This window comes from Dendropsophus ebraccatus, chromosome 3, assembly GCF_027789765.1.
Source record: "Dendropsophus ebraccatus isolate aDenEbr1 chromosome 3, aDenEbr1.pat, whole genome shotgun sequence".
Classification (NCBI taxonomy): Eukaryota; Metazoa; Chordata; class Amphibia; order Anura; family Hylidae; genus Dendropsophus; species Dendropsophus ebraccatus.
In genome coordinates this window covers 127,850,945-127,923,033 of record NC_091456.1, presented here as the reverse complement: position 1 = coordinate 127,923,033, position 72,089 = coordinate 127,850,945, and positions in this window count along the sequence as shown.

Sequence of the window (72,089 nt, the reverse complement as noted above, 5' to 3'; positions counted from 1 at the left end):
ATAAAAGTAAAATGTCCACTCATCACTGTAATAAAACAGAAACTTTATCAACATTGTCATTTTCAAAACTGGAGAATCTGGAATGTGAACCCAGGACCCAGTGCTGTCAGGCTACAGTGCTAACCACTGAGCCACCGTGCTACTAATAGCAACTCACATGCCACACAGATACTCATGACATTCCTGGATAAAGGACTGAGGTCACTTCCTGTTTTATGTCTTTTTTTTATTTTTTATTTTTAAGAAGAGAGACATGGAGAAAGCATGGACGGCAGATTGAAAAAAAGGGAGACACCTAGTGGCAGCATGTTTAAGGTTGATTTTAACATAGAAAACGTAAAAAAAAAAAAATTAAACATGTATATTACAAAGTTACTTGCAATCATAACCCATATAAATATAAATATATTGGTGCCCCTTTATATATATACTGTATGGTATTCTGCATGTGGTACATACAGTAGTATTTTTTATTATTACTAGAAACATGCAGCCTCTATTTACATTTTTCAGCTTTACACTAAGGCATTATTAATTTTTGAATGCTTGCAAACATCCTCCTAAATGGTGTGTCATATAAAGTACTTAAAACTGGCAAAAATGTATGTGATCCAGACAATAAAAGTCAGTAAAGCAGATAATTGGAACTAAGGGAGAACATTGCACTACTGTAAGGCATTGATACTATTTATTTGAAATGTAAGTACTAGAACTGCTCCAATAATTTATTGTGGTGCATACCTTGATATAGGCAATCTCATAATATTTATTTTATGGAGACTTCATGCAGAAACAGAGATCAATGCAAAATATTAAACAAAATTTAAGATTTTGAGATTTTTTCTCTCCAGTCTTAATGTAGAGTATAACATCTCATAAATGCATAATGTGTTTTTTAATGGGAATGTTAAAAAGGGAAATATCTTTAACCCCTTCATGACTGAGCCCATTGATACCAATATCCAGGGGCGGATTAACTTTACCATAGGCCCCCGGCTGTTCATCAAGCCTGGGCCCCCCCAACCCACTGTAACTATGGCAGCACTAGCATGGTGTTAATAGTACAGGATAGATAATGTCATAATGCCTTGATTTGTGTAAAATTGTGGTAAAAAAGCTGAGATTTTTTTGCAAATCATGGCAGAACTATAGCCCGGAGACAATACATCACTGAAAGTATAAGTCTTTTTGGGTGGCCATGGACCCCCCAGGAGCTCAGGGCCCCGGGCTGCCGCCCAAAAAGAACCTATTATAATCCGCTACTGCCGGTATCAATACCCATTGATACCTTCTAAGAGCCATAGCGCTTTTATTTTTCCAGCTACAGGGCTGGTTGAGTTGTCATTTTTTGCACCATGATCTCTAGTTATTTTTAGTATCATATTGGTTTAAAAAAAAATTAGGATTGCTTTTTATTAGGGATGAGCGAACTTTTGAAAAGTTTGGTTCGGTTCGATCCGGCGAACTTTCGTGAAGTTCGGATTTGTACAAACCGAACCTAAAACAAACTTTGCAATAGCGGCTAAATAATTGCAGCTATAATACTGGGAGTCTGATAGGGTTTAGTTTAGTTTAGTTGCAGTTGCTATTACAATGAAAAAAGTGAGAAAATCAATGTGCAAAAATAGTGAAATTTTTTTTGCCAAGGTGTAAGTGATTACACGGGACATAGGACACAAAGTTCCTTGGACCCAGTAGGGTGGAAAACAGACATTTGACAGTGGAACCAGCAGCAGTAATAGTACTGTATTGGACCCAGTGTGGAGGAGGGGGAGGAGGAGGCAGTAGCACTTGATTGCACCAAGCCCAGTATGATTGTGAACAGACTATTTGAGGAGGAGGAGGAGGCAGTACCTGATTGCACCCAGGCCAGTATGATTGCGAACAGACTATTCATGGAGGAGGATGGTCAGCCTTGGAGTGGTGGCCTGGGATTCCTCGCTGATGATGTTGGTTACCGCACTTTCCAGAATACGGACGAGTGGGATGATGTCCTTGATGCCTGCTCACAGAGTCGCGTCCTCAAAAGGGATCAACAATTGGCACAACATGTTTGAAGAAACCTGTGCACTATGAGGTTTATCACATGTGCCATACAAAGTGTATGACTCCCTGCTGCACTGCAGAGAAAAGGTTCCTCCCTTTGTGGGCTACAACACTTCCCACCGTTAGTTGACCTTGGCTCAGCCATTCATATATCTCCTACCTGATGGTCTGGAGGAGCTCCTGCCCACTGTGGCTTCATTCACCCAGGCTCACAAAATGGAGGACAGCCTGAGAGCATCGGGCCTGACATCGTTGGTAAGACACCAGGGCAGGTTGGACTGCAGTCAAAGCGGTGGATGGTTGCAAGCTGGTGGAGGCAGAACTTGTGCAGAACTGGCCCCCTAAAGCACCGGTGAGGCGACAGTGGCAAGAACGGGCTAATTTTCTGGTGGTCTTCTGGGGGAATGTTGACCCAATAAGCAGTAACAGACATGTACTGCCCTTGCCCATAATTAATGGACCAGACATCAGCACTGGGGTGCACGGTCTTGGACAACAAGATACCCAGTGAGTCACTAACATTTTTCTACACACCTGTGCAGTGATGGGACAGCCGGTGGGACTTTTTTTTCACTTTTTTTGTTTCTGGGACAGTGATGGGACTATATTTTGGACTTTTTTTGTTTCTCAGACAGTGATGGGACTTTTTTGGGACTTTTTTTTTAAAAAAAAAACCTTTTTGTTGCAGCTAAACGGGGTTCTTCTATTTTTTGAACCTGATTGTAAAGATATGAACTGATTTTCTCTTAATAAATTTGATAAGCTTGAACACTGAAGTTGCTTTCATGTGTCTTGGTTAATACTCACAGACAGCTGTCACATTACATTTTTGATTAGGCAGCACCCAGTTATATCTGAGGAGACTAATTTAAGGTCTCACCCTAACAGGGGTGACATCACACATCTTGATATTCACAGAAACCCAAGACACAAGGGATTATAGGATTAATAATCCCTTGTATCCTGGTCTATTCTGTGACAAAAGTACAATTTTGCATTGCCGTTGTTATTTTTACCAGATTCGTAACAAACTTTCTCAAAGTTCGGTTCGGCCGTGAACCGAACTTTTCCCAAAGTTTGTAACTAAACTGGTTCGTAATGGTTCGGTTTGCTCATCCCTACTTTTTATTAATTTTAATAGATCTGACATATTACGATATATAATATGTTTATTTATTAATTTTTTATTACATATTTTTATTTTATTTAGGGAGTTATAAGGTGTTTTTTTTAAATACTTTTAAAAACCTTCTTTCTTTTAACACCTACATTTTACTGTTAAACATGCAATCATTAGGTTGTATATACAAATTTATGCTGTGTCATAGCATAGGATAGATCAGTGTTATCGGCGATCTGTGCATAGAGCCTACCTCAAGAGCACACTCTATACATAAATGGACATTCTGACGGGATAGAGGTAAGAGTCTTAACCCTGCTCGTCGGTACAAGTGATCGGGATCTATGCTGCAGGGGTCCTGATTAGTCAATGACAGGTGCTTAACTTGTCACTGACTTTCTTAAACGCAGCGATCGCCATAGATCGCAGCGTTTTAGGGGTTAGTGACATTAATATCATTATTCTCGGCTACGGGCACACGGATGTGTCTGGGGCTGCTCACACTGCGCTGCACGGGACAGCTAAAGCAGGAACGTATATATATATATATATATATATATATATATATATATATACATATGGCTGACGTGAAGGGTTTAAAATTTGTTAATTATGAGACTGGACTTTAAAATGCATGCTCACTCACCTGCATCTCTCGAAATGTATAGAGAAATATGCAATCAATGTCAATAGTAGAAGATAGAGATGAGCAAAACAGTCAAAATTAGTTTTGCAAGATTGGCGAATATTAACAGGCATCTTCTTCTGCACTGAAGCCTCTAGTTACCATTACATGCAAAACAGAGGAAGATGCTGAGCCATACTGCCAGGGGTGAGAAGAGGTAGGTGCTAAATCCCCTACAGTAAGCAGCTATCTGTATAGATCGCTGTATAGTTAACTTTTGAAACATAATTGTCACCCGGGGCCTTCACCATCTTAATCCAGCTCTGGACACTTGGAGTTTCCACCATACACTTACAGCACTTCAAAGTATCCACTGGTAATCATGCTAAATACCAAAGGACACCTATTAGAGTTTTGTTGAGCCCATGTAAACAATGTGAGGTTTTATTGTTAGGTTTTAAATTTATGGTTGATTGCTGTACAGCATATGAATATTCTATGGAATAATAAAACTGCCAAATTGACAATTCTAAATTAAGTGCTATGGAATTAGTTGGTGCTATATAAATAACGGAATTATTAATATTATATAGTAGACCAAGTTTTGGAACAGTGAACTGCTGATAGGGGAAAGCTTATTTTGAGATACAACAATGTATGGTGTGCTACTTAGCCAAAAATAAGGTGCACTGCATACAGCATTATGGACTAATGTGCATCTGGTTGTGGCATAGAGTTTTACTATATATGATAGCCTGATGCATTTGAATTTTGAAAATAAGAATTATTTTTAAGATATTGTCCCATAATTCCTTCTGGAACTACTCCTGATGAGATTTACAGAATGTTCATTTTCCCTCTGGTGAGTTTTCCAAGCAAGCAAAAGAGCAGTCCTCATAGCTAAGGGCAGGCTATAAATATAGTGTAGTCATTTTTTAACCTTGCAAAAGGTTGCCATTATTTCCACATTATATTTTACTGAAAAAGCTGCTATATTCAAAGACCTTACAAATTATTCATGAATAGTTATTTCTGACATATATTGTCAGAAATACTATTATATGTAAACAGGTATGCAAATGTAAATTTATTCTAGGAAAAAGTAGATTAAGACTATATATACACGGTTACTATTGTCACATGGTACAGTGACCTGTATGTTGTAGAGGTTAGAGAGAGGCAATCAAGTTATGGAACACTTACAAAGTCTTGCAGAAATAGAATCATTTAGCCTAGCTTCCTTTCCCCTAGAAAGCTATAAGTCAGAGGCTAGAAAGCGTAATGGACGGAGGTTTTACCAAGGCCAGGATCATTGTATATGATGAACTCAGAAAAAAAAATGTATAAAATGTCATTCTAAATTTCATCAATGCAACAAAAGCAAAACATATATAAAAGCAGGAGAAAAAACATAATGTAGCCTTTAATGCCCCTGTGATCAAGCTTACACGAAATGTGCGTTGGAAAGAAGAAGAATCTACACTACTACCAGATAATACTTATATTGATGCACTTTACTGCTAACATATAAACAGGAAGTTGGACACCAGCCGTTTACAGAGCCATATACATTGGATTTACATTGGTTGCAATAAGCACTTGGCGCCTTATGTAGACCCTCTAAAGACTGTCATTTGTGTGAACAAATGAAAACAAACAAACAAAATGGCTGGAAATGGCAGCGGAAGATAGAGGCCGAGGAGGAAGCAATAGCCAACACTCTAGATTTTTTAATAGGCTCCTTAATTAGGTAATGGGATCCACGCCTTGGTTATTTCTTGGTATGTCAGTTTGTCCACATTGGCTGTGAAAAGGCAGACCTGCTTGTCGGTGATGACATCCACTGCATTATTAACCCCTTCAGGACTGGGTGAATATTTGTTTTTGTGCTTTCGTTCCCCCCCCCCCCTCGTGTATAAAAAGGCCATAGCACTTTTTTTCACCTACAGACCCACACAAACCCTTATTTTTTGCGCCACTAATTGAAATTTGCAATGGCAGACTTAATTTTTCCATAAAATATGCTGCAAAACCGTGAAAAAAATATTTGTTGTGTGAGAAGTCATTTTTTGCACCACGATTTTTACTGTCTATCAGTACCTTGTTTGTGTATATGCATCTTTTTGATCACTTTTTATTACAATTTTTCTGGATTTGATGTGACAAAACTATAGCAAATATGTTTATTTTTTTACTAATCTATTTATTTTTATCTATAACATGGGAAAAGGGGGGGGGATTTAAATTTTTATTAGGGGAAGGAATTTTTAAATAATGAAAAAACTAGATTTTTTTTTACACAGTAATATGAAGCCCCCTAGGGGACTTCTATATACACTCTCTCATTGAGATCAATGCCGTGTATATAATAGAGTACCGATCCCTTAGATCGGTGCTATATTGGTTTGGTCTGCTGCAGACCAGATCAATAGAATACCAAGCCGGGATCAGCATCATTCCAATGGTAAGGCCTGGTTGTGTAAGTTGAATGGATCGCCCCTCCGCGATTGCATTGCGGGTGGGGGGCGATCCCCCCACTAGACCAGAAATGATGGGGAGAAATAGACATTTAGATGCAGCTTTTAGCTTTCACAGCTGCATCTAAATGGCTCATTAGCGGGCACGGGGATCAGACCCCACCCCCTATCTGCCGCGGTCCTGGGCTATTAATAGCAGCCAGGATTGCGACGGTTCAGAGTGTCGTCACCGTGTGGCCACCGCGTGGCCCCCCCCCCCTCTGATCTCCCCTGCCCAACCCAGGACATACCTAGATATTAAATGGGTAGGAACTATCACTCAGCACCACCGTTGACACATCCTCATTAATCATGTACCATGTACTATAATTTTGCCTCCTGCTCATACATACTGTATCTGCTCATGGTGTTGGTACATTTTGTGGAGTGCTGAGGAAGGTGTTCCACTTTGCGTCCATTTAGGCAGAGCGGTATGTAATTGCTCATATGAGAAAGGCTGCCCACAGCCAAGGACAAGTTGTCCTCTGTGATTTCTTTACATCCTTCCAGCATGGCTCCACTGCCACCTGTGAGCTGCTCTGGATTTCATTCTGCTGTAAGACCCCTCTTCTTCATCCTCCTGGTGTAGACAGGTGGACCAACAACTGGGAGAATGAACTTTCTTCCTGCTCCTCCACTTCCTCGACCATGACATTCTCCATTTTAGCATGAAATGTTTTTCCAGGAGGCATACGATGAGGATGGTAGCGCTGCTGCTTATGTCTTCAGTGCTGTCCATATTTGTGGAGTACTCAAAGCATTTCAAAACAGCACAAATGTCCCTCATGGGAAGGCCAAAGTTTCTCTGCAGCATGGGCAGGCAAGTAGCAGCAGGGTGAGAATGCCTAAAGCGCGCACACACAGAATGCACTTTCTGCAGGAGATATTGCATATCAGGGTAATCTGCCAAGAAGCTCTGCAACACTCAGTTCAGAACATGCGCCAGACAAGGGATGTTCGCCAAACCGACTATGTCCAGAGCTATAATCAGATTTCGCTCATTGTTGCACATCACTTTGCTGTGCCTAAGGTTCAGCAGCCTCAGGTCGGCCTATTGCTCTATCCCCACGCACAGCTTATGCCCTTTGTGAGGTTTATCCCCCAGACAAATCAGTTTCAACACAGCCTGCTGTTGTTTCCGTCTAGTTGTGCTGAAATTGAAGGTGCAAAGACTACGATGGCCAGATGAGGAGGTTAGAGGAAGCAGAGTAGGAGGAAGAGGAAAAAGGGAGCAAGGATTGCTGTCCAGCAATCCTGGTTGGTGGCAAGACATGTGGCAGGACTGTTCCCTTGTCAGGCCCAAATGCAAATACATTTACCCAGTGGGCAGTTACTCCAGGGCCGGCATCAGCACCCGGCTAACTAGGGCAAATACCGGGGCCCACAGCTCCTCTAGGGGCCCAGTCCCGTCTGTTACTACATTTTCTTGTTAGTAAAAAAATACATACTGGGGTCCCCGGGCACCTGTATTCCTTCACAAATCTTCCCAACAGCAGAGTAGGAAAGAGGACCTTTGAGTGTGAAGGACCTTTGATGATGTCACGGGTCATGTGATTGGACACCTGACCTGATAGAGGGCAGCACGGTAGGCTCTGCAAACTAATAGTCTACTGTATGTGCTGGGGTTTCTAGTTGTTTTGTGTATAGAGGTCCTGCTGTAATATATATTATATATAATATATATATATTATATATTATATATAATATTATATATATATTATATAATATATATATATATATATATATATATATATATATATATATATATATATATATATATACACACACTCACCGGCCACTTTATTAGGTACACCTGTATAACTGCACATTACCACTTAATTTCTAATCAGCCAATCACATGGCGGCAACTCAGTGCATTTAGGCATGTAGACATGGTCAAGACAATCTCCTGCAGGTGAAACTGAGCATCAGTATGGGGAAGAAAGGTGATTTGAGTGCCTTTGAACGTGGCATGGTTGTTGGTGCCAGAAGGGCTGGTCTGAGTATTTCAGAAACTGCTGATCTACTGGGATTTTCACGCACAACCATCTCTAGGGTTTACAGAAAAAGAAAAAACATCCAGTGAGCGGCAGTTCTGTGGGCGGAAATGCCTTGTTGATGCCAGAGGAGAATGGGCAGACTGGTTCGAGCTGATAGAAAGGCAACAGTGACTCAAATAGCCAACCGTTACAACCAATGTAGGCAGAAGAGCATCTCTGAATGCACAGTACGTTGAACTTTGAGGCAGATGGGCTACAGCAGCAGAAGACCACCCGTTACTAGCATGGTGTACCTAATAAAGTGGCCGGTGAGTGTATATATATATATATATATATATATATATATATATATATATATATTACAGCAGGACCTCTATACACAAAACAACTAGATATCTCTATCTATCTCTCCTATCTATCTATCTATCTATCTATCTATCTACAAAGCACAATTTACGCAGCACTCTGTAGAAAAAAAGCTTTGCCCGGTGCCGTGGTCAACACCCCCGATCCACAGGTGTCTATATAGAAATCCAAAAAGTAACTGCAGCACACGGGACTTCGTGAAGAAAATCAATCTGTATTGGTGATTAATCCATACAAAGCACACAGTGTACAAACAAGCGACGTTTCGACGTCTCAATGACGTCTTTTTCAAGCCAGTGAATACATTTCAAAGATAACACGTGATTTATATATCCTGTGCAAAACTTAATTAGTGACGTGTGCATTCCGCACCTGGTATTAAAGTCAGCTGACGTGAACAAATAAATGTGTACAAAACATAGGTATACGGGAGTATCTAACTCCAATGTGAAAATATAAGTCCATAATCAAGATTAATTGTCCAAACAAATATATAGAAATAGGAACATATCGGAGCAGTTCATGATCCACTCACACATCGTGATCAGCAGCATCGACCGGTACTAGAGGCTTGGACCGCGCGCTAAGGATGGAACGCACGGCCATCTTGTTCCACCTCCCCGAAGATGTAGCGTCCTGGTGTTATGGTAACCGATGACGTACATGGCAAATGTAAATAAGACACTTTGTGATCTGTCTTGATACTGTGAGACCAACCAATTAACACAGTCTTCCGTTCTCCCGTATTATACGGCGGACAGAACCCACTTAGGTAGATCTTCCCATCCAGGATAACCGACTAGTGGGATGTCCACGGTAGTCTGTGGGGGCTCCACGATATTGATCATTGTGCAGACTGATTATTAAGACGGGTTACCAGATAGGCGCTGAAACATCCCGAGGTGTAAAGGCATATAAGTATGTGATGCTGCTTTTTCACTGTTAGCGAGTTATCACTGATCCTGCTCCGAGTGATAGGCTTTTGAATAACATGATCTAAAAGAATGAAATGAATATGAGATAAGCATATGTAATATAAATACAAAACTATACATGTATCAAAGATAGTAATAATAGTCATGGTTATGTATTCACTATACTCTAGTGCTTCGGCTTTAGCGCTAATGGACAGGATATCATAGAGAATAAATTGTATACAACAAAAAATACTTATCTAATGTAACAGTATTTTGGTAGGATTTTGAATTCAACATTCAATCCATGGGGTTTGAGAGCATTGAGTCGGAAAATCCACTCAAGTTCTCTCCGCTTCAACATCGATGTACGATCCCCACCTCTCCATGGTGGAGGGACATGGTCAATGTACATCAGTTTCAAGTCACTCTCTTTGTGATGTGCATCTAGGAAGTGTTTGGAGACTGGAAGATCCTGTTTTTCTTTCCTTATGGTGTATCTATGTTGTGTGATTCTGGTTTTCGCGTCATAGGTGACACAGAGATCAAGGCAGGATGAACAAATTTTCCTTTTGTATCTACTTACAACTCATTAAGCCCTCAGATTTCTAAGATCATTAATAAGCATTGGCATATCATTGAACAAAGTTATCCTTAGATTGCCACTCTGAGAAATAAACCGTTGATGTCATATAAGAGAGCCAGAAATATTAGGGATAAAATAGTTAAAACTGAGGTGACACTAAACAACTCTGCACTTACCTTTTTAGGTCCTCGCACTGTTGGCAGTTTCCCTTGTGGCAATTGTGTTAACTGCAAGTATGTTCAAAAAGGACAAGTATTTGTACATCCGGGCACTAAGAGAACATACAAAATTAATAAATTCATTAATTGCAACACAGAATACATCATATATGTCTTATGGTGCCCATGTAACCTTATATATGTTGGTGAAACCACCTATGACGCGAAAACCAGAATCACACAACATAGATACACCATAAGGAAAGAAAAACAGGATCTTCCAGTCTCCAAACACTTTTTAGATGCACATCACAAAGAGAGTGACTTGAAACTGATGTACATTGAGCATGTCCCTCCGCCATGGAGAGGTGGAGATCGTACATCGATGCTGAAGCGGAGAGAACATGAGTGGATTTTCCGACTCAATGCTCTCAAACCCCATGGATTGAATGTTGAATTCAAAATCCTACCAAAATACTGTTACATTAGATAAGTATTTTTTGTTGTATACAATTTATTCTCTATGATATCCTGTCCATTAGCGCTAAAGCCGAAGCACTAGAGTATAGTGAATACATAACCATGACTATTATTACTATCTTTGATACATGTATAGTTTTGTATTTATATTACATATGCTTATCTCATATTCATTTCATTCTTTTAGATCATGTTATTCAAAAGCCTATCACTCGGAGCAGGATCAGTGATAACTCGCTAACAGTGAAAAAGCAGCATCACGTACTTATATGCCTTTACACCTCGGGATGTTTCAGCGCCTATCTGGTAACCCGTCTTAATAATCAGTCTGCACAATGATCGATATCGTGGAGCCCCCACAGACTACCGTGGACATCCCACTAGTTGGTTATCCTGGATGGGAAGATCTACCTAAGTGGGTTCTGTCCGCCGTATAATACGGGACAATGGAAGACTGTGTTAATTGGTTGGTCTCACAGTATCAAGACAGATCACAAAGTGTCTTATTTACATTTGCCATGTACGTCATCGGTTACCATAACACCAGGACGCTACATCTTCGGGGAGGTGGAACAAGATGGCCGTGCGTTCCATCCTTAGCGTGCGGTCCAAGCCTCTAGTACCGGTCGATGCTGCTGATCACGATGTGTGAGTGGATCATGAACTGCTCCGATATGTTCCTATTTCTATATATTTGTTTGGACTATGATGAATTAATCTTGATTATGGACTTATATTTTCACATTGGAGTTAGATACTCCCGTATACCTATGTTTTGTACACATTTATTTGTTCACGTCAGCTGACTTTAATACCAGGTGCGGAATGCACACATCACTAATTAAGTTTTGCACAGGATATATAAATCACGTGTTATCTTTGAAATGTATTCACTGGCTTGAAAAAGACGTCATTGAGACGTCGAAACGTCGCTTGTTTGTACACTGTGTGCTTTGTATGGATTAATCACCAATACAGATTGATTTTCTTCACGAAGTCCCGTGTGCTGCAGTTACTTTTTGGATATCCACCCATCCATCCATCCATCCATCCATCTATCATCTCTATCTATCTATCTATCTATCTATCTATCTATCTATCTATCATATGAACATGGTAAGACCTCTAGTTCTCCTATATACAGGTCCTGCAGTAATATATAGTATATATATATATATATATATATATATATATATATATATATTGTGACATTCTGGGGGTTACTAACTTGCTGGGATCGCCATCTCCTGGGCCTGAGACGGTTGGCACATCACAAATTGCAGTCCAGTCAGTGCTGTATGCTTTATACTGACCTCAGTCAGCTTTATTTATCCGTTCAAATAACACAAGACATAGGCAACAGTGCCAATAAAATAAAACCTGGGCTGTCTAGCCACTGACTAACACATTACAGCTTCCCTAGCTGACTTTCTGAGCCTACTGCTCCACTTGACCAGGTACATTGGTCTCACCCAGACTTCTTGCTTGCAGCTCCCACAGGCCTAGCGCTGCCTGTTCTCCCACCCTGGGAGTCTTCACCTGGGAGCCATCACCTGGGAAGCTCTGGAGTCTCTTAATAGAGCTCCACCAGGTGGTTTCAGAGCCTCATTAGCTCTAAGGCTGGAGTGGAGTATCTGGACCAGGAGCTCCACCTGAACTCCAATTCCCACTCCAGAGGCATAGAATATACTGTATATCACTGCAGGACCTGTATATAGGAGAACTAGAGGTCTTACCATGTTCATATAATATATGTCATGCTGGTGCTGCTAGTTCTCCTGTATGCAGCTCCTGCTCTGTGTGTGTGTGTGTGTGTGTATGTATATATGTGTGTGTATACAGGAGAACTAGCAGAACCAGCATGATATATATATATATATATATATATATATATATATATATATATATATATATATATATATATTGTGACTGGGTCTGACTCCTCCAGAGTCCTGACTACCACACAGATCAGGAGATACAGGAGGAGAAAGATATGCAGCAGCCGCATGTTTCTTTTGCTGCAAATCTTTCCTCGTCTGTCTCTCCATGATTTGCTCCTCAAAGGGGCCCGCCGACGCCCTGTTGCCCAAGGGCCCACAAAAAGCTGGAGCTGGCCCTGAGTTACGCCCAAATGCCAATACATTTACCCAGTGGGCAGTTAGGGAGAATTAATCTCCCTGACTGTGGCACCATTGGCATTGCACAGTGCATATTGTATTGCCTCTCTTATCTATGACATACTGGAGGACACCCACAACCATCAGATTCTTAAAACTCTCCGTCTCCACCAGCCTAAATGGGAACATTTCAAAGCAAATGAGTTTTGCAATGCTCCCATTTAGAGACAGGGATTGTGGATGTGAGGGGCTGTATTCCCTGGGAAGGTCTAGACATGGCTGTCGATGGTGGTGGTGCTGCTGCAACATTTTCTGTTTGAGGGCAGACAGGTGGGCCGGTCACTTAGTCGGCTGATGTAGAGGCTGAAAAGACAGGAGCAGAAGAGGGAGCCTCAGATATTTGCTAAAGAAGAGCCCGTGGAGCCTTATTAAAGAGTCTCGAAACACAGGACTAGCCAGATATCCCCCTGGGAAGGACCCTAGAATCCAGCAGTGTTATCTTTGTCTGGTTTCCCAGAGATCAGCGATCTGTTTCTCAGATGTTTACTGGCTTTTCTGGTGTCTGATACACTGCAGCTCATGCTTGGCATTTAGGTATCTTAGCACGTCAAAGGTGCTGAAGTTATTTACATTGACACCCTGACTGAGGGCCTGGTAGCACAGCGTGGGAACCGTCTTGCCTTTGCCCAGTTCATGAACTGTTTTGAAATAAGACAGTAGGGAAAGTTCTATGTGCAGACACTTCAAGTGTGAATAATGGACACACCAGGTCAAAACGTGCTCAACTGATAGGGTTGTGTATGAGCACAACACCGAAACAAAGCCTTAAAATTATATGGGAGCTGATCGGTCAGGATCCGATGTGGAAAACTCATCCGGTAGAGATATGAACATAACAAAAATATGAGGAAAAAAGACTGCATAGGGTGCTGCTCAACGTAAAAAAATTATACATTCATTAAGAAAGGACAATACAAGAAATAAAAAGATTTGTCTTCAGGTAGGTGCATAATGTGGAGAGGCGCCCTTTGCAGTCTCTTATTTTTACACATATTTTTCTTATTTTCATATGAACTGTTTTGGACCCTTGGTGCATTTAAGACCACTGTCAGGTACTGGCCACAGGCCCTCTGCTGGGTGCTTGCCCCCTGCTCCCTCTTTTGCTCTCTTTCTGGGGCTTGCTAAGCACCACCACTCCCTTTAGTCCATGTGGGGTCTAGCACCTCGTCATTTCATCACCTCATCACCACTTACTCCTTGACGCTGTCCTCCATGACTATCTCCACATAGCTGAACTTGTCATCAATTAGCAGTTTTATCATTGTCAGACTGCCCCTTTATATTATTCTTACCATGTCCTCATTCTCCACCATCAGTGGTTGGAAATAAGTGTATTACAGGTGTTAAACTGGAGCAGGTGGATAAACCACTAAATCCATGGAAGAAAAGTTGTCAAAGAACAATAGCGATTGCTCCATCACCTGGGGCTCAGAGTGTTAAGACTTTCAAAAGGGTTAGGTGGTTTCAGTGTCAGAGGAGTCGGTGGAAATTAAGCCCATAGAACTGGAGGCACTCTGTTCTATTAACTAAAGCCTCCACTTGATCTTGACTGACCATTCGCTGGCCGGTATTGGATCCTATCCCTATCAAGTGACAATGTTATCCTTGATGCCTTCTTGGACTAAAGGAAGGTGATATATCTTCTAGCATATCAGGCACAGATCTCAAACATCCGCTACCTACAACAGCAGCCGCTTCATCACGACCAGCAGCAGCACCAGGGCTACGTCTCTTCTTTGTGGCTTTTCTCAAGTTTTGCTCAAAATAATTGGCTAAATCTGGCAGCCCTCCAACTCTTAACAATGAGCATAAATTAGCTTCAATCTAAACAAGAACCAGAGAAGCAAACTATGTCACTGGCCTCCAACTCTTAGCAATGAGCACAGTTGTGGTTAAGCTTAAAGAATAACTTTTTTTTTTTTTTATATACCGAGAACAAAAGTATGTCACTGTCCTGCAACTCTTAACAATGAGTGCAACTGTGGTTCAATTTAAAGAGAAGCCCTTTTTTTAAATTTACAGTGGACCAAACTATGTCACTGACCTCTGACTCTTAGTAATGAGCACATTTGTGGTTCAATTTAAAGCGACTCTGTACCCACAATCTGACCCCCCCTAAACCACTTGTACCGTCGGATAACTGCTTTTAATCCAAGATCTGTCCTGGGGTCCGTTCGCCCGGTGATGCAGTTATTGTCCTAAAATGCAACTTTTAAACTTGCAGCCCCGTGGTCTAGATTGTGTATGCATTAGGCTGGCACAACCTCTCCATCTCTCCTCCTCGCCCTCTTCATCATTAGGAATGCTCCAAGCAGATTTTGCCTATTCATCAGCTGTGTCAGCACGGCACATGGGCTGGATCGTCAGGGCACCTGTGCAGTGTTCACTGCAGAGGAATAGGAAAGAGGGTGGGGAGGAGGGACGGAGGGGTGGTACAAAGTTACACCACAGATACTCCAAGCCATGGCCGTTGGGCACAGGGCTGCAAGTTTAAAGTTGTTTTTTAGGACAATAAATGCATCACCTGCTGAACGGACCCCAGGACAGATCTTGGATTAAAAGCAGCTATCCGAAGGTACAAGTGGTTTGGAGGGGGACAGATTGTGGGTACAGAGTCGCTTTAAAGGAGAACCCTTTTTTAATATACAGAGAACAAAACTATGTCAATGGCCTTCAACTCTTAACAATGAGCACAGTTGTGGTTCAATTTAAAGAATCCTTTTTTAATATACACTGTGCAAACTGCCACTGGCCTCTGACCCTTTTCAAATAAGCTGTGTTTATTCTCATGCAGCATAGACTTTTTTTCGAATACACTTTTTTGGAATACACATCAGAAAACCTTTATCGGGAATAGATCATGATCGCCACTGTTTCCTCATAAAATCCTGAGGCTATGTCCACATTTAGTAAAAATGGTGGCCGTTGTTTGACATGGCCATTGTTTGCAGTGTCAAACAGTGGCCACTGTTTTACATGTTCCTGCAAATGATACTGCCACATTGTTCACAGAAACATCATTTTATTTAAGTTTTTTTGGATTGTTGGCACATTTGGGTGTGCCTGCAATCCAAATCACCATAGAACTCTATGTAATAATTGACTTGTCAATTATTTCCACTGCCATAACAAACAACAGCCATTGTTCAATACAGTTTGTGAACAACGGCTGCGGTTCCTATAGAGTTCAATACATTTCTTTAAGACAAGAGCGGCTGTTGTTTTAACTGGCAACAATGGTCGTTTTTGTCTTTAAAAATACAATGTGGGAACGTAGCCTGAGGGTATAAACCCACACACCGTATAAGCAGCGTATTTACTGCTGCGATACGCAGCAAATACGCAGCAGATACGCAGCAGATACGCAGCAGATTATATCTAAATAACTGAACACAGCATCAAATCTGTACCAACAAATCTGCTGCGTATTTGTTGCGTATCTGCTGTGTATACGGTGTGTGGGTTTGTACCCTAATACTGTATTTAGAAATCCCTGTCAAGGTTTTTTTTTCCTTCTCTTAAATACTAGTTATTCCTTATAGCCTTAGGTTAGATTCACAAACCGTTGAAGACATCCGTTTCTATTGGATGGCTGTTATTTAACAGCAAATAACGCATGTTATTCGTATAATAATGGCCGTTGTTATTAACCCCTAGCCGCACCATGCAGTTATAATACGTCATGGTAGGAAGTTTCAGCACGATGACCTACTATAACTGCGCTGCTTCAGATGCTCGCTGTTTACACAAACAGTGACCGGGAGCCGCAACTAAACTGTCAGCTGATAGCTGACAGTCAAGAGTAACTGCCACTGGACCCCCAAAGGGGATCCAGCATGGGCAATTGCCAGCATTGGTGGATCGGTAATGATAATTGGTGTGGTAAAAAATACATAGGATTACATTGTAATCTCTGCAAAGAAAATGCAAATTTTAACTTTTCACTCTTACTTTGCAGTTATTGCAAAGAGAGAACATGTATGATCAGGGAAGACAATTATAGAGGAGATGTTACCTTCTCTGACATGTCTGTTATGATACATCTTGTATTTCCCATTAGAAAGAAATTCTGGAGCACCTTTTGGCAAAAGAAATAATAATTTCCAGGAAGAAAAACAGAGGAATGGCACTATGTAGATTTCAAAGAATATAACTCCAAAATTGTAATTGTATTTAGAAACAACACACACTGCACATCTGAATTTTTCTTTGACTGTGGGGCAGGAGGCTAGGAACATACATGTGAGCTAGCGAGGTATATGTGCCTTTTTTTTTTTTTTTTTTTTTTAATAACGGGGACACTTTTTTATGTTTTATTTATTTGTTCTTAAAGCAAATGTACCACTAGGTACATTGCTTTGGTTCTTTTCACATTAACAGACTGGCGCCAGCACAGGGATGTCGTTGGCATGGTCCTCTCTTTAACTGTCACCCGATTCCCGTGCACAGCTCTGGTCTATTCCCAAGCACCAGCCTGGTACGAAGCACTGGGGTCGGGCCTGCGTCCCCCAGTGTTATTATCTCTACTCCCCTTGCTAGAATAAATGGAGCCGAGTCACAGAGGGGAGGGGGTTTCGTCACACGTCCCCAGTGCTTCGTGCTGGGCAGGTGCTCAGGAAAAGACTGGCGCCGTGCATGTGGAACCCAGCGGCAGTTCCAAAAAAGGACCATACCACCGGTCTGTTAATGTAAAAAACTCATAGTGATGTACCTGGTGGTAAATTCGCTTCAAGTTTCTGAGCAGTATATTAAAACAAACCTGACTAAATACATAAACATTATATACAGACAAGAAGACTATGACCTTGAATACATACAGTAATATTATGCATATCTCTAGCATGAGTAAATTGCAAATATGACAGGTTGTCTCTTTTATTTATGTTTTCCTTAGGAACTAATGCTGCTTTACACAGACTGTAAAGAGCAGATGACTATGAAAAGAAAAGTTCACAATGTAGGTTGAGGGGTCAATAGTGTAAAGAGCCTTGATTGATTGGGCTTTTCCCTACTTGAATCTTTTTGACTCCCAGCATTTGCCGCACTCAGGTAGAAAAAAAAAACAAACAAACAATGCAAAAAGAAAACACTGATCAAGGCTACACTTACATTCAGATTACATTCACAGGTGACTGTATGTTAACAAAAGACATGACCTCATATGGCTTTATATGATATATTGTAACATAACAAGACATTAAATAACATAACACAATATGCTATGAAGGTACCTGACAATATAATACAAAGCATGACATGATAGCATACACCATGACATGACAAGGGTAAACATTATAGCAGAGATTTAAACAGGTAGGGTATGTGCACACTGAGGAAAAGGAGTGGAATTAGGTAAGGAATTGAAGAGGAATTTCAGCTTGAAATTCCTCACTTAAAATATGTACAGAGCAAAGTCCCATTGTGTTCAATGGGTTTCCTGCTCTGTTGTTGACACTTCAGAATTTCTGAGCAGAGTTTTCTGCTGTAGGGCTATGTGCACACTGAGGAAAAGGCGAGGAATTCAGCTTGAAATTCAGCTTGAAATTCAGCTTGAAATTCCTCCCGTAAAATATGTACAGAGCAAAGTCCCATTGTGTTCAATGGGTTTTCTGCTCTGTTGTTCACACTGCAGAATTTCCGAGCAGAATTTTCTGCTGTAGATCTGCTAGAGGAATCCTATAGAAGTCAATGGGGGGCTTAAATTCTGCTTTAATTCTGCCTGAAAACTTTCAGCTACAATTCCTCGAGAATTGCTCAGTGTGCACATACCCCAAAGAAGTAACATGTCACTTTTTTTCGCAGAATCTGCTAGAGGAATCCTATAGAAGTCAATGGGGCTTAAAATCTGCTTAAAATTCTGCTTGCATTCCGCTTGAGTTTCACTCGAATTCAGCTCAAATTCAGCTCCTATTCTGCTCAGAGGAGAATAGGGGTATGTGCACACTGAGTAAATAGGACGGAAAGTCCATGGCATAATCCGACGCTCGCAACGGCTCGCAGGCAGCGGCGCTCGCGCATCTCTGCCCGTGCCATAGACTTCATTCTATCCACAGGCGGATTCCTTCCACCACCCAAAGAATGAACTTGATCATTCTTTGGGTGGAGGAAGGAATCCGCCCGTGCATAGAATGGAGTCTATGGCACGGGCGGAGGCGCGAGCGCCCGCCGCTGTCCACAAGCCGGTGCGAGCGTCGGATTACGCGACTGACTTTCCATCCTATTTACTCAGTGTGCACATACCCTAGAAGAGGAATTAAAGCAGAAATCTTAAAGGAGAAATTCCTCGTCTTTTGCTTAGTGTGCATGAGCCTGTAAGCTAAACTTAAAAACACATAAATCAGCATGGAGGTGATTTAAAATTTATACAAATTTATACAAATACAAAGTTATACAAATTAAGTGATAGCAATATACAGTATCATATGACATGAACGGTCATTTTTACATGTTTGAAAAGTACCTGCCATTAATTAAAAAAAAAACTTGACAGGGCATGTCAAAAATTTTTATCTGCTTAGAACCTCACCAATAATTAGAACGAGCGTAAGGGGGTGCATTTGACTTCACCACTGTCCGTTATCTCCATCAGACTTATAATGGACCCGCTGGATGGAGATCACTGTGAGACAGGGAGTGAAATGTGTTTATTTGAGAGTTAAAACTCAAGAGCAACTCTCTGAAAAAATAAATAAAATATAAAAAGCCAATATGTAAGAGTGATGTAGCATGCCATACCATCCAACAACATGATAGACAATTAATTTATATTTCATACAACATGTAGTGAGGTGTTAGAATGTGGTGTGTTGTTATAAAAAGATAAGACAGAGCATAACTAATCAATACAATATTTTATGACATAATGTTATATGGCAATTAGTATGATATTAGAGATGAGCGCAACATGCTTGAGACAGCTTTTGAAGGCCATCATTTGCCATTAAATGATGACCAACCACTCAAATTTAAAAGTGTGAACATAGTCTTTCTGTGTTTTCAATCCACTCCTAGTTTTGGTTAAAAAATGCTGAGCAAAATACTTAGCAAACATACTGTGTGTGAACCTTAGCCATAGGCTCTATCTATCTATCTATCTATCTATCTATCTAAGCCTATGTTCACACAATGTCAAAACACTCTTGCATTTTAGAATAACTTCCGTTATTGCCTCGATTTAACTGACTGCAATGCAAAGCATTGCAGTCAATGGAAAGATGGACATCCAATGTACACAATGTATTGAATAGTGGACGTTATTGCCGCGGACATCAAAATAATGATCATGACAATTATTTTCGGATATCTTTTGCAAACAGCGGACGTTTTTTTATTTGTTTTTCACACACAGTTTTTCTTTTGTCGCCATTCTTTCTCAGTTTTTACTATTAAATTCAATGGACTTTTCAATTAAGCCGCACCCAAAGGGCAATTAGTAACCAAACTAGAATAATGTACCAACAGCCGTCATTGCACTAAGGGAGGGCTAGACAGCTAAATGACGTCTGTTATTTTAGACTGAAAATGACGGACGTCATTTTAAATAGAGCTGAAAAAACGTTGTGAACATAGCTTAGCTCTGGTAAAACAAAAGCTGTTATGATTGATTGGTTGTTGTGGGCAGATTACTTACACAGTTTAATAAATAAGAGTCAATTACTTTTATTAATTCTTATAAAAAGGAAGAATAAATGCATAACATTTAGGAAATGTAGGTATAAAAACATTGGTTATGTTTCTGCAAATGTGACCTATACAGCTAGGTAACTGGATACTGATTGCAGTTGTTTCTTTCCTCCATACCACTGTTTCTTCTATTTTCTTTGAGTTATAACCGATGTTCAAATCTCTCAGAAACTACATAAAAAAATTTACAAATACATAAATTTAATTCTAATCAGAAAATTGCATTGTAAAAATATATTGCTGTTTATGTTTAATAACAAAATCAAAAGAAGAAAGGCAAGAACCACAGTGCCAGGCTATCAGTTTGGAATTGTTCTGGCATGAAATAATTTGGTCAACATGGAAAACAAAAGGTCTCAAATCATTACAGTACAGTAAGGGTGTGTAGACAGTATACTCATGATCAAAAGTAGAAATCCCGGCAACTCACCACTTGATCATCATATAATATTAGTTTATTTCGGTTCCATAAACCATAAGTGTGAACAGTGTAACAGCAGAACGCGTTTCTATAGATCTCACAATGTATTAGGCAGTTGACAAAGGCACATCGCTGAAACACGTTCTGCTGTTACACTGTTCACATTTATGGTTTATGGAACCGAAATAAACTAATATTATATGATGATCAAGTGGTGAGTTGCAGGGATTTCTACTTTTGATTTTGCTGGGACTACGCTCCTTTCCTCGTGCACCACCCATTTACCACGGAGTGCCGCTCTGATTTTTTGCAGTATACTCATGATGACATGATATGGCTATGTTCACACATCATTTAACAGCGTCCATTGCACAGCAACGGATGCTGTTAAACAGCTGGCTGCCGGGCTGCACTCAGCCAGTTCCTGCAGCCGATACCTCTGTATCGGCAGCAGGAATGTTCCTTTTTCACAATTGATTTGCGGGCACCCTTGGATGTGCCCGCAAATCAATAAGCCATTCACCTCAATGCAATGTATGGCCGCCGCTGCACATTACAGTGTGTGAACAGCTGATTGACAGGCACATTATTCTAAAGAATGGGTGTTAGAATAACGATGTGTGAACACAGCGGGCGTCATTGCATTGACTTTAATGAAATGCCACCCCCTCAGTAAAGAACGGACGCTGAGGCCATTGCAATCAGTGTCCGCTCTTTACTAATAAAAGACGATGTCTGAACCTAGCCTATATATGTAAAAAAAAAAAAAAATTAACTATACTGTAGAGATGTCTTCTCTGGGTGCCTCAACACCTAACAACAAGGTGCCTCAACACCTAAGCATGCTCCTTAACACCTAAGCCTTAGTAAATCTAATAGTAAATCAATCTATATATCTATCCATCTATGTTATATATATATATATATATATATATATATATATATATATATATATATATATACACACTACCGTTCAAAAGTTTGGGGTCACATTAAAATGTCCTTATTTTTGAAGGAAAGGCACTGTACTTTTCAATGAAGATAACTTTAAGCTAGTCCTAACTTTAAACAAATACACTCTATACATTGCTAATGTGGTAAATGACTATTCTAGCTGCAAATGTCTGGATTTTGGTGCAATATCTACATAGGTGTATAGAGGTGTATAGAGGCCCATTTCCAGTAACTATCACTCCAGTGTTCTAATGGTACAATGTGTTTGTTCATTGACTCAGAAGGCTAATTGATGATTAGAAAACCCTTGTGCAATCATGTTCAAACATCTGAAAACAGTCTAGCTCGTTACAGAAGCTACAAAATGACCTTCCTTTGAGCAGATTGTGTTTCTGGAGCATCACATTTGTGGGGTCAATTAAAAGCTCAAAATGGCCAGAAAAAGAGAACTTTCATTTGAAACGCAACAGTCTATTCTTGTTCTTAGAAATTAAGGCTATTCCATGCGAGAAATTGCTAAGAAATTGAAGATTTCCTACAACGGTGTGTACTACTCCCTTCAGAGGACAGCACAAACAGGCTCTAACCAGAGTAGAAAAAGAAGTGGGAGGCCGCGTTGCACAACTAAGCAAGAAGATAAGCACATTAGAGTCTCTAGTTTGAGAAACAGACGCCTCACAGGTCCCCAACTGGCATCTTCATTAAATAGTACCCGCAAAACACCAGTGTCAACATCTACAGTGAAGAGGCACCTGCGGGATTTTGGGCTTCAGGGCAGAGTGGCAAAGAAAAAGCCATATCTGAGACTGTCCAATAAAAGAAAAAGATTAGGATGGGCAAAAGAACACAGACATTGGACAGAGAAAGACTGGAAAAACTGACCACTTCATATAGGATGCCTGGGAAGCTGGGTGACCCCATTATACAGGATGCCTGGGAAGCTAGGTGACCCCATTATACATGATGCCTGGGAAGCTGGGTGACCCCATTATACAGGGTGCCAGGGAAGCTGAGTGACCCCATTATACAGGATGCTGGGAATCTGGTGACCCCATTATACAGGATGCCTGGAAAGATGGGTGACCTCGAGCGGCACAGATAGTTACCATCCTTTCTGCTGTCCATGGCTCCCTCCTCAGGCCCTCTGCACTCTGACCAGTGAGTTAATGTACCACCCGTGGTGCGCTCAGGGGGCTGGGCTTGCCGCGATGGGTCAGGGCTTACCAGACATACCGGCAACTAAGGAGAGGGGACATCCCTGCCAGCGGCTGTCTGACAATGTGTCCGAGGGAGGTGCAGGTGCAGGGTCTTGAGGGGGGATTGCCGCTGCTCCCTTCAGGCGGCTGACGAACAGTGTGTGTTGGTTAGGAGGAGAAAAGGGAGGGAGGAAGGAGGAGGAGGGTGAGGCTCGGACAGTACTGACAGTGCTGTAGCACCATGGAGACAGGTGAGACAGGCCACGCTTTGCCAGGGGGGCCCTGGCCCCCCTGGAGCCAGGGCCCTATAGCAACTGCCTTTCCTGCCTCCATGGTAGCTACGCCACTGCCAACAATCTTGTCCTGACCAACTGTACATCTCATGGGCCTCATAAGATTCCCTACTGGCAGATATCAAAGGGGAGAAGGATCAGGCATTTGGATTTCAAAATCCTGGATCCTTTTGTACTAAAAGTAGATAAGCAATATGACAACACCTTACTCCTCCTCTCTATTGAGATCACATGCAGCACATATGTAATTTATTGTACATAAACTTAGAATCTAACCCAGTTAGGGAGGGGGCAGGTTTTTGCCCTTGATGTTGGTGATGTCCATCTTGGTAAGGTGCAGATGAAGAAATCTGGCAACAGGGAGACCAAGTTGAGGTGGTACAACAGTAGCTCTTTACTTAAAGGAGTTGGCCACTATGTAGTAAAATTGTTCAGTGTATAATTTTAATAACTGTACTCACTGTATATACTGACAGCAGCTCCCTGTGTACCTCATAGAGCTAAAATCACACTCCCCTCATCCAGACTGGGCTGCCCTGCTCTGTTTTGTTTCTGTCCATAAAATGGCCGACATTGAGGATCATGTGACCATGCCCCGCCCCCCCAGTGTCCACCATAGGCATATACAGGCTGCGTGGTGGACACTGTGGGGCGGTGCATGGTCACATGATCCTCAATGTCGGCCATTTTATGGACAGAAACAAAACAGAGCAGGGAACCACAGCCTGGATGAGGGGAGTGTGATTTTAGCTCTATGAGGTACACAGGGAGCTGCTGTCAGTATATACAGTGAGTACACTTACTAATACTGTACACTGAACAATTTTACTATAAAGTGGCCAACCACTTTAAGCAATGGACTAAAATGATTACAGTCAATTTCTGTATGGGTTTTTTAAAGATGGCTGTGGCCTGAGATGGTTACCTGTAATGGTGATATGAAGAAATTACCATGCAGACACCCTTTAATTGAGAATAGTCACTAACCTGTCAGATTAGAGTCCCTAATTGGTAGGGTAATCTACTGTAAGTCAGGCCTAAGACTACTACTTGATGGATTCTAGAAGATAACTAAGGGTATGTCAAAATTTTGTCTTTTAGCTTACTAGTACCTCAAGAAGAAAGTGTACTATTCTACACTCTGGACAAAATGGATTATAATCTTTCTTCTCAGTTTTGTCTTCTCTACTCAGCAGGCTTCAATGACCACCACCCTGTCCGTAACACTTTCCTTCCTAAATGTACAGAATTTTGTGCCAGAATTTTAGGTTACAATATACATTATTTATATATTCTTTTCTTATAAAAATGAATATTGTTTAAACAAATGTCAGGGCATTTACTGTGTGATCATATTTGTTATTTTATAGCTACATATGTAAGTACTATTTTTTCTATAGCAATGGTCATTATATGTGCTCTTTAACATTCCAATTGAATGTAACAGGTATTTTTTAGTCATTAAAAAAATTTGAGACAAGACATGGTTTTTTCTTTTAGTGTCAAAGCATTGAGTATGTTTATTACCAACTCCTTAAGGGTTTGTTAGCAATCTGAAGTAATTTTATCAGGCTAAAACAGTAGAGGAAATCCAGGCTGAAAGAAATCTTCTAAGGCTACGTTTACATTAGCGTTTGTCCTTCCAGCACCATTCTGTCATCCTTTTCCGTTTTAGAGAAAGCGAAACGGAAATTGTCGGATCCGTTATAATCCCCATAGGTTTCAATTATATTTTATTGTGCTCCGTTTGTCAAAATAGTGCTCCGTTAGCATGCAATCCGTTCAAGTTCCGTTTTTCTGAACGGACGAAAAAAAATTTCCGTTTTCAAAAACGGAACTTAAACGGATCGATGCAATCCATTTTTTTTTTATAATAAATGTCAACGGTGACGGATCTAAACGGAAGGTTAATCCGTTTGCGTCCATTGTTCAAGTTTCCGTCCCATTCCGTTTTCTAGTTGGAGCATGCGTAGAAGGGGAGAGAAGACAGGAAGTTCTAGAGTGTCACATGACTCTTCCTGTCCAGACCGGCCCTTACAGCATCTTCGGTCCTTCACAAGGAAAACTGGACAGAAAATCACCTCAGAAGCTATAAAAAGAGCAATTCTTCTCTTCTCATCTGCAGGTAATAATCTATATCAGCCATGCTTGTTGTCTTCACCCCAGGGACATTATGCTGCACAGTTCATTATGGAGGTTGTGCTTGTCAGCCATGTGCCATGCTTGCTGGCTTTATCCCAGGGAGATTTTGCTGCACTGTTCATGAAAAATGGACGTTGTGCTTGTCAGCCATGTGCCATGCTTGCTGGCTTTATCCCAGGGAGATTATGCTGCCCAGTTCATTATAGGGCTTGCTGATTTCAGTTAAAATGGAGGGTTGGCCTTGTGCTGTAGTCAGACATGCTTGCTGTCTTCATCCCAGGGAGAATTTGCCTCACAATGTAGGTCTTGCTTTTTTCATACCAAAGGAGGGTGGGCCTTGTGCTGTACTCATGCTAATTCCATCACATTGCAATGTGACATGTGACTGATGACCACCAATTGGTATTTTTCACAGAATGTCATCCAGTGAAGATGATACTCCAGCATAGAGACGTAGACTTGTAAGTTTTTAGATATAAAATAGAAAACAAAATTACAGTATATTATACCCTAGTCACTTTTTCATTTCTGCTTTTTTTTTTTTTTTTAAGCATTCCCCTATGTTATCTGGTCAGGATGAATCAGGATGCAACTAAGTGTCACAGTTATTAAATAATTTTAGTGATCAATAAAAAATTTTGAAAAACAGGCGAGAGCTTATAATATGCTTTTTTGAATGCAGAGTTTTTTCAGTGAGGATGAAAAGGATAGCCAAGCATGTGCTGTTATTGCTACCTCTGCACAAAGTGGAGAGGATACCCAAGAAAGTGTTACCTCTGCACAAAGTGGACAGGTACAAACCTACTCTCACTGTATGTATGTATTTTTAAAAATTAAAAGGAAAAAAATAAGGCCTAAAATTTCTTTTATGTTCCAGACTGATAACCAACCTCGTAAGACAACTGAAACCAGCTAAAGGCATCAGGGGCGTAACTAGGAATGGCTGGGCCCCATAGCAAACTTGTGATGGGCCCCTCTTTTACGACTGACCACTAAGCCGCCAAGTGTAGCCATAACTGCATAACTGCGCTCGTCGGGAGTGCCTTCTGTTAAAGGGACATTTGCAGAACCTGGGAGGCCTACTTGACCACTTGGTGCTGCAAATGATGACAGCTCAGGGGGCCCAGTGTATTGCAGGAGTGGGGAATGGGGCCCCCTGATGTAGGGGGGCCCCGTAGCAACTGCTATGGCTGCTACAGTGGTAGTTACGCCCCTGAAAGGCATCAAACATGTGCAGGTCGAGGTCGTGGTGCTATACGTAAAGTGAGTACATAGCTGTCAGAGTTTCACATCATAAAATAATAGTTGAAAGCAATGTTTATTTATTAATTTTTATTTCAGGGTGCAGTTAGAACTCCAAAGCCTAGAGTGAGGATCAGCAATGACCTTCTCATCCAGATGGTACAAGAGAGGAGTGCTTTATGGGACCACACTGACCCTGCGCATTCTGATCACCACCTAACACAGTCGTTGTGGGATGAAGTTCGTAGCGTGGTCATCGAGAACTGGAATGACTTGTCCGAACCTGAAAAAAGAAAAGCAGGTGTGTAAAGTAATTTTAGAGACTATGTACTGAAGGAGTGCATTCAGATCAAACTTATATCCTACCTTATTTTTAGGAAAAAACGTCGTCATCAGATGGAGATCAATGAGGGACCGATATTTTCGAGACTTTCATAATGATCAAAGCATTCCAAGTGGCTCTGGTGCTACAAGGCGAAATACATACAGATACATGAGTGCCTTGGATTTTCTGAGACAATGTGCACAACTTCGTTTGTACGTATTTTCAAATTTTTGATATTTTTTAAAAATCATAAAACATACTTTGATTTTTACACACTCTACCTTTTGGTTCCAGAACTGTTGGCAGTGATCGTGATCTGATACCGGAGAGAGCAACAGAGGACACACAAGCAGAGACAATTGAACCACGCTCAGAGATTCCCGATCTGGTGTCAACATCAGACAATCCCACACAGACAAATGCTGCAACATCTTCCACCAATATTGGGAGAACTTTTAGTAGTCTGCTAAAGCCCGGTATATCTGGTAGAAGACGTCCACAGGTGTGGTCACCAGGGATGCATTGTTAACTGTTGATGTGAGACTAGAAAAATTGAAAGAAGAGTTCTTGGCCCGTATAACGTGCCTAGAATCCAATGCTACCTGTTCTGGCCCTTTAAGTCCAACAGAATATTTTTAAAAAACAATTATTGATGATATACGCACAATGACACCAGATCAGCAGTATGAACTCCGAAACTGCATAAATAGCAAAATTTGTGAGATATTGCAGCGTCAAAACCAACCATTCAGAGGCTCATTGCCACAGCCCTATTATCAACCATTATCAATCTTTTGCAGCATCTTATTCACAGCCCCACTCATATGCTCAGCCCATGTCCCATCAGACAAGTTTCCAACAGTCTGGGTCATGTGTACAACCCATGTCCCATCAACAGACATTTCGTCCCATATCCCAACCCCAGAATTACCATACTCCCCTTATGCCTCCTGCACCACGTTTATTTTCCAGTACCCAGTCTTTAGAAATGCACGCAAACCCACTCCCCTTGTTTGAGTACCACAATCCTCAAAGCAGCTCACTGGCTCAAACAACTACAAGTTCACTGGCCGATTCTCCAGCCAGTGCCCGAGCAATTGGACAAAATCCTTCGCCTCCACCTCCAAGTTGCCACTCCACACCATGCCAAAACTTGGCTGAAGCCTCTCCGCATTCCACCACCTCATCCGTAACCTCTCCAAACCCTTCAACTCAACCTTCTTTCCCCACCCCTGCCACACCACTAACCCACCATGTCCAATCTTTTTCTGATTCCTATTCCCGTCAAACACCAAATTCCTTTGACAACCGTACACGTTAAGAAAACCAATCCGTACGTCGCAATGCAAGTGACAGAGCAACAATGGCCAGACAGGGATTGGAAAATCCTTTTCAAAGATACTACTAGTATTCTAGTTTTAAAGGATAAAAACGTTCTCAACCTGTTGGAAAAAGTTGTGGGGAAAAAAAAAATAGTTTTGTTTTAAAAAACGTTTTATTGAAGTGAAATATTTTACAATGGATCCAAACAGTGTTATGCTTGGTGAAAAATGTTGTAGTATTTTTACTATTGACATTTGTTGATTTTAGAATAAAATTTTATTCTACAATGTTTTTTTCTTTATTTACGTCGATTTTAAACTCAAGTCAGAACAGCATATGGATTTTTCTTGTCTTCTGCACGGTGTCTGGCGTCCCCTCTCCCCTGAGTGCTTTGGGAGCCCTAACTCTCTGTATTATTAGTCAGTCAACATGAAACAGAAGACATCACACTTTGGTTAGAGCAGAGAGTCTTGGCTCCCCTCTCCCCTGAATGCAAAGCACTCAGGGGAGAGGGGAGCCCTGACTCTCTGCTCTAGCCAAAGTCCCCATGAAACAGAAGACATCACACTTTGACTAAAGCAGAGAGTCCGGGCTCCCCTGTCCCCTGAGTGCTTTGCACTCAGGGGAGAGGGGAGCCCAGACTCTCTGCTCTAGCAAAATCCCCATGAAACAGAAGAAATCACACTTTGGCCACTGCATGGATCAGAAATGCAGAAAAATAAAAGAATAAAAAATATTAAAGTACAGTTCAAATCATTCCTTCTTGCCAGTCCACCCACCCGGCATTGGAAAGGAAATATTCAGCAAACTGGTGCCTCATCTGGTTGACTGCTACTGTTGATCTTCGTGCAACGTCTTGGAGGGGAGCCAATGTGGTGTCCATTTCTGTAAGCTCAGATGAGATTGGCTCTTTAGATAACAGAAAGTTGTGCAGTGCAACCGCAGCTTTGATCAGTTCATCCACGACATCTGGCTGAATTTGAATGGGCTGGGTAAAAACTCTCCATTTTGCCGTCAGGATTCCAAAGGCACATTCTACAAAACGTCTTGCTCTGGTGAGTCTGTAATTGTAGATCCTTTGGCGGTAGAATATGGCTTTAGAAGGTTCTCGCACATCTGGAAGGCCTCATCAGCAACAACAACATAAGGCACAGGAGGTCCATCAGTTCCAGGAAAAGGCCTTGGATCAGGAAGTCCAAAATTTCCAGTGTAAAGCCGTCTACCCATAGAAGAGTTCTTGAAGACTCTGGAGTCGTTGGTCCGCCCAAAGGAACCAATGTCCACAGCTACAAACTTGTACTGGGCATCAGCTATGGCCATCAGAATGACTGAGAAGTACTTCTTATAGTTGTAAAATTGAGAGCCGGTGTTCTGAGGCTTCTGGATTCGCATGTGCTTCCCATCCACAGCACCGACACAGTTGGGAAACTGTGTAACTTCAAAGAATTTGTCTGCGATGTTCATCCATTGCTGTGTGGAAAGATGTGGAATGAAGTCCTCTCGAAGAGAGTCCAACAGGGCCTTGCACGTGTCCCGCACGATTCCAGAAATGGTGGATGTTTTGACCCACACGCCGAAGAAGATCCTCAAAACTTGACTTCGACATCCTTAAGTAGTCAAAGAACTTCTGGGGGTCTCTGCATAGTTCCACGTAAAGGGTTGCATAGGTACCACGGGTCATCCGGCAGGAGGTGATTGGGTGAACCCAAAAACGTCGTCCAGATCGTCTCTTCCTAGCACGCCAACACTTTTTCATCCGGATCATCATGGTGTCGAAGCTGTAAAGCAAATGGGAAGGCAACATTTTGGCAAAAAAAAAGGCAGTCAAAGTCAAGACAGTAGAATAGGGCCACCTCTCTCTCTCTCTCTGCTTGATCTTTAGACTAGCCTTCATTCCAAAAAGCCTTCTTTTATAGCCTCCTGGGAAGGAAGGGGAGGAGCTGGAAAAAAAAACACCACAGTGAAAAACGGACACAAACGGAATTACAAACGGATGACAACGGAAGCAAACGGAAGGCAAGCTTCCGCAAATTTTGCTAAAATACACGGATACACTAACAATTTTTGCTATCCGTTTGCATCCGTTTGCAAATCCGTCTTTAGCTATCCGTTTACCAAAAAAGAACGGATCCGTCAGTTTCATGTAAAAACGCTAGTGTGGCCGAGCCCTAACAAGATAAAATCTTGAACTAAAATTCCAATGCTTCTTTACCTCTACAAATACATCATACATTGTGGCCATTAAAGTAAAAGAGGTCTGTTCTTGTCCATGCATGGATACGTCAGCATCCCATTTTGACAGAATACTGATGTATCTGAGCCTTGACAGTTGCAATCTTAGGCTAGGATCACTCCCAGTATATTTCAGTCAGTATTTGGTCAGTATTTTGCAACCTCAACCAGGAGTGGAATGAAAACACAGAAAGGCTCCGTTCACACAATGTTGAAATTGAGTGGATTGCAGCCATATAATGGTAAAGAACTGCCATAATTTCAATACAGCAGCCGTTGTTTTAAAATAACGGCAAATATTGGCCGTTAAATTGCGGCCATCCACTCAATTTCAACATTGTGTGAACATAGCCTTTCTGTGTTTTCAATCCACTCATGTTTTTGGTTGCAAAATGAGGACCACAATACTGACTGAAATATACTGTGTGTAAACCCAGCCTCATGTGAATTTCCCTGCAATCAGTTGGACTTCAGAGGATACCACCAGAGTGCAGTCAAGTATAACTGGAAAGCACACCAGTAATATAGACTACTGGCTATTAGAGATGAGCGAACCTCGAGCATGCTCGAGTCAATCCGAACCCGAGCATTTGGCATAGTGGGGGCTGCTGAACTTGGATAAAGCCCTAAGGCTATGTGGAAAACATATCCATGTATTAATGTTTTCCAGACAACCTTACAGCTTTATCCAACTTCAGCAGCCCCCGCTATGCCGAATGCTCGGGATCGGATGGACTCGAGATTCGAGGTTCGCTCATCTCCACTGGCTATATACACTCACCGGCCACTTTATTAAGTACACCATGCTAGTAACGGGTTGGACCCCCTTTTGCCTTCAGAACTGCCTCAATTCTTCGTGGCATAGATTCAACAAGGTGCTGGAAGCATTCCTCAGAGATTTTGGTCCATATTGACATGATGGCATCACACAGTTGCCGCAGATTTGTCGGCTGCACATCCATGATGCGAATCTCCCGTTCCACCACATCCCAAAGATGCTCTATTGGATTGAGATCTGGTGACTGTGGAGGCCATTTGAGTACAGTGAACTCATTGTCATGTTCAAGAAACCAGTCTGAGATGATTCTAGCTTTATGACATGGCGCATTATCCTGCTGAAAGTAGCCATCAGATGTTGGGTACATTGTGGTCATAAAGGGATGGACATGGTCAGCAACAATACTCAGGTAGGCTGTGGCATTGCAACGATGCTCAATTGGTACCAAGGGGCCCAAAGAGTGCCAAGAAAATATTCCCCACACCATGACACCACCACCACCAGCCTGAACCGTTGATACAAGGCAGGATGGATCCATGCTTTCATGTTGTTGATGCCAAATTCTGACCCTACCATCCGAATGTTGCAGCAGAAATCGAGACTCATCAGACCAGGCAACGTTTTTCCAATCTTCTACTGTCCAATTTCGATGAGCTTGTGCAAATTGTAGCCTCAGTTTCCTGTTCTTAGCTGAAAGGAGTTGCACCCGGTGTGCTCTTCTGCTGCTGTAGCCCATCTGCCTCAAAGTTCGACGTACTGTGCGTTCAGAGATGCTCTTCTGCCTACCTTGGTTGTAACGGTTGGCTATTTGAGTCACTGTTGCCTTTCTATCAGCTCGAACCAGTCTGCCCATTCTCCTCTGACCTCTGGCATCAACAAGACATTTCCGCCCACAGAACTGCCGCTCACTGGATGTTTTTTCTTTTTCGGACCATTCTCTGTAAACCCTAGAGATGGTTGTGCGTGAAAATCCCAGTAGATCATCAGTTTCTGAAATACTCAGACCAGCCCTTCTGGCACCAACAACCATGCCTCAATCAAAGGCACTCAAATCACCTTTCTTCCCCATACTGATGCTCGGTTTGAACTGCAGGAGATTGTCTTGACCATGTCTACATGCCTAAATGCACTGAGTTGCCGCCATGTGATTGGCTGATTAGAAATTAAGTGGTAACGTGCAGTTGGACAGGTGTACCTAAAAAAGTGGCCGGTGAGTGAGTGTATGTATATATATATATATATATATATATATATATATATATATATATATATATATATATATACACACATACATACATACATACATATACAGAGAGTACACATTAGTTTATTTTTTTCTAGCACAGACCAAGCATAAGTGTTGCAGTTCCAAATTCTAGCTAACTGAGTACCACCTATAGCTTTAACTCTGAAAATTATTGCATAGTCGAGCTTAAAGTGACACTGTCACCCCCTATTTGCATTTTGACTGCTCTCCACAGGTGTAAAGGGTAAATGTTACAGCTTTCATTGCTTATTTTATATCACACCTCATGGTGTTTGTTCTGTTAGAAAGTCGTTTATCACCTGTGGATTGGTATATGTGGGCGGGGCCTCACAGCCTTTGTGCCACATCGCACCGCCCCTAGCGCCACTTAGCCCCACCCCCATCTGTGACATCATGGCCGCATAGGCCCCGCCCCCTCAACAGCCATTGGAAGGGCCAGCCTAAATCTCTAGGCCCCACCCCCTAGATTGTCCCACACCAATGACTACTGTGGGGCCTATGCGGCGATGATGTCACGGATGGGGGCAGGGCTAAGTGGCGCTAGAGGCGGAGAGATGTGGCACAAAGGCTGTGAGGCCCCGCCCACATATACCAATCCACAGGTGATAAAAACGACTTTTTACCAGAACAAGCACCATGAGGTGTGATATAAAATAAGTAATGAAAGCTGTAACATTTACCCTTTACACCTGTGGAGAGCAGTCAAAATGCAAATAGGGGGTAAGGCTATGTGCACACTACGTATAGAGACTGGCCGTTCCGTGACCCGGCCAGGTCTGCCCGGATGATCCCAGCTGGTAGTTAGGTACCAGCCGGATGATCTTTCTGGCTACACAGCTCTGATGCGGGCGCATCAGCGTGCGCCCGCTTTAGAGCTTCCCATAGCACACAGTGAAGCGAGCGGCCGGAGCCGCTCGCTTCACTGTGTGAACTGACAGGGTTTCCTACGGCCGCATTACATTAAAGTCAATCACATTGTGGTAATAACGGACATCTTTTTAAATAGAAAAAGGTGGTTGCCTTTTCTCTTTTTGTGTTGTTGTGTGAACATAGCCATATAGTAAACCACACCATCTTTTTTTACTGTGTGACCATCTGAAAGACATGACCAAACCAGCCAGACTTTAAATCTAATTTAAAGCCAAAAAGATTTTTATTTTTAAACAAATTAAAGGAGAAGTCTGGACAAAACATATATTAAAGTATGTTATTGCCCAACAAAAATTATACAAATTCTCAAAATACACTAATGAAGGGACGTGTGGGTGGCCAGTAGACCTGGATAAAAGACTGCTGGGGGAGCTGCTCTCACTAGCTATCCTCTCCTCAGTCACACTTCTCAGCGCATGCTGCCCATGTAGCCGACCCGTCATCCGGACCTTCCGTGTCGCTCAGCCCTTGGGGAGAGAGCAGACTGTGCCCAGAGAGGAAGGGCACAGCTGGGTCTCTCCCCAAGCACAATGAGACACGACTTCAGGGAGAAGTAAAGTAAGGTCCGGACAGCAGGTCAGAAACATGGCTACACATGCAGCACGAACATGACACGGGCTGACAGATTTGAGAGGAAAGCTGCTGAGAGCAGCCCCCCCCCCAGCAGTTGTTTATCCAGGTCTACTGGCTGCCCACACAGATAATTACATCTTCGGTGGTCTATCTCCTGTCCTGCACTGGAGCTGTTACCGGTGGTTATCCTGCTTTACGCTCCAGCCCAGCCCGCACCTCTGTATTTTAGACAGTGGGTCATGACGTCACCATTTTTGCTAGGAATAGAAGACTTCAAGCTGTAGTAAATTAAGGAATAAAGCACAATATTTTCCTTGCATGGTGAGCACAAAAGTACATTTAAACTCCTTTAGCATTTCAGGAGTGCTCAGTCAGATATATGAACAGTTTGGGGGAGATTTATCAAAGGGTGTAAAATTTAGACTGGTGCAAACTGCCCACAGCAACCAATCACAGCTCAGCTTTTAGCTCTGGTAAAATGAAAGAGGAGCTGAGATTGGTTGCTGTGGCCAGTTTGCACCAGTCTAAATTTTACACCCTTTGATAAATCTCCCCCTTTATGTTTAAATCTCTTTTTTATTTTAAAAGAGAATAAATGCAACTTTATGTCCTGAAGAAATGTTTTCTAATAACAATTTCATAATATTTAGTACCATTTGACAAAAAGATAAAAAGAAAGTAGATATATATCTATATTTCAATTAAACAATGGTATGGTGTGCATCATACAATGGTCCTTGCTGTCACCTCTGGGTAAAATACAATAATAGTTTAATCCATCATTTTTAAACAGTCTATAGCTCTAAAGATTCTTAGCTGAATTCTTACATAATTTATGATTATCTACCACATACTGATAGTTTCAATTAATCACACAGAGATAATGTGAAGACATAAATATATTGAAAATTATGAATATGGTGGTTATATGATCATAGACACTAAAAAGACCTTGATAAACAAAGTCTGTATCTAGTGTATGGTCTAGTCTCCACTGTTCCTTAACCCCTTCAGGACTGGGCTAAATTTTCATTTTTGCACTTTAATTTTTTTTTCTTCATGCTTATAAGTCCATAGCTCTGGCATTTTTCCACCTATAGACCCACATTAGCACTTATACTTTGCGACACCAATTGTACACCTTTTCCCAATGGTAAAACTGACATGTTATATATGTTCCTCAGGTCTGTACGATTACAACGATATGTAACGTACATCTTTTATTTTATCTGACTGCTATTAAAATTGTAAAACCTTTTGAAAAAAAGTAAATGTGTTTAAAATTGCTCTATTCGGCTATGTTCACACAATGTTTATTCAGCTTCGTTTAAAATAACGTCTGTCATTGAGTCTAAAATAACGGACGTCATTTAGCAGCCTGGCTGGTGTTTGTACATTCTAGTTTGGGATTACTAATTGGCCTTTGGGTGTGGCTTATTTAAAAAGTCCATTGAGTTTTAGGCTGCGTTCACACTACGTATATTTCAGTCAGTAAATTTAAGTCATTATTGCAACCAAAACCAGGAGTGGATTAAAAACACAGAAAGGATCTGTTCACATAATGTTGAAATTGAGTGGATGGCCGCCATATAACAGTAAATAACTGCCATAATTTCAATATAACAGCCGTTGTTCTAAAATAACAGCAAATATTTGCCATTAAATGGCGGCCATCCCTCAATGTGGGTATTATTATTTATTAACCCCTTCATGACCAAAGGTCATTGATGCACTGATGTCCAGCTCACAATGAAGCAGTACTCTTTTTCTTGCCTTCTAAGAGCACTAACACTTTTATTTTTCTGCCTACAGGGCTGGTTGGAGCGTTATTTTTTGTGCCTTGATCTCTAGTTTTTATTAGTATCATATTAATGTAGAAGAAAAATGATGATCGCTTTTTATAAATTTTTTTCTGATATATAATTTAAAAAAAAAAACAGCAATCCTGATGTTTTTTTCTCTCTTTTCATTTGCCCCGTTCACCATGCGGAAACAATATTGTCACATTTTAATAGATCGGACAATTTCTCACACTACAATATATAATATGTTTATTTATTTAAGTTTATTTTCATATTTTTATGTTTATATGGAGGTGATTTAAAATTGTATTGGGGTTTATTTTATAAGGGTGTTTTTGTTTTAAAAAGAACATGTAAAACCTAAAATAACTAAAAAGATAATGGTATCTTCTATTTTGGACATTACATTTGCATCTGTGCTACAAAAGGGACAAAAAGAGCTATTTACAGTAGCTAAAATATAAAATTAAAGGAAAAAAATAGAGATTGTTAGAGATTGATTTTGCTTTTATTGCGTTTACAGTGCGCCTTGCATCGTCTAATGCAGCTTTAGAATTAGTCAGCTGTACCGCCTGTAGTTGAAATGCCTCTCCTGCTTGGGTGACATCCATTACTCTGAACTTGTGGTTATCTGCACGCTTCCCTGCAGTATGGAGCTCACACCTCACATGCCTTTTATCACAACCTCTCCCTGGCTCTGGAAGTATTATATGTGATTCAGTGAATCAGTCAGGAACAGAATAGCAGGGCAGAAAGGGAGTCATTATATGATTGTACTACCTTATAAATTAAAGGGGTACTCCGGCCCGGGGGTATTTTTAAGCTATGGCCGGGGAGAGGGTGGTTATGGATGGTGGAAGTCACTTATCTCCCCGGTTCCAACGTCTCAAGACAGCTTAGCCATTCAGTGGCCGTAGCAGAGTCCCGCCTCGGCCGCTGAATGGCTGAGCTGCCTTGAGACGTTACGTCTCATGCAGCAGCTCACACCAGGAAGCGGCCACGGGACGGGTGTACCGGACGGCGCAATCCGGGACCCGGCACTGGAACGTGACCTCCGCCATCCATAACTTAAAAATACCCCCAGGCCGGAGTACCCCTTTAATATACAAGTTGGATACAGCCCTAGGCAGCTGTGCTCATGTCTACTCTACAGACAGCCATGGGCCTTACTGGCTCTTTATAATAACTGTCCCACTCTGATGACTTTACATGATCTTTAAAATATCTCATTAGATACCTTTGGATCTGTATAAAAAGGTACATACTGTCTAACAAATTAGTCAGTGTTTTGACTCTTGCCTTAATCTGAGCCTTTTGTCTGTATTTTTCCTTTTGTCTTGTTTTGTTAGATTCGTTGCACAGTTAGTGTAGTTTGACCTCCTAATTCCTGATTCTGGTCCATTTATTAGTTATGTTTTTGCCTTTTCCTTTGGTTCATAATACCCTGACTTATCTCTCGGAGATGAGCACTGGCTTCACTTTGACTCTAACGGTGTGACAGATTTTCCAATACAATTATTGAAGCCAAAGCCAGGAACAGACTGTAAATAGACAACAGGGCTTAAAGGAAAGACTGAGATTTCTTTTATTTTCAAAAAGGAATGGAGGAGAAAAGGATAAGTGCAGCAGGTACAAGATAAAGAAACATAGAGACACAGGTGATTATCAGGAACAAGGCTGATTTCAGGATTAGGGTCAATGATGAGTCAGGCCTGACTTTTTCAGATTCTGGTGTCATGCCTCTGCCTGTTTGGACCTCAGTGTGGTCCTTGGTTTGTGGAATATGGTAGAGACTGCACTCTTAGCCATGATTTAGTATTAGCCATGATTTAGTATTATAACTCTATATTTATTCCACCAGTCTGAACACTGTCTGAACACGGCTCATTCATTCTGCTCTCATAAATTGATTCTCCTCCACACCCATCTCTACCCTGCTTAGTTCCCTCTTGTCATTTAACAGTTAACTTTTGTTTTACTTTTAATATCCTGCCTTTCCCCTCATCCTTTGCTTTGTCAGTCTGTGCTGGACCTAATATAAGATGTTTATTTGCCCAGTAGCCTTTGCTAGCTATTAGTCTTTCTGACCATGTTGCGTGTACCCTGTCTTAGTGTTTCTCTGTATCTTTATACCTGGTTATTCTGATTTCAACCCTTGTACCTCTGACTACTCTTTTGGATGCTGACTTTGTACTGCATTGTCAGTTAAGTTTGACCCCAGCCAGTACAACCATCCCTTGGTGTTTTGTCTATCTTGTCTTCATATTGTTTTTTACACCTTAGGGAATGTCGCCCAGTTACCTGCAGTCACCTAGGGCTGCTAAGGCAAAGAGGTAGGGACAGCTGGGTCGGACCAGTCCAGGGGTCACTGTCCGTGTCCTTCCCACCCCCCTCTTAGTCATCTCTTGGCAGCCTAGCTGACATCTGGTTTACCTCAGCAACCTGAGACCACTGTGTGGACAGAGCAGGAGAGTCATGGTTGGATCTAGTAGGCGGATGGCAGAAGATGGGTGTCATGGCAGCAGAAAATAACACAAAAGGTACATATTGGCCCACATTTACTATGCCCCATGTTCCCGTATGCACCATGTTGTGCATTTATTGTCACACTCATTTATTTTAAATACAACTCATGTGGTGCTATTTCTAGAAGAAAGCTGCCATGTTTTTTTAATCCTGCACAAAACTTGTATTTCTTGATTGCATTATTCTATATTTACACACTTGTGTCTAAATGTTTATAACAATTTGACAACATCCATATTGGACCTTTGATAAAACAAACACCTTATTTATTCATGTCCAAATAACAAATATGACTTATATGACAATAACATGATTTACTTAATACATTCATTTATTAATATTTATCGACCTACAACTCATCATCTGTTCCTGATAACTATAAGAAAGCATCAGGCGGCTGTAAATTCAAAACATGATATCAACAGATGCTTTCATAACATATTACCATTAGTGGAGAGGCTTTGGCAAAGCTAGACATGTAAATAAAAAGCATTCCACTCACTTTAACTCATTAACCAGTGATAAGATAAAGAAAAATATTTTAAACACCATATTTGATTTTCGCCCTAAGTGCTAATATGCAGAATGCAGAATTACTGCTGGCAATGTATTATGTGATGTTAAAAGTGTAAGGAGCTATAATCACGCGACTCCCATTATCCAAAAGCCTCTATCATTCATTTAGAAAGGCAAAAGCTGAAAGTGTATACTAGGCATTTAGATGTACTGATAGTTTCAAATAAATAGAGCAACATCCAAGGGCTGCTTCTCATACAGTAGTAATGCTTCTATAATATAATATTTATGCTTTATATATGCTAAAAATATGTCCTGTTACATTTCCATTACCTTTCATTCGAAAGCCTTAGGCATTATCCACACCCAAAAATGTGACAACGCTGTATGTATACAGACCAAATGTGGTCTATGACAACATATGGTCGGCTTCATGCTGACATACATTTTATTTGTAAATGGGAGTAGTTTAGCCATCTACGCTATTTTATGCTACAAATAAAACATATAACAGTGGAAGGAGACCAAACGTAGTCATAAACAGACTATATTTGATCTTTAAAAGCCTATAGGTAGGCTTTTGGTACCCTGTATATGTTTAAGTATCTATTCTGTCATATAAAAGCATTTTAGTCACATTTTTAAATGTGAACAAAACCTTAGTGTCCTTCTTTTACTTTTAGGCTATGTGCACACTACGTATGAGACTGGCCGTTAAGTGAATTTATAACGATTTTTATTTTCCATCAGAGGAATCAAATCTAGGAAAAAAAACTGTTGTTGGTGTCTACACAGATTATTTATCCGTAGACCATGGCTCTAACACATGTGGGATAGGATATACTATAGCTAAGTGTTTATTTCTGACATAAACTCCCTACAGAGGACTGATCTGCAATCAGACACAAGCTGACAGCATAAGAGATCAGTAGGCCGGCAGCAGAGTTTATTCATGAAGGAGAAGGAGGAAAAAGCAGTGGTGAGGTGTTCCAGAGTGCAGCACAAATGATAAGCCACAACTCCTCTTTGACTCTTCATTACAGTAGAAGACCCGGTATTGTGCAAAATTCACTCCACGGACAAATTACCCCAAGGTACCATTCTCACTAGGGGACTGCCAACTACAGGACACTGTCAGCACCTCAGGTGGGGCCATGGAGCTAACAAATTCCATCTATTCTATCTATCTTAATCGCAAAATAGATATACGTGCTCGGTATGGCTGGTCATGTGTTCTAAATAAAAAGTGGGAGCAAAGATGCAAAACACCTTATGTAGCGGCTTATATTCTCAACAGCAAAAGGATAGGGTATGTAAAATCCAACATACCTGATACTTTTCTACAACATGTAATAGCAGAAGAGAGTCTAAAGGCCCATATACACATCAGATGATCTGCTAGTCCCAGTTAAGGGGTTCATCTAATCTAATTCATGTCCAACCTTACAATCTACAAGAAATTGAGCAAACTAATCAATATCAGTAAACAAAAATACAGTAATATGGGGTACATGATCCAACCTTGCCTGTGCCAAACATCTGGAGCAATTTGTACCAGGCTTACACTACTTGCAAACAAATTTATTTTACATGCGTTTTCCTTTACACATTTTTACATGACAATTCTTTAGGTTTATGACAGATTTCCTTTGAGATCATCATTAAGTCTATGGGACATGCGGAACTTCAAGCGAAGACCACAAATTCTGTTGTGATAACATACCCTCTAACTTAATTTGCTGAAAGATTGAGAATTAGAGTAGGAGAAGGCTGAAATGAAATGTGTGTTGCCTTACACACTTCATCCTAACCTGTGGATTTAACCCCTAAGCGACCCATGACGTACCTGGTACGTCATGGTGCCGTGGGGGGTGTTCAGACCGCTCTGAACGGCACCGATCCCGGCTGCAATCTGCATCGGGGCAGTGCCTCTATTAGCCGGCGCGGGTCCCGTTGCCGCGCCGGTTAATTAAGCACTTCAATGCAGCTGTCAAACCTGGCAGCTGCATTGAAGTGCTTTATGCACAACATCCCTGGTGTCTAGTGGGACAGATCTTCACCCTGCGATGCGATCACGGGGGGGGGGGGGGGGGGGGCGAGATCGCTTCTTCTGGCCGGCCCGGGCCTCAGCGTCGCACTGACGCTGATCCCGGCTCGGCAATAGATTGCTATAGCCTGCAGCAGGCCATAGCAATCTATCACCGATATCATTGGATATGGACCGATGGATCATTGCTGTGTATATACACAGCATTGATCTCTATGAGAGATCAGTGCTCTGTATATACAAGTCCCCGAGGGGGGCTTCTAGTTTATGTAAAAAAAAAAGGAAAAAAGTGTTTTTATTAATAAAAAGTCCAAATCACCCCCCTTTCCCATTTTATTAATATAAATTAATAAATAAACAAATAAATAAACATATTTGGTATCGCCGCGCACGTAATTGCCCGAACTATTAATTAATCACATTCCTGATCTCGCACGGTAAACGGCGTCAGCGCACAAAATTCCAAAGTGCAAAATTGCGCATTTTTGGTCGCATCAAATCCAAAAAAAATGTAATAAAAAGTGATCAAAAAGTCGTATATGCGTAATCAGGGTACCGATAGAAAGTAAGCATCATGGCGCAAAAAATGACACCTCACACAGCCCCATAGACCAAAAGATAAAAGCGTTATAAGCCTGGGAATGGAGCGATTTTAAGGAACATATATTTGTTAACAATGGTTTGAATTTTTTAAAAGCCATCACATAATATAAAAGTTATACATGTTATATATCATTGTAATCGTAACAACTTGAGGAACATGCATAACAAGTCAGTTTTGCCATAGGGCGAACGGCGTAAATGAAAAACTCCCCGAAATCACAAAAAAAATTGTTTTTTCTTTCAATTTGACAGCGCAAATGATTTTTTTCCGGTTTCGCAGGATATTTTATGGAAAAATAATGCCTGTCATTGCAAAGTACAATTTGTTTCACAAAAAATAAGTGCTCAAATAAGTCTCTAGGTGAAAAAATGCAAGCGCTATGGACTTTTAAACATAAAATGGAAAAAGCAAAAGCGCAAAAACGAAAATTGGCTTTTCACCTTAAGGGGTTAATAAAACTAAAATACAGCATTTTTTTTAACAAGGAATGGAAAAACTTTTTTTCTTACACTAGTTAGTTCTGGTTCTTTTTTCTTTTCTTGTGGTTAAAGTAAGGGTAGGTTAACTCGTGCATAATCTGCTGTGGATTTTGCCACCCATTGACTTCAACGAGTCTCCAAAAAATCTGCAATAGTGGAGGATTTGCATATTTGCTGTGCACACATAGAATATGGAAGAGTAATTTGGCTTTTTGTTTAGTAAGGAATAAGAAATTTGTATCAATGCATACCAATATAATGTAAAATTCACTCACTATAGTAAGAAATATACAGGGAATACTTCTATTACCTGGATCATCCAAGTATAAACTGTAGAATAAAAAGAAAAATTGAAAATCTATTTGCAAATGACTTTTACAGTAGCTTGTGAGGTCCTCAGGACTTTCCAATTCAACATGTTGTTGTTTATGCTTTTGGGAAGGAAATGTCGTCTTCAGAATTAATCACTGTGATCTTGTCACTTTCTTTTCTAATCTCATATATCTCCTTAAGGAAAAATTACTCCTTAGAGCTCATTATTTATGTCTCATGGCAATTATCCATTTGAAACAGATAGGGTAAGACAAAAATTAATTTGGACATAGCTTCTGTATCTGCAAAATTTATTTCTACATCCCAGTTTAATAAAAAAAAAACATATTGCAAATACATTGTTTTAGGAATCGGTTTAGATTACATATAAAATGACTGTATTCTGTAAACTACAGTGTTTTGCTTTTGTTAATATTTAAAAGAGCACCAGTTAGTATTACCACTGCTGAATCAGCAGCAAATTCCTCTCTTAGGGTATATTCACACGGACGGGCTCGCAGCGAGATTCTCGCTGCGAGCCCAGCAGGTCCTGGAAGTTCCCATACATTACATACTTGCTGCGGTCTAAACGACCGCAGCGAGTATGTAATTATACCGCCCTTAACCCCTTCTGCTCCCCGGCTGTGTATATACTTTACCTGTCCTCGCTGCACGGGTCCGGCGTCCTGCTCTCCCGCCCGGCCAATCAGTGGCTGCGGCTCGGCAACACACTAATTGGCCGGACAGGAGAGCAGGACGCCACACCCGTGCAGCGAGGACAGGTAAAGTATATACACAGCGGGGGAGCAGAAGGGGTTAAGGGCGGTACAATTACATACTCGCTGCGGTCGTTTAGACCAAAATTATAAAATCATGTTGCCTTTTCAAGTGTCACAGGGGCTGTGCTGAGCTGCAGCATGCATGTTTCTTACCCTCTCCCTGTCCTGCAAAATTGATGCAGAAGACTCAGTGCTGGAATCAAAAGCTGTACATGTCAATTAGGCCAGAGAGTTGTGCAAGCTGCAACTCAACACTGCTTCTATGCAGCTTGGAAGGAAAATGTTATTTTATATCTTTGCAAACAGCTATTTGCTAAGAGACAGGTATAATTTTCTTGTTATCTGCCTGTGTCTATAGCTCTGAGTATTATTTAGAGATTGAAAATCCTCTTTAACCTCTTAAGGACATATGACGTACCGTTACGTCATATGTCTCCAGGCGGCCCCGCTCTGAACCGCCGAGATCCAGGGTGTCGCGTGTAGCCCAAGACCGTGTAGCCCAAGACGGTGTGATCGTCATGCCCGCTAATCAAGTAATCGGAGGCAGCTGTCAAAGTTGACAGCTGCCTCTGATTACCGGCTGCAGCACTTCCCTGGTGTCTAGTGGGGAAGATCGCTGGACGTTGTCCCGGAGGAGCTATCTCTGTACCTGCTGCCGTAGGCTGTATCCCAGTTTTCCAGGCGGTCCTCCCGCTGTATCCACCCGCTCCACGGAGCGGGCAGACAGCGGGAATCTGATGCAGAGCGTTCGGGTTCATACGAACCCGAACCTCGGAGGGTTCGGACCATCCCTACTTGTAAGTAAAAAGCCCCCTCCCCTAATAAAAGTTTGAATCACCCCCCTTTTCCCAGGTTTTAAATAAAAGTAAATAAATAAATAAACAAACATGTTTGCTATCCCCGCGTGCGTAATCGCCCGAATTATTAATTAATCCCATTCCTGATCTTACACGGTAAACGGTGTAAGCGCAAAAAAATCCCAAAGTGCAAAATTGCGCATTTTTGGTCGCATCAAATCCAGAAAAAATGTAATAAAAAGCGATCAAAAAGTCTTATATGCGTAATCAAGGTACCGATAGAAAGTAAACATCATGTCGCAAAAAATGACACCTCATACAGCCCCATAGACCAAGGGATAAAAGCGCTATAAGCCTGGGAATGGAGCGATTTTAAGGGACATATATTTGTTAACAATGGTTTGAATTTTTTACAGGCCATCAGATACAAGAAAAGTGATACATGTTATATATCGTTCTAATCTTAACGACTTGAGGAACATGCATAACAAGTCAGTTTTACCCCAGGGCGAATGGCGTAAAAACACATTCCCCCAAATAAAAGAAATGCGTTTTTTTTTTTATTTCACCACACTTTTAATTTTTTTTCTGATTTCGCAGTATACTTTATGCAAAAATTCAGCCTGTCATTGCAAAGTACAATTAGTGACACAAAAAATAAGGGCTCATGTGGGTTTCTAGGTGGAAAAATGCAAGTGCTATGGCCTTTTAAACACAAGGAGGAAAAAATGAAAACGCAAAAACGAAAATTGGCCCCGTCCTTAAAGGGTTAAGTAGTTTATACTTATTCCCACTGCTTACATAGTGCCAATGCATTTTGTCTTAGATTGGATTTGAAATCTGGACTCAAGCACTACAAAGTTAACAGTACTGACCACGCAACACAGTTGTCCAGACCTGTAAAAAACAAAAATTTCCAGTATCTGTAAAAAAAAAAAAAAATGTAGTAAACATGTATGAGTGATTTTGTGTTATCTATATTTTTAACAACACAGCCTCAACTGTGCATTTCTGAACATTCTCTGTCTAACTTTTCAATTCAAATGACCTTACAAAAAAATGAATGTCTTTACATTAATAGGTCTTAGTATTCATTCCTTATATGATTATTAACCCCTTTGTGCTGCAGCTAGTTTGGACCTTAATGACCAGGCTAATGTTTCAAAATCTGACCTGTCTCACTTTATGCTCTTATAGCTCAGTGATGCTTTAACGTATGCTAGCGATTCTGAGATTGTTTTTTCGTGACATATGGCACTTTATGTTAGTGGCAAAATTTGGTCACTACTTTGTGTGTTTTTTGTGAAAAACATCAAAATATCATGAAAAATTAAAAAAATTTGCATTTTATGAACTTTGAAATTCTCTGCTTCTAAAAAAAGAAAGTCGTAGCACATAAATTAGTTACTAAGTCACATTACCAATATGTTTTCTTTATTCTGGCTTAATTTGGTAAACATATTTTACTTTTTTAGGGTGTTATGGGGCTTAGAAATTTATCAGCAAATTATCACATTTTCGTGAAACTGATTTTTTTAGGGACCAGTTCTTTTTTTAAATGGATTTAGAAGTCTGGTATCCTGAAAACCCCCATAAGTGACCCCATTTTGGAAACTACACACCTTAAAGAATTAATCTAGGGGTATAATGAGCATTTTAACCCTACAGGGGCTGGAGGAAAGTATTCACAATTAGGCAGTAAAAAAAATGAAAATTTAAATTTTCCAATAATATATACGTTTAGATTAAAGTTTCTCATTTTCTAAAGGAACATGAGAGAAAAAGCACCCCAAAATTTGTAATGCAGGTTCTCTTGAGTACAACGGTACCCCATATGTGGGCGTAAACCACTGTATGGGCACACAGCAGGGCTCAGAAGGAAGGGAGCGCCAATTAGCTTTTCCAATGCAGATTTTGCTGAAGAAGTTTCTGAGCGCCAGGTGCGTTTGTAGTGCCCCTGTAGTGTCAGCAGAGAGAAAACCCCCCATAAGTCACCCCATTTTGGAAAGTACACCCCTCAAAGAATTCATCTTGGTGTGTGGTGACCATTTTGACCCCACAGGTATTACAGGAAAGTATTCAAAAGAAGACAGTAAAAATGAAAAACTCGAATTCTTCCAATAATATGTTTGTTTAGTTTGAAATTTCTCAATTTCACGAGGAACAAGAGGAAAAAAGTACCCCAAAATTTGTAACGCAGGTTCTCCTGAGTACAATGGTACCCCATATGTGGGCATAAACCACTGCATGGGCACACAGGAGGGCTCAGAAGGGAAGGAGCGCCAATTAGCTTTTTCAATGCAGATTTTGCTGCAGAAGTTTCCGAGCGCCAGGTGCGTTTGCAGTGCCCCTGTAGTGCCAGCGGAGTAAAATCTCCCAATAAGTCACTCCATTTTGGAAAGTGCACCCCTCATAGAATATATTTTGGGGTGTGGTGAGCATTTTGACCCCACAGGTATTTGAGGAAAGTATTCAAAAGTAGACAGTAAAAATGAAAAACTCGAATTTTTCCAATAATATGTTCCTTTAGTTTGAAATTTCTCAATTTCACGAGGAACAGGAGAGAAATGTCACCCCAATATATGTAAAGCAGGTTCTCCTGAGTAGAACGGTACCCCATATGTGGGCATAAACCACTGCATGGGCACACAGCCGGGCTCAGAAGGGAAGGAGCGCCAATTAGCATTTTCAGTGCAGATTTTTCTGAAGAAGTTTCTGAGCGCCAGGTGCGTTTGCTGAGCCCCTGTAGTGTCAGCAGAATAGATTCCCCCCAAAAGTCACCACATTTTGGAAAGAGCACCCCTCAAAGAATTCATCTTGGTGTGTGGTGACCATTTTTACCCCACAAGTATTAGAGGAAAGTATTCAAAATTGGCCAGTAAAAATGAAAAACTCGAATTTTTCCAATAATATGTTGGTTTAGTTTGAAATTTCTCAATTTGACGAGGAACAGGAGAGAAAATTCACCCCAAAATCTGTAACGCAGGTTCTCCTGAGTAAAACGGTACCTCATATGTGGGCATAAACCACTGTATGGGCACACAGCAGGGCTCAGAAGGGAAGGAGCGCCAATTTACAGGAGCAAAACCGCAGCTAGTAATGGTTATTAGAATAGCGCAGTTACTAAAATAAAATAAAAAAAATGAGATTACAGGTAATGTGGGGTGGTTACGGGCAACCAGGGGTGGTTATGGGCAACCTGAGGTGCTTACAGGTAATCTGGGGTGGTTACGGACAACATGGGGTGGTCACGGGCAACCTGCTGTGGTTACGGGCAACGTGTGGTGGTTACGGGCAACGTGGGGTGGTTACAGGCAACGTGGGCTGGTTACAGGCAACGTGGGCTGGTTACAGGCAACGTGGGCTGGTTACAGGCAACGTGGGCTGGTTACAGGCAACGTGGGCTGGTTACAGGCAACGTGGGCTGGTTACAGGCAACGTGGGCTGGTTACAGGCAACGTGGGCTGGTTACAGGCAACGTGGGCTGGTTACAGGCAACGTGGGCTGGTTACAGGCAACGTGGGCTGGTTACAGGCAACGTGGGCTGGTTACAGGCAACGTGGGCTGGTTACAGGCAACGTGGGCTGGTTACGGGCAACGTGGGCTGGTTACGGGCAACGTGGGCTGGTTACGGGCAACGTGGGCTGGTTACGGGCAACGTGGGCTGGTTACGGGCAACCTGCTGTGCTTACAGACAATCTGGGATGGTTACGGGAAACGTGGGGTGGTTACGGGCAACCTGCAGTGCTTACAGACAATCTGGGGTGGATACGGGCAACGTGGGGTGGTTACGGGCAACCTGCAGTGCTTACAGACAATCTGGGGTGGTTACAGGCAACGTGGGCTGGTTACGGGCAACCTGCTGTGCTTACAGACAATCTGGGGTGGTTACGGGCAACGTGGGGTGGTTATGGATAAACTGAAGTTCTTATAGGCAATCTGGGGTGGGTACCTGTAATCTGACATGGGCACCGCAATCTGGAGGGGGTCATTGGCAATTTGGGGTGGTCAGAGGCGACGTGCGGTGGTCAGAGGCGACGTGCGGTGGTCAGAGGCGACGTGCGGTGGTCAGAGGCGACGTGCGGTGGTCAGAGGCGACGTGCGGTGGTCAGAGGCGACGTGCGGTGGTCAGAGGCGACGTGCGGTGGTCAGAGGCGACGTGCGGTGGTCAGAGGCATCGTGGCGTGGTCAGAGGCATCGTGGCGTGGTCAGAGGCATCGTGGCGTGGTCAGAGGCATCGTGGCGTGGTCAGAGGCATCGTGGCGTGGTCAGAGGCATCGTGGCGTGGTCAGAGGCATCGTGGCATGGTCAGAGGCATCGTGGCGTGGTCAGAGGCAACGCGCGGTGGTTACGTGCAATCTGGGGGGGGTTACATGTAATCTGGCATGATTACGGGAAACCTGGGGGGGTTATGTGCAACCTGGAAGGGTTACAGACAATCTGGGATTGTTACTGATAAACTGAAGTGCTTATAGGTAATCTGGGGTGGGTACATGTAATTTGGGGTGGTTACGGGCAATCTGGAGGGGGTCACGGGCAACGTGCGGTGGTTACGGGCAACGTGCGGTGGTTACGAGCAACGTGCGGTGGTTACGGGTAATCTGGGGAGGGGTTAGGGGTAATTTGGGAGTAAACTGCAATTATTACTATAATAAAAAGTGTGTGTTTTATTCTTTTGTATGTTTGTCACTTTTTGTACTTTATACATTCATTTTCACTGTATTACTATGATTACTGTGATATTTTCTATCACAGTAATCATAGTTCAGTGACAGAGACCAAATTGGTCTCTGTCACTTTAAATTTTCAGAGCTTGGCTGGTTGTGAAGCGCATGCGCACTTCATAACCAGCCAGGACGTCGAGGAGGAAGGAGCTCCAGGAGCAGGTAACGTATATGGGGAAGGGGGGGGTGACTGGGGGACGGGGGTGACAGGGGGGGTGGGGGGCGACTTGGGGGGTGGGGGGACATCACTTTTTATCCCCTGTCACCAATCATTTATGGTGACAGGGGATAAAAAGTGCCGGGAGCACATGGTACAAGCGATCAGCGGTATATAGTATATACCGCTGATCGCTTGTACCGGGACCCCACAGGGGGGTCCCCGATGACTGCCCCATGCTCTCCGCTACCTCCGGTGGCGGAGAGCATGGGGCTTTCATTCATTTTAACTTTTTAATCGCTGTGAACCGACGTTAGTCGGTTCACAGCGATGGCGGCGGCCATCTTGGAAATGATGGCCGCCGGGGGAGGGGGGTTAGTTATATCGGGGCACTAGGGGGGTCTGATCTGGGGTCTGATATACACTTATTTCATCTCCCCCCGCCGTAGATTCACGGCGGGGGGAGATGAAAGGTGGCGGCGGCAACGGTAATCCTCTTTACCGACGGCCGCCGCTATAACGTTAATAGCGGCGATCGTCGGTAAGGGGGGGGGGCCGGGACGGACCTCACACACTGCCCCAACCCCTCAGCTACCTCCGGTAGCCGGGGGGATGGGGTGGGGGCCGTCCCGGCCCCGCAGCCTTATTCTCTGCCATCGCCGTAAAAAGCTGATGGCAGCAGAATAAGGCCCATTAGTGACCGCCGTAGAAAGCCGTATCGGCGGTCACTAAGGGGTTAAAGTTTACAGAAATCTCTGCCTGTGATCAACAATGTATTTAATTTCACAATAAAGACCTTTTGTTGGTTAACCTTGCAAACAGTTACACAGAGCCTAAACGTCGGCAAATAAAGTGGTTTTAATGGAAAATAATGTTGTGCAATATTTTGAAATATAATGGTGCTTAAAGGTTTCTGCATAACTTTTAAATAACATTATAGAGTACCAAATCAAACAGATTATTCAACACATGGGGAAAATTATTCAATATTACATGTTTGTGAGTGGCAAAATTATGGGAACCTCTAGGATTAGCAGATTTTATATTTATGTTTATTTAGCGTCTATTTTTACTGTAGCTGTTTTTGTCCATTTCAGTTTTATTACAGCATTGGCTAATATTTGACCACATTTACACATCCATGGTCTTGCTAGAAGCTGTCTGCAATATGTCTGGGGCAGAGACCTCTACATTCAAGATAGGGGATCTGTGCCACAAATGCGGGCCTTATTATGGTCCCAACACACATCCATAACATGTACGGATGTGTGTATGGGGCCATAGAAATAAATGAGTCCTCAAATGCAGACAGATTTAATGGATGTGTGAAAGGGTCCTTAGATTATTGTTTTGGGATACATCCACATATACAGTGTTTTAGGCTGCATGATTTGTCTTTTGTTACAAGTTTGAAGCCCGGAAATAAGACAAAATAATGTTCATGTTTTCAGCTTCAAAACATGCAACATCAAAAATATGCAGCTAAAAACACTATGGGGGAGATTTATCAAACTGGTGTAAAGTAGAATTACATTATTCTAGTTCAGGTGGACTGATTGACCTTAGGGTGTGTCTTGAATTGAAAACTCCATTGAATTTAATCCATTGAAATACACAATGTGCATTGGGAGGCCATCATTTTATTAACTTGAATGCATTCCATTGACTTCATTTTAAAATCGGTAATAACAGACATTATTTACAAAAGAAAAAGCGATCACCTTTTCTCATTTTATACACAGTGTGAACATAGCCACAAACTTTGTTGTTGTTGTTTTTTTGTTTTTTTTTACCTTCTTTGAAGAATAAACTGGGCTCACACTTATTTTACTATTTTCCTTAGTATTGGTAGATATATAGAGGCTTATAAAGTGGAAACCATCACTCAGAACAGAGAGTGGGTAGAGTCTGGCAAATGTCCCTACCCAATCCAGACTTTCTCACTGTTAAATGATGGCATATATATATATATATATATATATATATATATATATATATATATATATATATATATATATATATATATATAGTGACAATCTGGGGGTTACTCACTTGCTGGGATCGCCATCTCCTGGGCCTGAGACGGTTGGCACATCACAAACTGCAGTCCAGTCAGTGCTGTATACTTTATACTGACCTCAGTCAGCTTTATTTATCCGTTCAAAAAACACAAGACATAGGCAACACTGCCAATAAAATAAAACCTGGGCTGTCTAGCCACTGACTAACACATTACAGCTTCCCTAGCTGACTTTCTGAGCCTACTGCTCCACTTGACCAGGTACACTGGTCTCACCCAGACTTCTTGTCTGCAGCTCCCACAGGCCTAGTGCTGCCTGTTCTCCCACCCTGGGAGTCTTCACCTGAGAGCCATCACCTGGGAAGCTCTGGAGTCTCTAATAGAGCTCCACCAGGTGGTTTCAGAGCCTCATTAGCTCTTGGACTGGAGTGGAGTATCTGGAGCAGGAGCTCCACCTGAACTCCAATTCCCACTCCAGAGGCATAGAACTGCCTCCTACAGCCCCACCATGCCACAATATATATATATATATATATATATATATATATATTACAGAGGCAACAGGTAATAGTTGATGGAAGGGACGTACACTGACTCTAAAATAACTGACATTTGTTGCAGTTGCCATAAAGCAAACAACCCACCCCTTGTACAGAAAATATTGGAATGAAGTCTCCAGTATGTGAGTTTCTGCTACTAGAAAGTTTTTCTTTAACCCTTAGAGGACCCGGCTAATTTGCATTTCTGCGCTTCCGTTTTTTTCCTCTTTGTTCTTAAAAAGCCATAGCACTTGCACTTTTTTACCTAAAAACCCACATGAGCCCTTATTTTTTGTGCCACTAATTGCAATTTTCAATGACAGGCTGAATTTTTTCATAAAGTACACTGCATAACCAGGATAAAATTCAATGTGTGGTGAAATTGAATTTTTTATATATATATATATATATATATATATATATATATATATATATATTAGTTTTTTTTAGTTTTTACACCATTCGCCCTGGGGTAAAACTGACTTGTTATATATGCTCCTCAAGTCGTTATGATTACAACGATATGTAACATGCATAACTTTTCTTGTATCTGATGGCCTGTAAAAAATTCAAACCATTGTTAACAAATATATGTTCCTTAAAATCGCTCCATTCCCATGCTTATAGCGCTTTTATCCTTTGGTCTATGGGGCCTATCGGTACCTTGATTGCGCATATATGACTTTTTGATCGCTTTTATTACAATTTTTCTGGATTTGAAGCGACCAAAAATGCACAATTTTGCATATTGGCATTTTTTGCGTTTACGCCGTTTACCGTGCGAGATTACGGCGCAGACCCCGGCCGGTGCCGGATGTAAAGATCCCACCTCCATGACTATGTCGTGTGGAGCTTCCACTCAGAACTTCCCTAGGCGACCGCTGGACTTACGGGTATGCACAGGGTCATCTAGGGGGTTAAAAAAGAGTCAATATTAGTATTTTTTTTTTAAGTGCCCTTGATGCCAGAGTGTTAGGCCCCGTTCCCACTGAGCAAAGGTAGCGGAATTCCGCGACGGAATTGTCCGCCGCGGAATGCCGTTAGCCTTCCGCTCATAATGGCAGTCTATGGGAGGCGCGCGCTGCTGGTCTGTACGCGCTGAAGAATGAACATGTTCATTCTTCAGCGCGGACAGGGCAGGAGCGCGCGCCTCCCATGGAGTCCCATTATGAGCGGGAGGCTAACGGCATTCCGCGGCGGACAATTCCGTCGCGGAATTCCGCTACCTTTGCTCAGTGGGAACGGAGCCTAATACAAGTGATAGTGGTTAACAAACAGGAACATTACAAGATAAAAACAGATTACATGAATAAGGTAAATGGCAGACTTTTACATGAGGAGAGAGGACCCTGCCTGTGAAGACTTACAATCTATGTCATTAAACAAACAAAAAAACAAAAACAAAAAAAACAAGCGAACATTATTTCCCACAAATAAGGAGTTCTCCACTTTGGACATCACTACTTATCACCAAGGTCCCTTGACAACAACCAGATCACCAAGTGAACACCTGCTAAGCCTTCTGATATTCAGCTGTGGGGAAACTTGGCAGTGTTTAAAGTGACTCTGTACCCACAATATGCCCCCCAAACTGCTTGTACCTTTGAATAGCTGCTTTTAATTCAAGATCTGTCCTGGAGTTCGTTCAGCAGGTGATGCAGCTATTGTACTAAAAAAACTACTTTTAAACTTGCAGCCCTGTGCCAGATGGTCGTGGCCTAGATTGTGTATGCATTAGGCTGGCACAACCTCTCTGTCCCTCCTCCCCACCCTTCTCAACATTAGGAATGCCCCAGGCAGATTTTCTACTATTTATCACCTGTGTCAGCACGGAACATGGGTTGGATCATTAAAGCACCTATGCAGTGTTCACTGCAGAGGAAAAGGAAAGGGGGTGGGGAGGAGGGATAGAGGGGTGGTGCAAAGTTAGGACACAGATACTCCAAGCCACGGCCGTTTGGCATGGGGCTGCAAGTTTAAAAGTTGTTTTTTAGGACAATAACTCCATCACCTGCCGAACGGACCCTAGGACAGATCTTGGATTAAAAGTAGCTATCCGAAGGTACAAGTGGTTTGGGGGGGACAGATTGTGGGTACAGAGTCACTTTAATTTCCCTGCAGTGCCCTGGTAAAGGAGCATGGTAGCTTGAAAGCCCCTTTGGCAGAAACAGGGCAAGGTGCTGGGTGGGGTGTAATCCCACAGGAAATGCTCCCTAGCTTGAATGTGGAAATGTCCCAGACCCAGAAATGGATGCAGCCGTAGAGTTCTTAAGTGTTTCTTTACCAACGAGAGGTCTTGGAAACTGTTCCAACAATCTACACAAAGGGCTAGTACTTGGCTCGTATTTGTAATCTACAAGGCATTGCACTGTGGGTTAATACAGAAAACTACACCTTCTCCGGAGCAGACCTAGCTTTGTGCCATGATTTACGCCTGCTAGCAGGCATAAATCATAACAACTCAGGCAATTTGCCATGCCCCCTTCCAAGCAATTTGGTAACCCAGGCATATGCCAGTGAAAAGGTGCAGATTTGAGCAAATAATGCGATGTGCGCAAAAATCTGCGCCTTTTGTCTGGCATATGCCAGGTGTTTTTCTTGATAAATTCCCCCCAGTCTATATGACTCTCACTTCTCCTGCAGCTTTTTTGGAGGCCCCATGGACTACTAGTGAAGGGTTAAAAGTAAAAACTGTATGTGAAGGTGCTTTGTTTTGCATTTAAAAAAACATATCAACAATGAAAAGAATTAGTGCTAAGGTGCCCCTAACATTCAAATAAAATGTCAAAGGTAAAAAACAAACAAACAAAAAATATACATTATAAATTTCAGTTAAGGAATTATCTCAATTAATATCATCTATCTTGGCAGAAAGAATAATATTACCCTATGTTTGTGAAGCAATTATTGTATTTTAAAGATTAAAAATGAAAATGTCCCAGTAAACTTACAAATATACAAATGTCAGATAAAAACACCAAGAAAATGTCAAGAAATGAAACAGTTCTGAGATGAAATGAGCAACAAATTTAATAAAAAGCTCCTCTTGCTGATCAGCCAGAGAACAAAAATAGATGTAAAGATGTAATCATAAGATTATTAAAAATGGAACACACTAAAAGGCAAAATAGAATCCTCTATATAAGAAGAAATAGTCTCTACTTTTGATGTATGTTCCAGAACCAGAGTAATAACATTTCAAAATAAATAAATGCTGAATCCACAATTTGTTAACTAAATCACATGGTTATAATGCTTTCTTTTCAAAATTACTTTTTTTTTATTAGTATTTAATCTATATTTTTGTGTTTGTCATAATAACACAATTTACACAGAGAGATGTAATGTCGTATAGGTAGAACATATATTTCCCTGAAGACGTTTTTTCTCCTCTCTTAACACTAAGGGGAAGATTTATCACACTGGTGAACAGTAGAATTAGCTTAGTTGCCCCTAGCAACCAATCAGATTCCACATTCTGTGAGGAATGAACAGTGGAATCTGGTTGCTAGGGGTAACTGAGACAATTGTACTTTACACCAGTTTGATAAATCTCTACCTAAGTGTCACAGAAGGAAGAAAGCATGGAGACACTATGAGTTTCTATATTTGGAAATAGCACTGATTTGGGGGATGCTAAGTAGTGTTGATCGAAGTGTTCAAAAAAAGTTAAGTTTGAGTCGAACATTTCGATTTTCTCGAACTTGAACCGAACTTTTTACTGTTCGTTCGAGTTAGTTCGTGCTTATCTAGTTAGTTAGTTAGTGGGGTGTTTAGCAAGCTCAGGGACTTAGGGACAAGCTCAGGAACCTAAGCTACTGACTACTATACAAGATGCTGAGAAAGCCGGGTGACCTCCATATAGCTGATTGACCTACAACTGGCGTCACTGCTGCCTCAACTCTGCTACGTTACTACCGTATCAACTGTGCTACATCACTGCCGCCTCAACTCTGCTACATCACTACCTTACTACCTCAACTCTGCTACATCACTACTTTACTACCTCAACTCTGCTATATCATTATCTCAACTCAGTTATCCATTGAAAGGAATGAAGTATTTTACTCTCTTTTTTTTTTGTCATTCTTAGAGCCAAATTTTCTTCACTAAGTTGTCCCATGTATCCAGTTTATTCTTCTAAATGGTAATTCCAGCTCTCCTCACCTGTATAGGTATAAAAATTACCCGAACATCTTCCATTGACTTTAATGGGGGTTCGAGTCGAACCTCGAACCGAACACCACTACCGTTCGACTTAAACTCGAACATTTTACTGTTCGCTCATCACTAATGCTGAGGATGACCCTATGTAGAGGCACACTTTGCCTTCTATTTTTAATGGCATATTGAAAAGCCTTATTAAAGTGCACGGAAAGGGAACATGCGTCCCTCCAGCTATTGCAAAACTAGTTACCATCATGCCTGGTCAGCCACAGCTTGGTACTGTACAAGAGTAGAAGGTGAGCTGAGTATATGCCTACTGCTCAGACAATACTGGGTAATGGAAGTAGAGCCACTAGCCCAGCTCAGGAGCATATGTGTGCCAAATCTGGTTCATCTTCTGACAGGAGTTCTGGTTCCTATACAGTGAACAGAAGTGTGCTATACTATGCATAGCCACTTAAAGGGGTTATCCACCTACGTGCTAAAAAATTGAAATGCCCCCAAACCTAGCTGGTCTTGTTCACTAAACCCCCCTGAGTATTTTGAGCAATCTCCTGTCTATCTACAGCTATTCCTGAGTTACAAGTTTTCCTAAAAGCCGATCTAAATCTACAATGGCGCCTGCCAGGAAAATACATCTCCCATCATCCAGTGCTTTTCTGATTGGTCCGTTTGCATGCCTGCCCCTATAGCTTTCTTTCTTGCCCACTGCTGTCATCACTATTGCACAGTAAACACAGGACTGTTTTTTCACTGATTTCACCCCAGTATGTGTAATGGCCCAGTCCAGTATATATCGCCAGGAGTCTGGAGGTATATTGTTGCAGTTGGCAACCCCGGACTGTCTGTATTGGGGCCTATGTTTTTGTGTCTTTTCCTGGTCTCTCTTGTGGTAATGTATTAAATGAGCATTGTTTTCTGTCATGTATTTGTTTGATGCTGTTATATATTGACCTCTAGTGGTACAAGTGCTATTACAGTTTCCATAGCAACCCACAAGGAGAATATTGATTGTTCAATTTATATGTTTGTAAATAAGTGTTGAGCTTGATCAGTGCTCCTCCCCTGCAACCCATCAGACTCTAGTGATTGGCCAGGGGAAAGCTGGCTCCCTGCATCACCTCAGTAATCCGGTCAGGCTTGAGGTTCAGTCTCACCTGTTTTCAGGCAGCTTTAAGGATTAATACTTTAAGGATTAACTCTTGTCTTCTTTCAACCTTATTTACTATGTTACTTGTCCTCAAAATCTCAGTTGGACATTCTCTGTATTTATTAGTGCCTGCTGTCAGATTGGTGAAGTGTTACCCATTCGCTGTCCTTATCTTCCTGGATCTCAAGTCAATGTGTTCATGCGTCTTCTTCCTACATGCCAGTGAGCGTTGACAGCGTCATTTCTTTAAACTCTTTTCAGTAACTTCAAATAGTTATTCACACATACCTTTATAAAGCAGTGTTTTTCAACTCCAGTCCTCAAGACCCACCAAAAGGTCATGTTTTGAGGGTTTCACGGGTGATATAATTATAGTCAGTGCACCAGTAACTACCACAGCTGTTCGTTGTAACTGCCACAGTTGTTTGTTGTATGGGATATCTGCAAAACATGACCTGTATGTGGGTCTTGTGGACTGGAGTTGAGAAACACTGTGAGGATACGTTCACACGTACCGGATTGCTTCGGGGGTTCTCGGCACGTCCTGCTCTGGCCCATCAGTGTGCTGCCCCGCCGCAGCGCACTGATTGGCTGAGCGGGACATAAAGACACCAAGAACCCCGAAGAAAGCCGGAGCAGGGACCTGGTGAAGTATAGGCTCCGGCGGTGGGGGGTTAACAGGGCAGGCTGTGGACAAACTCGCAGCAGGATGTGCATACTACTGCGAGTTTGTCTGCCAATAGAGTTTACTGGGCAGGGATCCGCAGCAGGTCTCGCAGTGAATTCGCTGTGAGAAATCCGTTGTGGATCTGATGTGTGAACGTGTGAACGTACCCTTACAAAGAAACCGCTGGAAACCGCAATGTCCCTGGAACAGGTCTGTTTACTCTATTCTTGTAATCCTATCTACCAAATCCAAGTTATAGTAACCAGGGTACCCCCCCTGAAGCTAAGGACTCTGATCAAGCCAACAAATATTCATCATCAGATGCCCCTGTATTGGATTGTACAGAGTTATTCTTCAAGTAAACTTTCCAATAACTTAAACCACTACTGTGTAAAGACTTTTATTAAGGGTACATTCACACGTACAGGATCCGCAGCAGATCTGCAGCAGATTTGATTGTGCAGATTTAATGCTGTGTTCAGCTATTAAGATCAAATCTGCTGTGGATCTGCAGCAGAAAATCTGCAGCGATATGGTGTGTGTGAAGCTACCCTAAAGACATTTCCCTGTGTATATGCTGAGAGGAGAAGGGTCCCGGCCAATGTTCCCTTTTAGCTACTCGGTGCGCAGCCGCTTAGCTGACAGGGAGGTCCCGCTCACTGCTTCCAGCCACTGGCTTAGCCCGAGATCTCTGGGCAGTGGCTTGCAAAGAAAACTGTATTTGCGTCCTCCTCTGTAAAAAAGCATGGAGACAGCACTTCCTAAAGAATGTGGGTTTTAATGCACACCAGTGCGCGAAGTTTCGGGTCTCTATTGTAGCCTTTTTCAAGCAGGTGATGTGTCCTTCTCTGGACACAGATACAGATAGAATAGCAGTGCTGGCACTGCTTGTCCTTTGTCCTGCAGCCTATAAGAAGACTCAATGTGAGGGGGGCGTGACCGACGGAAGAGCAGGGCGCGGCACAACTGCTAGCTGTGCTGCGCACTAAAGAGAGAGAAGCAGACCGCGAGGAGAGAAGGGAGGGAAGCCGGCCATGGGCCCCACACTGCATCTGTTAGATCAGGAGGAGTGTGACTCGGACCCACGTCACCCACTTGGACTGCTTTCCATTTTCTACCAGAGGGGGTGAGTCAGTGACACAACGCTCCTTAGGCACAGCTCCACATGTAGCAGGTAAACAGAGGGGCCATTGCTGTGGCGGCATCTTTGCTGCCTTCACCCTCTAGCCCATCTGTTTATCTACTCCATGTTTAGCTGCTGTGCTTAGCTCCACACTGACTCGGCTTCTGTCTCTGAATCACTCACCCCTGCTGTAAAGGCAGCAATTTGCATCACAAAATGGCCGCCGCTGTAATGGCCCCTCTGTTTACCTACTCCATGTGCAGCAGCTCAGCCTGTATTGTAGCGTGCTGTCACCGCTGCTCCGCTCCTCACTCCCTGTGCCTTCATTCTCCTCCAATCAGCCTGTGTCTGTCATCCACCGCTGCTGCATCACTCCAGCCTGTACCTGTAGCCTGCAATCTGTATCACCAGTCTCATCAGCTGACAGATAAGAGCAATTTTCATTTCTACTGTGGTACTCAAGATAAAGAGGGGAGGAATTTGAAGAGACTTTTCTGCTGCATAAGTTTTGAATTTCTTAAAGAGACAGGCACACAATTTTTTTTTTAAAGGGACAGTGTATCAATTGCTACAAATACGTCTGATCCTCAAGCTATTAATCAAGCTCTCTCCAGCAGTCCTGCCTCATCTACCAGTGCTCCTGCATCCCAGGCTGTCAACGCCAATGTTGTTCCTGCTCCAGTTGCTGCTACTGGTCTACTTTTCTTCATAGGAACCTCCAGTCTTCCCAACTATAGGGGAGAGCCTCACACCTTTGCTAGCTTTAGGGAGAAACCCTTGAACTTGTCTCACTTTCTCCTACTCAGCAGATACAATTGCTTCTAGGACAGGTCCAGCTGCTGAAGAAGTGCGTTCCTGGCCCGCCACTGAAAAATCCATCCACCATCTACATAAAATTTTATGACAGACATCAGGAACCAGCTGAGACCCTCCGAGATTATGCACTTGTTTTACAATCTGCATACAGAGCACTAAAGGCCCTATTCCACAGAACGATTATCGCCCATATTCGGCCGCTACGGACGATAATCGTCTGGTGGAATAGAGTGCAACGATCAGCCGACAATGTTCATGCCGGCTGATCGTTGCAGTCGCTTGTTTTTCAACATGTTGAAAAACAAGCGACTGATACAGCAACGATCTGCTGCCATCGCTCCGTTGAATAGGAGCATCAGCAGCAGACGCTGCTGTATCCTATGGGCTGCCCGGGCAGCCCCTCCCGCACTCACCCGCTCGCTGCAGCCGCGCTGAATAGCAGCGGCAGCGAGCGGGGAACGAGGAGCAAACTAGCGCTGAGAGCGCTTGTTTGCTCCTCTAAACGACCTGTGAAATAGGGCCATAAGCCAAGTTGACCACACCTTTCTGCTGCTGAAGGTATCATCACAGACAGATTCATAGAAGGTGTGGTCTCTAGACTGATACAGAGTCAGTTATGCATGCTAGCAGCACAAAAGCCCAACATGTCATTCCTTGATTTTAAAGCTCTGGCACTACAAGTCATAGGAACTGATTTACCATGCATCACTTATACTTCTACTACTTATTCCCAAGACATTGCTTGTGAAATTTCTGTTACACAGTTACATCCTTCTGTTCCACCTATGCAAGCCACCAAAGCTGCACAAGCATCTACACCTGTTAGCACCAGTGTTACTCAAGATACACTTGCACAAGTGGTGGTGATAATTATGTTTCTCAGGTCCCCCGCACTGTTTATTAAATTGGTAATTGCTCTTATGCAAATTACTTGCTTAAGAGCATTTGGGGCGTTGCTGGCAGGCTCTGAGCACCGCCGAGCCTGTCCCCTTCCTTCCCAACCACTATGCATATTCATATATGCATAGTGGGCTCTATGTACGGTGCCGGCGCAAGAAAGCTGTCCCGTCGCCCCAAATGCTCTTAAGCAAGTAATTTGCATAAGAGCAATTACCGATTTTAAAAACAGTGCAGGGGAACAGAGAAACTTAATAATCAGCAACTTGCTGCTGTGGTCCTCTCCTACTGCAGCATATCAGCAGGTTCTGTAGGAAGAACCTGCTGATAGTGCCGCTTTAAAGAGCCATTCCTCCTCATCATCCCATGAGTCTTCTGCTAGTAGGCCATTGTCTTCAGAGCCTCACCCTTATCCTCCCAACACAGATAGGCCCCCACCAACGACGTTTCAAGAGCGTGAACATCCCTACTGTATTCATTGTCACCGGTATGGACATTTCAAGTCACACAGTGTAATCAGTTAAACGGGACACCCCTAAGCTCAAGGGCTGACCCTCGGGAGGTAATGCCAAAGGCAAGCAAGTAACTATAGATTGATGGTGTTCCTCTTGCAGCTCTTGTTGACACCGGTTCCCAGGTCACCACCATTTCCAGATAGACTTTTGAGAAATATTGGGACCCCCATGTATTCAGATTGACTGACAAGGCTAAAGTTCAGTTAATTGCTAGTAATGGTCAGCCCATTTCTCAATTAGGCTACTGGGAGCCTACCCTGCAAATTGGTGATGGTGAACTGCCACGCAAAGCTGTTGTAGTGACTGAATCTAAGAGAGTTAGTACAGCCATAGTGTTAGGCATGAACGTAGTACGTCATTTGTTTTCTGAGTTATTGAATGCTTTGCACGCCTCTTTGCCTGCTATTTCCTCCCATTACAGGCAAGCAGTTCAAAAAACCATTAGAGTGCTTACCACTACAGATGATCGAACTTTTCAAAAGTTCGGTCCGACCGGACTTTCGGATTTTTTCGGAAAGTTCGATCCGACCGAATTTCGGATTTCTTCGGATTTCATAGTTTAAAGCATGGGTCTCCAAACTGCGGCCCTCCAGCTGTTGCAATACTACATTTCTCATCATGCCTAGACAGCCAAATCCAAAGCTTTAGCTGTCCGGGCATGATGGGAATTGTGGTTTTGCAACAGTTGGAGGGCCGCAGTTTGGAGACCCATGGTTAAAAACATCTATATGATACGGGGGTAGTGTATTTGATTGAATTTAGGGCTCTACATGTCAGTAACATCATTATCTTTTCCATATCTCAAAGTCAATTTTTTTTTAGACTTCAATATTCACCATTACAGGGTCTATGCAGGAAAAAGGTCACAAATGCAGTGAAGGAGCAGCAGTAGTCATTGAAGGCCAGTGGAGGTCCAGCAATAGTCATTTGAGGCCAGTACAGGAGCAGCAGTAGTCAACATGGAGGCCAGGCAGGAGCAACAGTAGCCAACATGGAGGACAGGCAGGATCAGCAGTAGCAAACATGGAGGCCAGGCAGGAGCAGCAGTAGCCAACATGAAGGCCAGGCAGGAGCAACAGTAGTCAACATGGAGGGCATGCAGGATCAGCAGTAGCCAACATGGAGGCCAGCCAGGATCAGCAGTAGCCAACATGGAGGCCAGGCAGGATCAGCAATAGCCAACATGGAGGCCAGGCAGGAGCAGCAGTAGCCAACAAGGAGGCAAGGGCAGGCACAGCAGTAGTCAACCTAGATGCCAGTTAAAGCCCAGCAGTAGCCAACATTGAGGCAAGGGCAGGCACAGCGGTAGTCAACCTAGATGCCAGTCAAGGCCCAGCAGTAGCCAACATTGAGGCAAGGGCAGGCACAGCAGTAGTCAACCTAGATGCCAGTCAAGGCCCAGCAGTATCCAACAAGGAGGCAAGGGCAGACACAGCAGTAGTCAACATGGATGCCAGTTAAGGTCCAGCAGTAGCCAATTATGAGGCCAGTGAAGGCCCAGCAGTAGCCAAGATGGAGGCCAGGGCAGGAGTAGCAATTGTAATGGGGTGACATGAGCAGCAGAATCAGAATAATGAGGACCATGGACAGGCGAGAGGTAGTAGGGCAGCAGGAAGGGCGGAATGACCAGTAAGGTCTAGTTCACATGTAGGCCATAATAGATGCAGTAAAGGTCCTACATCTTGACAACAGGACCAAATCCTACTCTGTGGTATCAGGGGCAGGTGTCACAATGTCCTTATCCATCCATGTGGCGTTCATTTTGATGAAAGTCAGACGTTCCACACTATCACAGGACAATCTGGTTCTCCTGGGACTGACAATATGACCTGCTGCGCTGAAAACTCGCTCAGATGACACACTGCTGGCCGGACAGGAGAGTATGTCCAAAGCAAATTCAGCGAGTTGTGGCCAGACATCTAATTTTCCCACCCAGTAGTCCAGTGGTTCCAGCACGTTAGGTGGCAACATAGAGTCCAAAAACACCTGGACTTGCTGTTTGAGGTGTGCCGCCATGTCCAGCTGCCTGTGGCTGCATCATGGACATCAGGCTCAGACTGGTGCCGCTGCTCATGCCACCCAAGCTGCTAGAGGAGGATGTGGAGGAGGCAGCGCTGCTGGTGTGGCCCTGGTGGGAATGGCGTGAATGAGAGCGCCGTGTTCCAAAGGTTGCCACTAACTGTGCACCCAGCTCCTCTCTATAATAATTCATTTTTAGGTTTAAAACATGTGCCATACACGGGGCGTGCCTCATACCTCCTCGACGCAGCGCGGAGAGAATGTTGATCCCAATTTCACTCACCACCGTCCCAACTTTAAGATGACGTGGAGTCAGCCACGAGAAAATTTCCGTCTAGAGCAGGAGGTGCAGCTCTTCCCCTTTGTGTCTCCTTTCACCCAGGCAGGCTAGGTGCAGCTCGGCGTGACACCTCCGTGCTACACCCAAGTGGTACAAGGGAGAAACATTGGAGGTTGAGGAGGTTTTCGACCTACTGGAGGAGGTGGAGGAGGACCGAGACACAGAAACCCTGCTGTGACAACGGGGTGGTGTCATCGCCCTTCCCTGGCCAAGTTGCTGGGGGTCCGCCGGCCATATTACATTTACCCACTGAGCAGTAATGGACATATACTGCCCTTGTCCATAATTACAGCTCAAGATGTCTGTGGTTAAATGTACATGTCTGCTCACTGAATGTTTCAGCGAGTCAGCAACCTTTTCGCGAACATAAATGTACATGGCCGGGATAGCTGTGTTGGAAAAGTAGTGTCGACAACTTTAACCGGCAGAGCCTGGAGCACCAGCAACTTGGCCAGGTGGGCATTAAGCTTGACTGATTGCTGGGTGCATAAGTCTGCCTCCGGTATAGGGACTCCATGATGCCAGGCTGCCTACTGCTAGCAACACAGGGGCCACCTGCCAAAGAAGGGAGTGAAGCCCCACTCCCTTCCACAGACTACTGCTGCTTCCTGCTGCTGTTGACTGCGGCTCTGCCTGGGTCTGCTGTGACCAACTATCAGCGCGTTTCTCCCAGGCAGAAAGGTGGTGGCGCTTCATATGGGCAGTTATGGCGCTGGTGCCAGGATGGCAACTCTTGCCTCTTTTAATGCGCCTGTCGCACAGGCAACAGATGACCACATAGGTACCCTCTGGGCACTTTTTTAAAAACTGCCACACAGGCGAGGTGTAGAGTCTAGTACCGACAGGCTGCGAGGATGGGCGGGCACTGACGATACTAGGACCTGCAGTGGAGGAGGGTTCCCCAGTGGTCATCTGCTTGTCCCGAGTACGCTTCCGACTTGTTAGTTGACTACTGCTGCCTGTCTGCTTTTTAGTTGTGGCGGGCCTGCTGGTGGACGGATTCCCGGTTGATGAATCTGTCGAATAAGCCAAATCCTGCCGTGGATGCCATGTAACATCCGATGTAGCATCATCTTGATCCAGAATGATGCTATCATCCTCATCAGGCTCCTGCCCAGCCCTCTCTCGTCTACTACCTACTGCTCTCCTGCCAGGCCTAACATGGGCCTGCTCTGATATCGCCTCCGACACAGCTATGCCCTGCACTTGATTGTCCCCTGTCTCTTCCTCCACGTGCTCATCGTCATCAAAGAGCAGTTGGCTGCTCATAGACGCCAACAGTTCCCTTGCAGGCGGCGGGTTGAAAGTTAGCGGGATGTTGCTGAGGATGTCAGATGGAGGACGTGGGGGAATTGCTGCGTGCCTGTGCCAAGTCAGGGTCGTGTCTGAGGTACCCACAGATACCTGGCTGGATGTCTCACTACTCATCCTTGTGGACGTCGAAGTGTGAGCCAGACACTCCAGGACTGTGGAATTAGATGTGTGGACACGACCCTGGTGTGACAAAGGAAGCTCAGGCCTGCCACTGGACCCTCTTCCTGTGCTACTTCCTCTTCTGCCCCTTGAGCCAGACTCTCTGCCCTGCCCTCTGCCTGAAACGCTTTGTGAGGTTTCCTTCTGCCGCTGTGCCATGACTTTATATTCAAATTATGATTTCTACACTTGGTAGATGAGAACAGTATTTTCTGTAATATATAGCACTTTTTTAAGATATAATGATATACACCTGAACCAGGTATTTTAGTCTCTCAGGATAAGACGGATGTGATATACAGTACACACTTTAAGGCTATGTTCACACAACTTAAGAGACCGGCCGTTCCGTCTCTGCCCAGATCATCCTGGCCGGTACTTAAGTACTGGCCAGATGATCTTTCCGGCCGCGGAGCTCTGATGCGGGCAAATGAGCACGCGCCCGCATCAGAGCTTCCCATAGCACACTGTGAAGCAAGCGGCCAGAGCCGCTCGCTTCACTGTGTGAACTGACAGGTCTTTCTGCGGCCGGAATTCAGTGAATTCCGGCCGCAGAAAACTGACATGTCAGTTAACTGCGGCGGTGTATAGGATCTGTTCACACTGCAGGTTGCACGCTGCTTGTGGCTTAAGTACAGACAAAAAATTTTTGGGGGGAAAATCCGAACCGGATCCCATACCAGGCGAACCGGTTCGCTCATTACTCACCACCCAGCAGAAGTTCACCAACCACAGAGGAGAGATTTGCCGAGTTCACACTAAAGATATCAGTCCCATCACTCTGGCTGCCAACAGTAAGACTTTGGTCTAGTACTGAGTTCAACCTGGAGTTGAAAATGCTGACTACAAATCTCTAATTGACTCTGTCCAAGTTAATGGCCATCTCCTTGTAAAATCTGCAAGAAGCATTGTTACAGTCTCCAATGGAAAAGTTCCTGTTTGGTTAATTAACCTCAGTGAATCCACTGCTGAACTCCCAAAGTTCACCATAGTCGCCCAGTTATACTAGCAGGATCCTGAAGACATTCTGGAAGAAAAAACCCTAGCTTACCAGAAATCCATCAAAGCTACCTCTAAAGGTCCTAACCAGTCTACTACCCTCTGGTAAGATGAACTTAACACCAGAGACGCTAATACTTCCTCTTAGCAGATCAACGGTGTCTGTAATGTTGCCAAATGTCAGTAAATATTCCCTGGATTTTGGCAAAACCAGTTTATTCCAACACTGCATCAATACTGGTGACCATCCATACATCAAAGAAAAACATCGGCCAATCCCTCCTGGCAACTACCAACAGGAAAAAAAGTTAATCAAGCAGTTGAAAGACACCTGTGTGATTCAAGAGAGTCAGAGTCCTTGGGCTGCTCCTATCAGTCTGGTAAAGAAGAAAGATGGCAATGTTCGCTTCTGCGTAGACTACCGCAAATTGAATAACATCACCCATAAAGATGCGTACCCTCTCCCATGCATGGAGGAGTCCATTGCTGCCTATTTCTCTACGCTTGACCTCACTAGTGGTTACTGGCAAGTCCCTGTGGCTCCAGAGGATCAAGAAAAAACAGCATTCACCACTCCCATGGGCTTATATGAGTTTACCAGTATGCCATTTGGACTATGCAGCACTCCTGCAACGTTTTAACGGCTTGGTTCATGTGAACTTTCAAAGTGTTCTCTTATACTTAGATGATGTCATTGTGTACTCTCGAGGAACATCTCCATCACTTGGCTGAAGTATTCCAAGTAGTCATGGAGCATGGCTTGGAAATAAAACCCTTCAAATGCTTAACCCCTAGACGACCATGGGCGTACTCGTACATCCTGGGACGCCTAGGGGACTTCAGAGCGGGGCCAAGCGGCGTAATCGCCTAAAATATTAATTTATCACATTCCTGATCTCGCACGGTAAACGGCGTAAGCGCAAAAAATCCCAAAGTGCAAAATTGCGCATTTTTGGTCGCATCAAATCCAGAAAAATTGTAATAAAAAGCGATCAAGAAGTCACATATGCGCAATCAAGGTACCAATAGAAAGAACACATCATATCACAAAAAATGACACCTCAGACAGACCCATAGACCAAAGGATAAAGCGCTATAAGCATAGGAATAGAGAAATTTTAAGGATCATATATTTTGACAATGGTTTGAATTTTTTAAAAGCCATGAGATAAAATAAAAGTTACACATGTTACATATTGTTGTAATCGTAATGACTTGAGGAACATACAGTATATAACAAGTCACTTTTACCCCGGGGTGAACGGCGTAAAAACAAAAACCCTCCAAATGAAATGTATTTATTTTTTTTTCCAATTTCACCACACATTTTATTTTGTTCTGCTTTGTTATGAAAAAATTCAGCCTGTCATTGCAAAGTACAATTAGTGGAACAAAAAATAAGGGCTCATGTGGGTTCCTAGGTGAAAAAATGCAACTGCAATGACCTTTTAGGCACAAGGAGAAAAAACGAAAGCGCAAAAATTGAAATTGGCCCGGTCCTCTAAGGACTAAAGGAGTTGTCTAGCAAAAATATTTTTCTTTCAAATCAACTGGTTTAAGAAAGTTATATAGATTTGTAATTTACGAACTGGAAAGAATGGAACGGCTGCACATCCCATCTATGGCTGATACTAATGCCGCTTGGCCTATATTAAAAATTTAAAAGTTGAAGAATTTTGGCTTTAGTATGGGCTTTTATGGAGAAATGTTATGGAGAAATACGGAGAAAGGACTATCTTGCAACTCCCTTCACAGTGTACATGGATAATAATCCACTAGCCCATCTCAATTCCGCACAGCTAGGTGAACTTGAGCAACATTGGGCCTCAAGACTAGCAAACTTCAACGCTGACATAAAGTACCAAGGTGAAAAGACCAATGTTAATGCTGGTCTCTTATCCCATCTGCCTACAGGTGAAGAACCTCCAGAGGAGGATGAATGGGAAAATGTTGAAATGCCACCATTCTACAAGAGGTTCCCCCCACAGTGGGCTGTTGCTGCTACCCAGACTGATGAAGCTTCCAAGCAAACGTCAGATCCCTTCTTCGTGTCTTGGAAGAAATGTTTGATTATCTGACAGCCGGAAGAATTCCTATATGGCTAAGAAGGCAATACCCTGTTGTTGAGTTGAGAGGCCTATGGAGACAGAGAGAGACTGTTCATCAACAAAGGATTGTTGAATCCCCTGGATCCTGTCTCAGGAAAAAGACTCCATCAGATTTTAATCCCCAGGCATGATGCCAAAATTGTCTTGGACGCCTATCACAACCAGTCTGGCCATTTTGGGGTCCACAAAACAGAAGCCACTATCAGACAGAGGTTTTTACTGGATAGGAATGTGTTTTGATATAAAGAATTGGTGTGGTGAGTGTCCAGCATGTAATTTGTCTAAGGCCGTCAAGAAGAAAGCCTGAGCTCCTCTACATCCTACCACCTCTCACAGACCAAATCAGTTTGTTGCCCTGGACCATGTAAAGTTGTCTGGGTACACCTATGCATTGACAATGGTGGATTATTATTCAAAATGGGTAGTTGTGATACCAGTGAAGGATTTAACAGCCAAAACTACTGCCATCACTTTCTACCGAGAATATGTCAAGCATTATGGTTGTCCAGAGGCAGTGTTGTCTGACCGAGGACCTACTTTCAAGTCCCAGGTATTTCAACAGCTTTGCAACTTTCACGAATGCAAGAAACTGTGTACGACTGCGTATTATCCACAAGGTAATGTCTTATGCGAAAAGATTAACCAAGTCTTCATAAACATGTTCCGTACTGCCCCCTCAGTATATTACAGTACACCGCATATGTTTTCCATATTAGCTGATGATGTAGCAGAGCTGACGCGTGCATGATGTGGCAGAGCCAATGATGTCACTGAGCTGATTATGTAGCAGAACTAATACTTACATGATGTACCAGAGTCCATAATGTAGCAAAGCTGATGCGCACATAATATAGCAAAGCCAATGATGTAGCAGAGCTGATAATTTAGAAGAGCCACATCATATCACCACAGTCCATTACAGCAGAGGCTCCCCAGAGACAGCCCAGCAACCCCTATCACACAATCCCCCCAACACAAAGCTGAGCACCCCATCACCACACCCCAACTAACCCCCCCACACAACCCAATCAGCTACAACATCACACCTCAACCCTCGAAACACACACACAGCCCAGCAACCCCTGCCATCACAAAATACTAGTGGCCGCGGCACAACACATGGCCCCTCACCCCCGTCAGCTGCAGCCATCACACTACAATCCCCCCCCCCCCACACACACACAGCCTAGCAACCCCTGCCATTACCATAAATAATTCCCCACCTCCCATCAGCTGTGGCACACCACACAGCCCAGTACCCCTGTCAGCCATAGCCACACACATCCCAGCAACACCTGCCATCGTCCTAAATAAATCAAACCTGCCCCCCCGTCGACCATAAATAATCCCCCTCCATCAGCCGAGGCGCACCACACAGCCCAGCACCCCCTCAGCATCACAGTGAAAAGTCCAGTATCACCACCACCTGAACACCGCTAGCAGCGCATCTACTAACCCGCCCTGGCCAGCATTACCTAAGTGACCGGTGTGGTACCACGTTGCCTCCTTATCCCTGCATGTCAATGTCTGTAATGTCACTCATCATGCGCTGCTAGCGGTGTTCGGGTGGTGGTGGTACTGGGTTCTACATTGTAAGGCTGACTGTGCTGGGCTGTGTGGTGCGGCACGGCGTCCGGGGAAGGTGGGGTTGATTTATGGTGATGGCAGGGGTTGCTTGGCTGTGTGGAAATCGGGCCGCAATCCTTTTATTAAACCCCATGCCAGCGCCATATTATTCATATGCAACACTTTTTGCATTCTGACTTCTCTACACAGGTGTAATGGGTAAATTTAGCAGTTTTAATATCTTATTTTATATCATATGTTATGGTGCTTGTTCAAGTAAAAAGTGATCTTTTATCAACTGCAGATTGTGCTAAGTGGGCGGGGCTTCACAGCAACAGCACCACTTAGCCCCGCCCACAGCGCCACCATTGGTCCCACCCCTCCATCACATCATAGGCACATAGGCCCCCTTGCCAACTATAGGAAGAGGCTGGCCTAACAGTCTAGGCCCCAACCCCTCTAGGTTGGCCCATACCAATGGGTGTTGAGGGGGTGGGGCCTATATGCCGATGACATCACAAAGGGGCAGGGCCTATGGTGATGCTGTGGACGGGGCAAAGTGGTGCTGTTGCTGTATGGTATAAAAACTAATAAAATTACACCTGTGTAGAGAAGTCAGAATGCAAAAAGGGAGTAACAGTGTCACTTTAAAGTGAAGGTAACTAATAGTACATTCGCTTTAAGATCCATAGAGTATTGATTGGGCAGAGCAACACATTATATTGTTCCACTGAGATACACAGTATCGTAGTTGTCTGACAGTCACTTACCTCTGCTACTATAATATAAATTATGGCCTGTTTAGATGTCTTGGGCTGGTATGTTTCTAGCATTCCAGTCAAGCAAGAAAAAAAAGTATCTTGTCAAAATGATAGGTTTGAGAAACATTTGTCAAAGGAAGTAGATAAAAAACGGGATACTGAGACACATAATTCCTTAAAGGAATTATCCAGCGCTACAAAAACATGGCTTTCTTTCAGAGATAGCCCCAATCTTGTCTCCAGCTTGGGCGAGTTTTTGCTGCTCAGTTCCATTGAAGTGAATGGAGCTTAATTGAAAACCGCACCTGAACTGGAGACAAGAGTCGTGTTGTCTCTGAAAGAAAGTGGCCATGTTTTTGTAGCACTGGATAACCCCTTTAAAGGGGTTGGCTCACAAGGATTCCCTTTGTCCCAATGACCTCCCATATAGATATCACAGAGGAGGGTGCAGTTGGGCTCAGGACATTCCTCCACATATCACAATACAGACTTGGGCTATGTTCACACTACGTAAAAGTACGGCCGTTGTTGCCGATGGGAATCTCTGATGCGGGCACGCGATGATGCGCCCGCATCAGAGCTCTGCGGCCGGAAAGATCATCCGGCCGGTACTTAAAGGGGTTCTGCCATGAAGTGAAGTGAATATACTTTACTCCAGAACAAGAATTTAAGCATATTTGTAATGTACACTTCATTAAAATAATGCTCCCCTATAAAGATAAATAGCTGTCATTAGAGGAATGACACCCCCTGCTGGTGATAGTAAAGGCTCCTCTGTCCGTCCAACTGAGAGATTTTCTGGTCGAGCATGCGAATATCTACCTACCTCCTGTGTCTGTGCTGTAGTGAAATCCCTCCGCCTGCCGGATCTACAATAGCTCTGTCTGCAGGGCAGCTCTCACACACAGAGGGAAGGGGGCGGGGTTTTGTTACACAGTCGGCTCCAACCCAGGCACAGTGAGGTCTGCTGTACCATGAGGAGGATGCTGTGTTGCTGCAGTTGCACAAGGTACATGCTGCAACTGAGAAAACGTTTTTAAACCCCTGTCCTTAGTGTATTTCTATCCTCCTAGCTTCTGATGCTCTGTCCAGCCAGGGCATATACTGTATACAGCACTAGGTTTAGTAGGAGGCAGCTGTGAACTGTGTTCTGCTATCAGAGGCCGGGCTGTCAGTGTGTCAGCCCGACCCTCCCACAGTGCAGGGAGAGCCCTCACATAAACACAAAGCCCATGTCAGCTCTGTGCTTAGTTCTGGCTAGCTATATACAGTACATCAGCCTTCTCTCCTGCAGTCAGCTAGTCTGCCAGATGTAGGGAGCAGTGATCACATGTCTGAACAGGTATATTCCAGGGGAGCACAGAGGAGGGTGCAGTTGGGCTCAGGACATTCCTCCACATATCACAATACAGGTATATTCCAGGGGAGCAGTGACCACATGTCTGCACAGGTATATTCCAGGGGAGCAGTGACCACATGTCTGCACTGGTATATAACAGGGGAGCAGTGATCACATGTCTGCACAGGTATATTCCAGGGGAGCAGTGACCACATGTCTGCACTGGTATATAACAGGGGAGCAGTGACCACATGTCTGCACTGGTATATAACGGGAGCAGTGACCACATGTCTGCACTGGTATATAACAGGGGAGCAGTGATCACATGTCTGCACAGGTATATTCCAGGGGAGCACAGAGGAGGGTGCAGTTGGGCTCAGGACATTCCTCCACATATCACAATACAGGTATATTCCAGGGGAGCAGTGACCACATGTCTGCACTGGTATATAACAGGGGAGCAGTGATCACATGTCTGCACAGGTATATTCCAGGGGAGC